Here is a 60,948-nt window from a genome sequence, read left to right as displayed (position 1 = left end):
TGAGATTAATTAACCACTGAAAATACTTAATAAAGTGTAGTTGTGTCTTCAGAACTTGAAATTTCTAATCATACAATTTGGATGTACAGTTTTCTTTACAATATATCCTAGCTTAGCTAATGATTATGAGCCTATGGTAAGAATCTATGGGGAGAGTGATCTTTCTATGGGATGATCTTTTGGCCTTAAAAATGTCCAAAATAATTCTTTGCGATAATACTGACAAATGTATGGACTGTGGCCAGTGTCTGAGCACTGCAGTCAGTGTATTCCCCTAGTCTAGCATGGTGGAACTACATCTCATGTCCTGGCTTGCGATGCCTTGCTGAACTCACACAAAGGGGCTGATCTCATACCATGATGTGGAGAAGCTACCCGACCAAAACTTCAGGTGTTCCACTTTACATCTTTTTTGAGAGGAAGTACTATATTATCTTTATCAGACATAGGCATCCCAAAGGAAGCAACTTGTTAGACTACGTGACATTCCCAAGTAAGAGAATTCAGACTTTGGTGACAAAAGGTTGGCAGTTTCCTCCACACTTACGTGGAGCTTCCTCACACAGTCTTGAAAAATTTCAGACATAGCTGAAATGAATGGTGGATACAGATTTTTATAAACGCTGGAAATGGAAAATTAAAAAAAAATATTGATCTGTCTAATTCTGGACATTAAAATTATAAAAAAGTTTACTTTGAAGTGCCATACTTGACATTGGTTTTAGGTTTTTTCTTATTAAAGTTATTTTAAATTTTTTGTTGAAAACAAGAACTTCTCATGCCTATAAATAGTTATGAAAATATTTAAAATCAAATTTTACAGTCCAAATAGCTGCCACAGCAGAGTACTTTCACCATTTGTATTTCCATTTTGCCTTCTGTACCTTATACTCACAGAGTAGAACAACAGCACAATGTGGTCATTCTTTGATGGGCAAATCTTCCAAGAAGCACAAACAAATTGATGTTTTTTGCATCATCTTTGTTTAAAAACCCACTAGTTTTAGCATGGATTAAGTAGGAAATCAAAGACAAAACAGGATACATTCTTGCACAAAGAAACACACAGGATATTAGGTTAACTCCATACTAAAATAAAGATGGTGGATATTAAGTTAACTCCATACTAAAATAAAGATGGTAAGAAAGAAATACAAATAGTAGGACCTTTCTGTAATTGCAAAAAAATATTTTCTTTTTTATATATGTGTATATTTAAAACTCTTGCTCTTTTAATATCCATGAGAGAACTAAAGGTGCCTGGGAAAATAAATCATTTGAGAATTTCTGTACTGGCTGCTGCAGAGCCCAGAGGAGGTTTGGACAATGCTTTGGAAAAGTGAAGTGTTGTGGAAAATATTACAGTGTTGTGGAAGAAGTAATAGTTTATTAAATATAAGGGCTGCAAAAATGAAATGATGTGTGGTCTGGCAAATGTTTTCTTTTTAAAGTTATGCATCCTGCTCATCCAAAAATATGCTAGAAGAACCCAGAGCCAGTTGAGGACCAGCAGCTGTACATGCCTGCTGAGCACAACAGTCAGAGGGAGTTAATGCAGATCTGCCCTTAGCACTTCTCTGATGCAGATTACAGCCTTTTTTTTTTTTTTTTTTTTTTTCTACAAGTAGAATAACAGTGATAAAGAAGCCATTTTAGGGAAATACTGTATATCTTTTAGGATTTATTTTAGAAGCCATTAGCAATATTTTACTGCTCTGTGAAAAAAACTGAAATTAAGCTCCTAAATTACATGTAGTCACAACAGCAATGCTTTGTGTTATTACCTTGTTTCAGGATAATAATCTGTTTCCCAAAGCATGCATATAAGCTGCTGTTGTCCTCGGGCATGAGGCTAGGACTAAAGACCTCTAAAGTAAAACCAGAAACTGAGGCCACTGTGAGCACTAGTCCCCTAAATTGCAAGTCGGAATTACAAGCCCACAGGAAGAGTATGTAAAACAAATCCAGAGATATGGTGCCACAGAGTTAGCACACCGTTAGTTTGTAGAGTTAGGAGCTGACGGCATCATGGCAGAAGAGCAGGAAACATTCTCGATTCATGTAGCTCTTAATGAACCGACTAGTGTCATCTGAGTCTTTTGCAAAAGCTATTCTCATTTAAATTGTATTTGCTATGAATATGCATTGGTTTGTTAAGTTTGAAATGTTTTGTGTAATTTTCAGTTTAAAACTGGAAGAATTTTTGCCAAAAATTCCATAAAGGAAAAAGATATGGTCCTAGTTTTGTTTTGAACAAAGATGTCAAAAATAGTCTTACATGACTTCAGAAGTCTCTGTTGCAAGTTTATGTAGATCTTCACAATGATTATACTATGGCCTAGTCAGTTGGTGTGCTGGTGCAACTGAATTTTGAATACTTCATTAAACAAATAGGAAAATGTGATGAAATGAAAGGAACGATGCATTTCCAGTGCCTGAATTCCACATCTAGAGCTCCTTCGGGTATCTCACCAGCACAGAAAGCAGTCTGTTCCTTATTTCTTGACCTCTCCAGCACAACTGGCTGAGGTAGGAGTTTGAGATAAGAATCTGATAAAAACTGAATGAGAGCAGAAGGGGATTCTGAAGTGGAAGATCTGCTCTTCGGTGCCTAAAGGGGAACCCTAAATAATTGACATAAATGGCTGGTGTGTCTGAAGACAGCAGGTGCTGCGTGGACTAGATATATAAAATTGCCTAAATAAAACGGATGTCAAGAAATAAAATTAGACCATAATCCTGAAAGTCTATTCTTCTAGCGTTAGTATTAAAAAGCCAGCTATATCTTTTCTGTCATCCAGAGTTAATAAAAAATTATTACATTCATGAGCAAAATAATAAAAAATATCCAAAACTTTCAGACAAGCATCAGCTGCTTTATCTCTGCTTTGCAAAAGCCAACTGTAAAAGCAATTGTAAATGCAGCACCTCTGACTTCAGCTAAGTCACTTAGTCAGATTAAGTAACACTAGTTGAATTGCAAATCTTAAACCTTTTTCCAGAAGTGAAGATCTTGTAAAGGAAACACAAGAGGTTTTCGGGATGGCTGTTGTCATCTGCTGTTGACACCAGCTTAGGCCTGGCATTGCAAAACAGTCTAAACTAGTACAGCAATCCTTTATGTATTGTGTTGGAAAAGGGTTTTCCTCAGCAGGAAGACAAAGAAAGAATTCAGCAAGTCACTTCTAGACTTGTTTGGCCTCTGTATCACTGAATAATTGATGGAGAGAGCTGAACAGAGTCATCTCCAACTAAAGCTTCAAGAGCAAAGAAAAAATAGCAACACTCTCTTTAAACTAAGAAATAGCTTCTTTTTGATTAAGCAATGCTTAAACAACATCACTGGGTTTCCCGAGGGTGCATTTGTCCTCGTTATGAACTGCGATGCTTCGGGGGTCTTTGCAGGCAGATCTGGCTGCAGGCGCTTTGCTTGCTCAAGAGGAACAGGCAAAATGCAGCCAGCGCTACGATGCTACGTCCTCAGCTACAGCTGAAAATGAATAGGGATGGCCACGGTCATGCCATAACCCACCCCCGGGTACAAAATTGCGAGCACCACTCAAACCTAATGCAATCGCTGATGTCTACGCAGAAATGGCATCACTCCAAACATTTTGGTGACAGTCCCATTGGCAAAGGCCTCATGCTTCTGACAGTCTGGATGCGCCCTGACACGTGCAATTGCCTCACCGGTCTGCCCTGTCTTCTTCAGCACCGTGAGCGCTCATTTGTGTAAGGGTTTGGAACTGTTTTACCACAGGTCTAAGGCTTGAGTGCATGAGATGGTAGGTAGAAAACTTCTTTTTGCCTTTTAGTTTAGAGACATTTAAAACTAAACAAAACTTTCAAGAAGTTGCAATCAACAATTTTGTAATCATTTATCATTATAGCAATGGACTTCAAGACACAGTGAGAGGCATTTTTTCAACACCAGATTATCACAATTTAGGCAAGGAAAAAGAGTGACTATGCCATGTTTCCCTAAATTTCCAGTCACAGTGGTTTGGGTTACGGCCAGTCAATTCATTTAAGCATACTGCGAGAATCTGAAGAGAGTTGCAGGACCATCTTTAGGAAAAATGTTTTGTTTCTTTCGGAAAAACTTAGGTTTCAGTGCATTAGAAAGACATATTACTGTGGCAAATTGTTAGTGTCCTTCATTTGTTTGTTTTTCAGATAGTTATAATGCTCCATGCAGGGTATTCTATCTAGCTATTCTCCCCTTCATGATTCACTATTTCCTGCACTACTTTCTTGTTGCAAACCTACATGTTTTACAGATAGTAATTAGTTAGATTTCATATAATTATTTGTATTCATTTCAAGTCTTTCTTTCCGTTTTCTGTACGGTGAAACTGTCAACATCTTTCATTTTATACCATTTTTAGATCTAATAAAAACATGGAGAAATAAGGCTATTGTTATAGAATTAATGAAAAGAGATCGTCCTGTAGATAGCAGTGAAGTGGAAGAAATTAACATAAAACTCTCATGAAAAGAATTATTTTACTGTATAAAGCATCTATTTTGCAGCACCTACAATTGTAATAGCACTTCAGACTACAAACCCAAAGAGTTTACTATTTCATTTCATTTCAGATGCACTGCAATTTAGAGCTTGCTTCTAAGAGGAAAAGGCTTTTGAGGGTTGCAGTTAGGTGCCATGTTACTCACTGATGCCAGGGGGTCAGGTTGCACGCTGGAGTTCAGTAGTCTGTCAGCTTGCTGCAGATAAACTCTGTTGGAAAAATCGAATTTTAGGTTTCCAATCTTTGCATTGCTCTGCTATAGCAGTAGTAATCTAGCACACCTGGATAACATTTTGAGAGATGAAGAATAACAGAGAAACAGAAATGAAGGCTGAGTTCTTCTAAGGTGGGGACAGATCTGATATCAAACAGAAAATTTTCCAGCTCTTTAGGGGTGCTGTGTGATGGTGACAAGGCAAGCACTGGCCTATCAAGCACCTCTGCTCTCTTGGTGGAAACACAGCCTGAAAATTTCCTTAATAATTTCCAGTGTCTACATCCTCAGTCCTTGTTGCCACAATCTCCAAAAAGAGCAACTAGCTGATACAGGGAGTTGTTAGGAGTGCATGGCTAAGATATGAAAATAAGAAGAGATTACAGGGCAATCTAGGACTGTTTGCTCAGTCAGAATTTCTGCTGATGACAAACAGGAGTTTTTGCCTATGTGATGCCATCAGGATTCGGCCTGGTAATTTACAGAAGGAATTAAGTGGATGAGATCAGAATCCACTCCCAGTTTCACGGCTGTAAATTCAGAGTACCTTTATTCACTGACATCATTTGAGCTACTCTGGATTTACACCAACTTCATTGGGAGCTCATAGTAGTCTACTGAGAATTTAAACTTCATTCCTGAATGTGCAAGACTGAGAATTGGCTGAGTTATGTGGAGCTCGGCACACACAATTGTGTCCAAAGATAACAGTGAAGAGGAGCTTTTGCCGCTGCTCTTATTGTGCTTCTTGCACTATTAAATTCTGCTCCTGTTCCAAATGTATCTGTAAGAATGAAAGACTTGCAACTACAAATGGACTATAAATTATTTACTGTTCCTGATCTCGTTCTTAGGATAATATCCAAGGGATAGTTATTAATCCTGCATATTCAACGGATGGGTTAGATGACCCCCTAGGCTCTTCAAATGTCAATTTGTTTATTCCTAGATTCTATTATAGCAAAGATTTACAGGATAGTCCTTAATATACTAACAAAACACTTTATGCTGGTGTGTTAAATACTTCTTTAATAATCAGTGTACACACTACCTCTGCTTCCCATGCTTGAAGATAAATCCTCCATAAGTTTTTGAAAATCAAGTTCTCCAAAGAGGAGAAGCAAGGAACAACCCCTATTTGGAATCACCTGTATTCTTCAGCTCAATGCCAGTTGAGGATTTGAGGAATTCAAAATCAAGTTCATTATGGCTGGATGTTGACATGCATGTGCCATATGAGACGTAAGCCAAGAAAAGATCATCTAGTGAGGTAGCCTTGGGAAATAAGATATCTCTATCTCTGTAACATGTCTGATTTCTATACATCTATTTTTTCCTCCTATTAGCTCTAATATGTAGAGGCAGCTGTAAACTGTCAAACTGGGAATCTGAACAGAGGATACTTTTTTTAGACAATGCTATTTATGCCTTAGAAATTATTATCCTGCATTGAAACCCTGTTTTATATGATTTTTTTGTTAGCCGATGACCATTAGAATATTACTGCAATCACATGCCGAACTTACATGTGTATTTAAGTATGTATTTTTTGGTAGGCAAGGCACCTAGTTAGATAATATAGTAAAAAGAAATTAGGCACAGCACCCATTTAAATTTCTTTCTGAATTTCACTAAGTATGTATGTACCTTTGGGAACACTGTAAATCCTTTCCCTGACCTGTTCTTAACCATTAAGAGAAAGTACGTTTTCCCTAAGGAACTCAAAGTCTGTATTAATGGACTTTTCTTAAGAGGCAGAAAACAGTTGAGATTTCTTCCTAAAAAGCCACTAAAATTAAGGACGTGCTGTTGGGGGCAGGGGAGAAATTCCAAGAAGCTGCTTCTTCTTTTCTTGTTCCAGTGTGGTTCAGCAGTTGACTTGGTTTCTCTAACCATCTCTGCTTCAATTTCCAGCTTGCATGATACGGTGAAAGTTTGCTTTTATTTTTAATAAATATTTTCTTTGAGAAAAATGACTCTTGGCTCAAGTTCCAGTCCTTTGCATTTTGAAGCAGCAATTAAGCAATTAAATTAAAGCCTGTAAATAGCAAATGTTTCCATTATAAAACCACTAGCAGCTCCACCTCTTTAAAAGTAGTGTGATAAAAATGCCTCAGAAATTCTTTGAAATCAGATCTCCGACAAGTATCTATTCATCTTTAAGATAGTGGGAAGAACAGAGGTTATGTAAAATCCATGTATTCCTTCCAAACCAGAAAGCGCTCCAGTTTCCCAGCCAGCTAAATTACTTTTCCAAAGTTTTATTTAGTGTTACTGTACTTAAGGCAGTACTGATATTCAGGTGCTTCAGTGCCATCGACTTTGGTTTTGATCACCCGAAGAAGATATATGTTAATTTTTCTTGTTTCATCCCATCTATTTTGTGGTCTTCACCATCTCTTTCATTATACTCCAGATGCAAACAGATTCTAGCTGCACAGCTTCTCTTCTTTTGGTTCTGCTTTTTTTAAAACAGTAGCATTTTTGGCTTTGGCATCAACATGAGGATAATTACCGTGTGGTCTCTGTTTGCTTATAGGTTGAAGACCCCCACCCTAGATCAAAAACAATTTCAGTTGACTGAAACAGCATTTCCCAGCAAATGGAAATGATGCGTATCTGGCAACTTTTCTGTGTAAAATGAGTCATCAAAACACACTCGGTGTAAGCATCTTCACCCTTCCTTCCCAAAGCTCTTAATCCAATAATGGCTAAGCATGGAGTAAAGCTTCATCTTCAGTATGTATACAAAATACATAGGGGTACAACGATAAACACTTGATTGCAAGGCAGTCATATAATGAAAAAGCATATAATTTGAATCAGATTGGGCTGAAATTAAAATTGCAAAAAACTATTTGCCAGAGATTCAAACTGTGGAGAGTAAATTCACTCTTCTAATTTTTTGCTCATCTTCTCTCCTTGTCTCTCCCTCTCCCTTTTCTCAGTGTAGGAGTTCTGCATTGTTACTTGTTTATTTGGCTTCTGATTAAAAAAAAAAAAAAAAAAAATTTGAAGAAATCCACTGCCACCCATAGTTCAAATGAAAAGCAAAATTTAAAAAATGCTGTCAATGTTTCTCTAAAAATCTCAATGATGAAATATAATCTGCTCTAGGAACAAAAGTCAGAGATGGTTCTGTAACTGCAAAGTGATATTTGAGGCAGTATATGGAATCATTATATGGGAAAGGGAAGGAGAGGGGACGGAAGGCAAGAGTGCAAAAAGCTTTGAAGCTCAGAAAGAGAAATCAGGAGTGTACATGGGCCACTTAAAAAGCTGAAATTTATAAAAAAAAAGAGTTCTTGGCATTGTTACCTTGGTCTCTGGGCAAATACGTGACTATACTGTGTTAGACTCACACAGAAGTTCATTAGTGAAGGCAGCAGAGCAGTGCCATCTCTGTAGATGACTCTCCTAACTGGTGTGGACTGGGTGGGTGTCAGCTAGTGGTAAAAAAAAGTGATCATTAGAGCCATACTCAACAAACAAGCTATGGTCATGGATGATGTTTCTAGCTTCCAGCTTCAGATGAGTTCATCATCAAGTTTGTGATGAACCAGCTCTGTAACTCTTCAGATTCCTGAAAGCTCTGATAGTATCTGATAGGCAGTGGTCATGGTCTGCTCCTGGTGAGGGAGGAGAACCAATGGCCCGGGACGGTCCTTAGCTCTGTCAGCCACACTTATACCTTTGGTCTATTTGACACGGCTATTGACTTTAGTCTTTTTTGAAGAGGTCTGTGATGCTTTCCTTCTGCTTTGCATCAGAAGTCTTATTGCCTGATTCAATGAGTACATGAACCTGCAGCGCTGTCTGAAAGGAGGGCTCAGTTGTGGAGTCTCTGGCATATGATGATTTTTTTATATATATATATATATTTTCCCTTTTACACTTGGACAACATAATAATACAACTTACTAAAACTCAGTTATGATTGGGGAAAGCAGAAAAAAGGCATTGCTGTATAATTTGGTCTCTCTTTTAGGGCACATTGGCAATTGTGGGAAAACTATTTTGGAAGAGATAAATAGACCTCAGTATGCCACACATACATACAAACATGCATACATACATACATACATACATATGTGCTTCAGTATCATTCAGTGTCCACAACAACAGTATGCACCCAACAACTTCTGGTGGTGGACAAAGAGTGTAAGAAAGCTGAGGCTACTGCTTCCCCATCTCTGCCTTACATCCCCTTCTGCAGGCCGAGGTGCTCTTTCTTGGCGCTGGCTCTGAGGGAAAGAGAAGTTGTGTCGCTGCATTAGCGTGGTGCCAACCTCAGGCCGATGCACTTGCACTCTGCCTCTCAGCTAGATCTTCAGATGGTGTCGTTGGCCCAGTGCCACTGAAGCCAGCAGAGCAGTGCCAGTGAGCAGAGCAAGAGATTTGGCCTTGCATTTTTAATGTGAATAATTGGTTGAGATAGGAGCTGGTGATCATCTGAATTGAGAAGCTCAGCATCTTAAAAGTTGCCGGAATGCAGAAAGTGTTATCTGTACAATTTTTCTAGAGAGAAGTTGGTTTTATTTTTTAATCCCCTCTTGTCTTCACTTTTTGCCAATCTGCAAACTTCTCTCCCTTTATCTGGCAAATCTGAGATTACAGGCACTTTGATTTTTTTATTTAAATCTCTGTGCATTGTTTTGAAATTATGTCTATATTTCCAAAATGTATATCTTCTCGCAAGCCATAATTTTGCCTCAGAGTACACTGGCATTTAATGTTTTCTCTTGTTATGGCTCACACTCAGTGTCAGAGCTATAAAAGCTGCTACTGTTAATTCACATTTGAGGAAGGAACAAAGGGAGCTTTCTGCAGCCCCTGCACCTGGAATGTGAAATGAGAATGGTGACTTCTGCAGCCTGCTTCTGCCAGGTGGCAGTCCCTCACTACATCACAAACCCAAGAAAAAAAAAATCTGGAACATGTTAATAGTTTTGTTACATTATATTTTAAAGCACTGACCTTGTCTTATGTTAACTGCATGTTTCATTTTTAGATTTAAAAGCCATATTGTTTTGAATTGCTTAGCCACCCATCAACACAAAGCAACAGAACTGTCAGCTCCTGTAGGATTTTCCAGCAATGTAAAGTTACGCCGATTGTAAAGTTTCTGTAGAATTTGTGTTACCATGATGCAAAATGTAGACTGTACTTTTAACAGACAGAAAAGGAAAAGCTCCCTTAATGAGTTTACATGAAACAAAAAGACATTAAAAATGCATTTGTGTTTCTGCCAAAGCTAAATACAACAGTTGCTTGTTTCCTCTAACAATACTTAACATTCATCTTTTTTCAAGGACTTTATAATATTACGTAGCTATCACTTAGGCAGTACTCAGGGCAGATTAGGTAAAAGGAATATGTAGAAACCAGTTGCCCTTGTCTACCCCCAGGTAGTGCGATAGTAAAATCCAAGGTTACAATATTTTCAAATGTGTTTAAATTTATTCAGGTTTCATTTTCTTTTACAGAAGTGTTGTACACTTGGGCTGATGGTTTTGCACTACAATATTTGAAATAGCATCTAGCTCATGTTTCTGTTGAACTGGTACTGAAAAGAGCTTGCATGCCAATAAAAAGGCCAGAAAAACTTGCTATGTGGTTTTAGAAAGTACAGTTGAGATCTGGCAGATACAAAGATCCAAGAACAGTACTGGAAGCTCTAGCAAAAGACTTCTACTTCAGTTCTGAGGAGATTGATAGCTATATGAAAATTAGAAAATAAAGTATTTGGATAAATACAACTTCAGAAATGGTTCCCCAACAGCTTTTTGGAACCAAAGTCAGAGAAATGTCTCCTGAATTCCCAGGATTAACATTTCATGTTATGTTTAAAAGGTTGTGCCAGTGACTTTTATGTCTTCGTGATCTAACTGTTGTTTTTTAATATTCTAAATCCCGTTTCAGGCAATAAGACTTTCCCAGTAATTCAAGTGGAAGTAAAATTTGCCTAAAACTGAATACATCTCATCAGTATCTTGAGCTTTATTTCCTCCAAATGATCAGATAAATATCATCTTTCTCTGTTTATTTTCTGTACTTGATTATTTGGAGTTGCTTAGATCTTCTACCAAGGCTTGATTCTTATTGCCTTTGAAAAATGGATTAAGGCTTTCCTCATTGTCTTCTACTTGACAAAAACACAGATGTGTTATTTTAACAGCCTTTTTTGCCCTTCTGGACACATAAAGCCCACCTGCTCTTCTGAGACTCTCCTGTTTTTCAGAGGCTCTAATTTACACCTGGTCTGAAATAGTCCCTGGGGGATAATCAGGTGGCTGGGAGTAGATCAAGTACCATGTGCTTTGGCTGTACCTATTCATGAGCACCTTCATCTCCAAAAGGCTAGTGAACATGGGCTAGCTAGCCTGGCATAAATACAGTGTACTCATTAGGACGGGAAAAATTTGTCTCTCTTCTTATCCTTTTATATACCAGGGACCAATGTAAAGAGTGTAAAATTCCATATGCAGCTGGTTAATATATTTTAAAACAGTCTGAGCAACATACAGTTTGTACCATGGAGATTTACAAAATTCCCTTTACAGGCAAGTTAATTTCTCCCTCCTCCTTTCCATCTACTTCTGTCTCTTTGAAAGTGTCAGTCTTCACATTTAGCTGCTAAGTTTTGTATCATCAGTGTGGTTTGGTCAAGTCTGATCAGATGAGATGTGATGTTCAGATCCAATCTGGATTCATGTATTTTTATTTCTCCTATTTTCTTTGTCCCACTGCATAAACTTATAGAACATACAAAAATCTCTCCAGTGAACTAATTACCTGAAATTTTTTTCAACCTTCTCCCATATACTTCCCTTTTGACAGTACACTGCCTGTTTCACACTTAAAACAACTTCCTGCTTATCTCCTAATTTTAACAACTTCTTCTTTCCTGCCTTTTGTTCACTTCTCTATGACATGCCTCATATTCCACAGTCACAATGTTCTCCTTTCTCTTAAAAATAAGTAAAGCTCTATGAATTAGCTTAGACAACCTGTCCAGCTGGAGTCTGGCAGCCCTTTAATTCAGTGTAGTAATTCATGTGGGAAAAGACATAGCCCCTACAGTGAAAAAGGTCCTCTGCCACATGGTCCAACCCAGCACCACTCTTTGGTTACTGCTAAGTTGGTTACAAAATTTTCTCAGTTCGGATTTCCCCACAATTTGTCAAATATATTTTCATGTAATTCCAGAAATGTGTTTTCACGTAATTCCAGTTGGCTGTCTTCTCATTATCACCATTTGATTTTCTATGCCCTGGATACTTTTGTTCATCCCTTACTTCTACCCCTCTTTCTCTTTTACATGCGTTTGTCTCTTCAACATCCGTATTTCATGCACTGTCCCTGAAAAGATTTTGCCTCAAGCAAAAAGCTTGAGCCATGATCACATGAAGTCTAAGTATGCTCATTGTCTTGCTGTTACTATTTTTACTCCACCATCCATTTAGTGCAAATCCTATTGGTTATGCAATGCCTATATGTATGTTGTACACTCTTTCTGGAAAGTGTCTACAGAGTACCCAGCACACCTTCAGGCATTGTATAATTTACAGATCAGTATAAATGAGAACAAGCTGAAAAGTAATACCATGTTGCCTTCTATTCCTTCCCAGTGATTATATCATCTTCTTTTTCTTGCCACCAGTAGCCATTTATTTTTGCTAATCTTTCCTCTCTACTATGCACAGCAGAGGCTCTTCCACTGTGAGGCTACTTTTCTAACTACTGGTCACAAAACATCTCAGGGACGAGCATTTTATCCTCTATGTTTTGCTCTTGCAATTTACATTACTGCTATCCAAGCCCTGCACAAATTCAGTGTACACATGTACATATGCGAATATGTATGTAAAGACAGATGCATGTATGTGCACACACACACACACACAAAAGGATGGAAGGTGCAAAATAAAAAGGTTGGAAGCCAGAACTGTCAGGCACCTGACACAAAGAGACATGGCCATCTACTCTGTTTCAGGCCACAGCACACGAGGCATCTATCCAGCACCACAAAGCACCTACTGGGTAAATGGAGGGAGCCACATCACAAAAAGAGCAGGTGAGACAACCTTCACCAGCTACTTCTCACCACACTCTTATCCAGCTCTTGTCCAAAAAGTCAGGCAACAAAAGCAGATTACAAAACAATAAACATAATTTACCCCTGTTAATCCAGTCCTTCCCCTGCTAAAAGTCCATGCAGCTTTAGCACGGAAACCTATTTCTTCGACTGCCAGACATATTAAATCACACATTTTCATGCAAGTGACCACATTTACAACCATCACATAATTTAATCATGAAAAGATAATGATTTATTCAGGTCCTGAAAAAAAATTTTGGAACCTGTTTATAGAGAAAATGGATTTAATTTCTGGATCTTTGTTTTGAAGCCAACAGAAGCCAGTGTCTTTAATTTTAGGTCTAGTCACAATGGTGAAACCAGCATCAGACTGGACTATAATTTTATTACATTTAGTTGAAAATTATTGATATTTGTATTAACAGTTTTCTTAGAAAATGATGCATTTTAATTTAAAAATGTTTTATTCTTTGGACTAGAAATGTATAATGTAGAACTATAAAAAGCTCAATCCACCAACATGACAGTTGGCAGGCTAAAATAGGCTGGCACAGAATTAGAGACAGAAAGTAATAATTGCTTGACCTGTAGGTTAAAGAATAAAGAATAAGAGATCAGCTCCAGTTATATGCTGTAAAGCTTCAAAAGCTTCCAATTGAATCTTAAGATTCATAGGTTATTTAAAAAAAAAAAAAATCAAATTTAGTTTATAAGACTTATTAGCTTGGAAACAGAGTGGTTGTAAATAAAGACTTGCAGTAGACCAGGGGTGAACTGGGACTGAATACATTTCCCTTAATATATATCAGTCAAAGGAGGTATTAAGCAGAGTTGTTGTCACCTTTGTGATTATTAAGATATAGGAAAAAATTTCAAGGGAAGCAGAGGAAGCTGCAAGTTTCAAAACTTTAGAGCAGGAATGAATGTGCATCTGGCTATGCATTGGTTTTCTCGGCTCATCTGCTGAAAGAAAGGTCACCTCTAAGTCCAGCTGAAGGACAGAGGGCAGGTTAATAGGCTGAAGGCTTCCTACATCCACCTCCTCAACCTCTTCAAACTTTGATCAAAAATTCAGTTGATTTGCGTACTACTCCTTTACCTGAAAAATATTTTACTCTTGCAGGTAAGCACGTTCAGACCAAAGTAGACTGTTTCATTTTTACTACTGCGCCTAAATTTCCCTCATTTACAAATACTGGTGATAGACGTGAAAATTTAGGTGAAATTTATCCCGTGAAGAACATGGACAACTTGTGATGTTTATCTTCTCCGCCTCGACAACCTGAGAAAGATCATGACTGAACTATACATTCGTGCAGTAAACTCCCCTGAAAAAGTAGAGAGCTCAAACAATTGAGGAGGAAGAGGGAACAAAGGAAAACCAATACCGAGCATTTTTAAATAAAGAACTTTTTCCCTCTCTTCCACCCTCCCTCCCAACCCCTGCGGATGCCAGGGTGCAAGGCTCTTCCTGCGTATGACTTCCTGGGCACCTTCCATAGACCGACACTGTGGGCTCAGGGGTTTCTGGGTGGCCGGGACACGCTGCTGCTGCCACAGACACGCGGCAGCCCGTGGCCCTGGTGGGCAGGCAGGCGGGTGGGTGGTCAGCAGGCACCCTCTGCACCTTTGCCACCCGCCAGCCCCATCCCCTCCAGCAAACAGGCTGTGTCCCAGCCCCACTCATGAGCATCCCGAGGTGTCCCATCTCTCAGCACCATGAAGAAGCGCGCCAAAGGCCATGTCCCATGCCAGTCTGATCTACAGTTGTGCCACTAGCTTATGCGGTGGTGGGGTCATTTCCACACTAGGCCCTTTCAAGAGGAAAGGCACTAACTTAAAGGTATGATGTTCTTAACTGTGAAATCCGGACACATTTAACAGTCCCTGCATGTCATCCCACAGAAGAAACGGACCGAAGATTGATAGTAAATTAAGTGGAAGAATGGCCTACTAAATTATACTCCTGGCATCTCTCTAGCAACAAATTTCAAAACACTATTCAGATACTATAGTGGAGTGCTCAGTATGAACTCTGTTAGCTAGGGTATGCAATCATGTGGCTACTCTTAAATTAGGAAAGACCAGTCTGGATACAGACTGCAAACCTTGCCAAAGTTCCAGATATGTCACAACTTCTGGACTTCTGCACAATATACCCTGCACGGTTCCACCCCCTTAGGAGTGTCTGCAGGCTGTGCTCATGAAGGTGGTGTGCAAGCCACTGATACAGTTTTCCTACAAGCAAACTATTTTTCTGTAAAAATAGAGTAGCTCTGTAGCATTCACTCTAGCAATAGGAAACTCTCCAGACAATGGCTACAGTGATGCTCAGTTAGAAAACACAATCCAATTTTCCTAGGAAGCCTTCACATTAGGAAAAAACAGGTTACTGAGCTCATGCATCTAGAGCTCATTTACAGCTCAGCTGCAAGGTGTATAAAGGAAGAAGGCAAGAGGGGTGTGTTTTATAGTGGGAGAAGAAAATGGAAATACTGAATCATAGAATGGTTTGGGTTGGAAAGGACTTTAAAGATCACCTAGTTCCAACCCCCCTGCCACGGGCAGGGACACCTTCCACCAGACCAGGTTGCTCAAAGCCCCGTCCAACCTGGCCTGGAACACTCCCAGAGAGTGGGAATCCACAGCTTATCCGGGCAACCTGTGCCAGTGCCTCACCACCCTCACAGTGAAGAATTTCCTCCTTAGATCTAATCTAAATCTGCCCTCTGTCAGTTTGAAACCGTTACCCCTCATCCTATTCCTACACCCCCTGATAAAGAGTCCCTCCAAATCATTCCTGCAGGCCCCCTTTAAGTACTGGAAGGCCTCTATAAGGTCTCCCCGGAGCCTTCTCTTCTCCAGGCTGAACAACCCCAACTCTCTCAGCCTGTTCTCACAAGGGAGGTGCTCCAGCCCCCCGATCATCTTCACGGCCTCCCCTAGACCTGCTCGAGCAGGCCCATGTCCTTGTTATGTTGGGGGTCCCACAGCTGGACACAGCACTGCAGGTGGGGTCTCACGAGAGTGGAGTAGAGTGGGAGAATCACCGCCCTCGACCTGTTGGTCATGCTTCTGTTTATGCAGGCCAGGACACGGTTGGCTTTCTGGGCTGTGAGCACACATTTCCAGGCATGTTGAACTTCTTGTCAACCAACACCCCCAAGTTCTTCTCCACAGGGCTGCTCTCAATCCATTCTCCACACACCCTGTATTTGTGCTTGGGATTGCCCCGACCCACGTGCAGGACCTTGCACTTGGCCTTGTTGAACATCATGAGGTTTGCACAGCCCCACCTCTCCAGCCTGTCCAGGTCCCTCTGGATGGCATCCCTGCCCTCCAGCGTGTCAACCGCACCGCACAGCTGGGTGGTGTTGGCAAACTTGCTGAGGGTGCACTCAGTCCCACTGTCCCTGTTGCCCACAAAGATGTTAAACAGCGTTGGTCTCAATACTGACCCCTGAGAAATGCCACTCTTCACTGCTCTCCACTTGGACATTGAGCTATTGACCTCAACTCTTTGAATGTGACCATCCAGCCAATTCCTTATCCACTCAGTGGTCCATCCATCAAATCACGTCTCTCCAATTTAGAGACTAGGCGCTAAAGTAGGTGGCTAAGCTTTCATCTGGGTAGGAAGAGAGCTTCACAGTGTTTTTTTTTGAATGATGGAGAAAGGGAAAAGCGCTGGTTGCTTTTTTTTTTTTCCAGATTTTATTCCAATAAACTGAAGAAAGAAGCCGTATCAAAACAAGAAAACATTCAGGCTAACATTAAACTGCACAAGAAGAAAGCAAATGCTATTTTCTATTTCTGAGTAAAGAGCTCACCCAGTGCCATTATACATTTTTCTGGATCAAAGATAAATGCTTTGTCTGGAGTCATGCAATATATTATTAAGAATTTGGCTCTGTTAGTAGTGTACTCTTAGGATGGAAAGACTGAGATAGTTTACAAAGACATTGTAGCCAGCTGAAGTAAAGTTGAATTTGCTTTCACTTGAATGAAATGTTCAAGTGAGACTTGTGAAGGTCTGCGCTGGAACTTTAAAAAAAAAAAAGAAAGATAAAACTAATGCACCTCCTCTATTTCTTCTTAATAGATAACATAATCTGTAGGTTTGCATTTTTAGTGTAATCTCAGTTTCCATCTGCATGTTTCTACACCTCTTTTACATCTGATGTACGGGAATTTGCCGCACTTCTTTGCTTTTACGTGCACAGACAAAACCTGTTTGCTCTTGTTTTGTGCGCTGATGAGGGTTTTGGTTGCTGCATTCCCCTGTATCAAATAGCACACCAGGAAGAGGAAATCTGAGGGAACAGATTTATATGTGAAGTGTATATATATTGACAAATAATTTGAGATTGAAATGCTAACCTCAGATAACCAAGTTTAAATAAATGGTATTTATTGATGTGGTCCTATTATGGACCTCAATCTTAGAAAAATTTTAGGGTCATGCTTATGCTTGGTGGCCAGAGACATGCCCAGATTCTATGGCCCTAGAAAACTGAGATTCTTCTCTCTCTTCTCCTTAGCCCTTGTCCCACCTGCTTGCTTTTCTGCCTCCTGCCTCAGCCTACTACACACACCTGCCCTTAATTTTTCTCTTTTTTTCCCCATTTTGACCTGGTTTGTGAACCCAGCTACCTAGCATTCTGTTAAATCTCCACCTGTTAACTGCCTATTTCTGTTCCTAGTGCATCCTCAGAGCTTTTTTCTTCTTGCCTCACATCTTTCTTTTTCTTTGTTCTTAACTATCTATTTTTCTCACTCTCTGCATTTAACCAAGTTACCACCTTCCTCCACCAAGTTAGTTGCTGGAAACACAGAGGTATGATAAGCACAAGAGACAACACTTACTCTTAGTTTCAACATTAAGCATCACAGCTGTGGTGGTAGCTGTTGACAGCTAAAAAAAAATGAGTTGCTGGGAAAGTACTTATGCTACACTGCTCTGTAACATGTATATTCTACAGTGAACGTCTGCGAGTTTTCATGTAGCTAAGCTGGGTCAGCATTTTTGATGGAATGATCAGAGATATTCCAGGCCCATCTCCATGACCCATTTTTAAGTCACTTCTTCACAGCATGGAAGTGCAAGAGAGATAAGAAAATAACTAATATGGAAAAAATAAAGAGATTGTTTCATATTTCATCCTTGGGAAAGGAGAAGTTATGTTAGGTGAAACTTTTCAAGAAAATCCAATTGAAATAAAGTTCAGCTAATGTTTTTGGCAAAAATTTAAAGAAGTGAAAATAAAATCTTAACATGTAAAATGAAGCATTACTTCTATGCACGTTCCGCAATAAAAGGGATGCTGGTGCTGTACAGTGCAGTGCTATATAGGTAGTCGAGATAGCTCTGACTAGGTTTCGGCGGCAGAAGCAGAACAGCCACAGAAGCATGTCTCTCTGCCTGGACTTACATTCCTTGCTTCCTGGTGCCAGGAGTCCTGAAGAACAAAAAGCTTTTGCTCAACTATAAATTGTTTCTGTGTGAACATTATGCAGCATAGAAACAGCACAGTGCGGGTGAGATTTATTTGACCAAATGCAGGTATTTATGACTGAGCTGCTGTACGGATTTCCTTTATGGTTAGCAAGAAATATTATCATTTCTAGAGTGTGACTCACCTCATCCTACTGTAGATATCAACATCACAGTCTAGAACTGCCTCTGTTTTTTTATTGATTTTAAAAGAAACTTATGGTGACTAGCTCAGATGTAGACACCTAAAGTGAAGAGATAGATTCCACCTTCCATACACAATATAGTGGTTCAAACTGGAAGATGACTTTTACACTGCAAACACACAGGAATCATGAAACCCTGATGAGGCACCATTGTGCAATAGAAGCCAGCTACAATCTTTGAGCATTCAAATGTCATGGATACACTTCATAAGAGCCCCCAAAATGCTGAAGAATTAAAAGAGTTACATCCTGAAACCAAAGAGCACATCTGCAATGCCAATGTCCCCTCTTCTTTGTGTGAAATCAACAACACTTAACCGAGAGAAAAAACAAACTATCCTTTACATCATCATCATAGATGGCCCGACTTCAGAGGGACCCACTTGCAAAACCAGTTCACACAGAGCAGCAGCGGAATTTTAGCATTTGGTTCTGCACAGCTCTCAATTTCAAGCTGCGACCTCTGGGGAAACACAGTGGGATGAGCTTGCCGTGGTACCTCTTGGTATATATACCACTTTGGCTTGCTGCGTTTTGTATATGAAAGTATTATGTAAAAACAAATTGCATTCTTTCTGTTTTTTTTTTTTTTTTTTTTTTTTTTTTTCTCCTTAGTGCAAGAGTATTCATACTGGCTCTAGTAAAAAGGTTCTCAAGTGTGTTTTAGGCAGAAGCAGGAAATCTGCTCTCCTCATGGATCAAACAGAGTCGACACTAACAATACAGCTCAGAGAAAGGAAAAAAAAAAAAGAAAAGAGTAAAAGAAATGTTTAACACTCAGCACTAGAGGAGAGTGAAAACAGAACACACTTTGAAGAATTTCCTTGCTGCAACATAGCCCCACATAGGAGAGGCTCCACAGTCAGACTCAACATGTTTTGAAGTTTCTGTGTTTGTTTAATCTGCAGGTCAGGTTTTGGCACTGTGCTATAACTGACACAACATAAAAGAATAAAGGCCCAAACAAGGCAAGGGGGGAAAAAACTTAGGAAAGTGTGAGACTTAGTAAATCAAACTGTCTAAGAAGTAGAACAACTGCGGTGCTTTGAAGACTGGTGCAAAGTTGTGTCTTAGACCAGAAAAGCAGTATCTAGAAATAGTTCTCTTTCTAATAACCAAATGTCATGGCCTAGCTGGGAGCTAAGAAATTATTTCCTTAAAATCAATCCTAATTCCAGGGCCGGTGCAATGTGAGACAACATTACATTCCATAAAAAATAGAGAATACACCTAGAACGCTAAAAATTGCACAAACGGTCAGTGTATACTATTGTTCCAAAAGTTTTTTACCACAATGATTTAATTAATGTGGTTATATCACTACAAATGCCTGTCTCCCAATTGTGACTCTCTGAGGAGGATGAGAGAAACTGCACAAATTGAAAATCTTCTCCATTTCTTGGTAATAGGGACTCCCTTTATTACCGTTTTGGACTGCACAGTCTGCCAACTTGTAAACAAGTTCTATGGAAAACTTGGACTAACTGAAGGGTGCTTCCCTACAAAAGCATAGCTGTACACTATAATTGGAGCCCAAGCCCATTGTGTAAGGTGAACAATCCACCCCTTGTGAGCACGAGGAATGAGCATCCCAGAAGGGCGCTGGCTCCCTGCAGAGGCGTCGCGGTGCTCGCTCTGGGGCAGACTGCCAGGTACTCGCTCTAGTTTAAAAGCAGCGGCCGCGAGAGGAGACAGGAATGGGCACACCAGATCAGGTGGAAACTTGACTATGTCCAGGGACAGCAGCCTAGGGAAGAATATACGGACAACCAAAATATGCTAATGTCTTGCCATAAGGCAGACTGGCCCAAATCTGTGTCATCTGAACCTGCTCTAAGTAGCAGACCAGGGCGGCTCAGGAAGGTGTAAAGCACAGAAGACAAAATTTTATTCATTAAGCAACAGGATGAACCATGATATATGAATAACATCCTATATTCCAAATTGGAAATTGAATATCCAGTATTAGCTTTATCAAAGAGAAGAGCAAACCTCCCATTGTCTTCAGGGTATATGGAAATTTATTCCAAGCTCTAAGTAAATAATAATAAAAAGTAAACCTGCCTCATTTACAGCATTTAATGTATCTTGTTTCACCAGTGCAAAGAATTACAGCTTTAGCTAAAGGCCATTCTTTGTTAATAATTATTTTTACTAGTTCATTACTCACTAAATTTAGTTAGTGCATTTGTAAACTGTATTAAAAAGGCAGCACAGCAGATAAAATATAAAGGGATGGTATCTGTTGATATGTAACTACTGTTTTGCAAGGATACACTTTAAAGTAAGTACTATTAGGGTTTTCACTGTATGCAGAATGTTAAACTAAGAATTAAAAGTGAGGGTCAGTTCTGTTTGGTTTTGGCTTTGGTTTTTAAATGAGTGACTTAGTTTCTATCGTACCCAGTATATTTCAAAGGTTAATAAAATAGGTTTTACGTTTTATTTAAATCAGTTATATGTTATTTTTATTCTAACCATATATATCTGACCTTGTCACATCAGAAATAATTTTTAAAAATCAAAGTATCATTACAGAATCCAGAAGCTGTAATAAAGCTGATAAACACTTAAATCACTACTGACATAAACAGATTTATTATGAATTTACATCAGTGTGGCATTGGGATTTGGCCCAGTGTGTATGTGTGGAGCTTTATTCTATAATGTGAGCATTTAAAGAATTGCTGTGTTGTAAAAACCCAGACTCCAGTTTCCAAACTGAAAAGATTGGCATGAATTATAACCGTATCAGGACACTAAAAACCTTATGAAAGTGGTTCCAGGCAGTAGCTGGTTCTTTTCTCAGACAAGTCACAGAAGGACCCTCACCTTTTTATGGCTCAGTGGCAACTGGGCTGGGGATTTGAGCACAGTGAGGCTGTTTTCACCAACAGGGTGATGGCTTTCTACATCTCTGTTGTGTCAACCTTGACGTGATAACTAGCGGCGAGGAGATTATTATCTTAAGGTGGGTAGGTTTGACGGATTTCCTTTCAGCAAAACAAAACCATATGGCGAACCAGTTTTCGCTGAGGAGGAGGTACGTCAGGTAACAAGAGGAATGCCAGGAAACGGTGAGGAAGAAACATCCCCAGACACCTTGTTTGCACTGGCCCAACAGAGTGGTGCAGAGACCTTGCAGGGGCTTACTTGCTCTTCAGGAGGACAAAGTGAGGCTGAATTATTTAATGCTCTGATAACCCCTGGTGAAGAACGGCTGCATAGCAGCTGAGCATGTCCCTCCCGGTCCAAAAAAATGTTAAACTCCAACTTTTGAGCTCAGTGACTCAGGCAACAGCCAAATTCCCAGCTAGAACCATCTTATGAAACCCTATGCTTTGAAGGACAGAGCAGTCCCTGTTTCCCTGTGATCTCACACATATTGCTACAACCAAAACATACTGCTTGAACTAATTTGCCAACACTACCACCAACAAAGAAAATGTGTGGCAATGACAAGAACTGGAATAATTTCCATGAACTAAGAAAGCAATTTAATGTAGAGTTTGTAACATTTTACATCATAAAATACTCTTTATACTGTACAAATTAAATAAACCACCTTTTTAAAGTTATAGAGACAATCAACATTACACGCCAGTCAGAAGTTTTTATCCACCACTAAAAAGGCTAGTAACTCATTTCAAATCCTAAATCTCCTACTTTTCACCTGATGACTGGATGTAACCAAACTACAGAAACAATCTGGTTTGATTTTGCCCCTTCCCATGGCAGCTGCTTACGTCCATTTGTCTTCAAATTTACACAAAATTTTCGTTTTGACAGGAGTCAGTGGAGAGTATATTCCTGAGTTTATTTTGCCTTCTGCTAAAGGTTATAGTATAGTCACTCCATGATAGGTTGATCATAGAAGATATATGTCATACATCTGCCTGAAAGGCTGAATGAACATGATCTACCAGGAAGCTGATCCTCAGCCATAATTCTACCGAAATAAACAGACTGCAGTTGAAATTTATGCCAGCAGAGGATTTTTATTCTGCACTGCCTTCCCATTTCTGCCTAAAATGATCATACGCAAACTTTCTTTCACTTGTGTTTAAGGTAGGAATGAACAAGACAGAGAGGAATGGTGTTTGTATGGCTGGGGTTTGTAATTCAGGATCTAAAACAGATTATGAAGTCCAGAGAAATACATACAGTGCAGTCCGGGATGTGTCAAAGAAGGGAGACTGTCAAAAGAGACGAGAGAGAGATAGAGAGAAGGAGCCGTTTAGTCACGTCATCTACTGCAGTTGGATTGCTACAAAGCTGGCAGAAGAGGTGATAAAAAAATCTATATACAATAGAATAAGAATTTATGGTTTCTTACCTCACAGCTTAAAGTATAACCCCACAGCTACTGTTTCAGGGGATTGAAGAAAGAGAAATAGCTGTGGTACCTATGAAACTTTGCCTGCCTTTTTGGAGCAGCCAGCTGGAATTGGCTAAAAAGCAGAATGTCACATCAAATCTCATACAGATGAGAGGTTTGCTTGCTTTCCAGTAGAGATAACAATCATGATGAGCCGGCAGAATTTAGTCTGCAGCAGTATGAAAGACTCGGTGTATGAACATTTACTAACTCTGAGTAACAGGATGAGCCAACCTGTAAGTGCACCACACCTTTATAGGGCCAAGAATTTATTCATTCACATATTTTTACTTTATCAAATAGTGCTAAGAGCATCTTTCTTCTCATCTTTTGTGCACCCAATTCCTAGCCTACGTCCTAACAACCACAGTGTCCAGAGAATATGGTGTGCTGGCACCATTACAGTTTGGTTTTTTGTTTTTGTTTTTGTTTTTTTTTTTTTTGTCTACAGCCTTGGAAAGACTGAAAATTGCCCCCCCCTTTTTTTTTTTTTTTTTTTTTTCCTGAAACAGCTCGCTGGAGTGCAAGCAAAATCCTCCACAGATGGGGGACAAGCTTGTGAAACAGCAGTACGAGAGGTAATATTTTATAAAGAAAATGATGAATGATTCCAAGAAAGAAATTAGGAAGCAGAAATCATTTCAGGCGTATGTGGAACAACATTGTGAGGTAATGGAAAATGGACTGTATTACGGCCGGTGGTTTGATAATGAAGGGAAAGCTGTGAAGCTCATTTGTGACAACGTAAAAAAAATAAAAAAGACAGAGCATGTCGATAATGAGCCTTGAATATTCTTTCTTTTCTTTTTTCCCCTATTTTGTCACCTTTGGTCTGCTTGGCATTCACCCAAATGAGAAGACTGACAGTCATTTCTCTTTAATAATCACTCTTGGAAACTCAAGAAGCACTCCCTTTTCAGCTCTGTCAACAGGGAATCATTAACGCTGAAAAAAAAAAATATATATATGCTTAATTGTTTTTACTGAAATAAACACTGTGGGTACCCCCTGCCGTTTAATGAACATGCACTGGGTTAACTACAAGGGCTGCTACCACTGCCATCTTTGATTACTTGCTAGTGGTAGATGAAAGCTTAAAACACACGTATTTTTTTGACAGTAAATATGATTTCACTTTTTTGGCTTCCACAACAACCCACCCTTTTCAAACTAGGGCAGACTAGCAAAGGCTGTCAAAATAAGGCTAGCAAGTAAGTGGAGTAGCAGCTCTCTACAGAGTTTGATTATTCTTCTGTAAAAGAGTCTGTAAACAAAACCTTTAGGCTTTTGTCTACTAAACAGTGCTTAAAAATTCTTCCAGCCTAGAATTTTTAATATGTGGGAGCACGACTGCAGTAGGATTCAAGAGCACTCAACATTTTTGAAAGGAAGGCAATTTATTTTTGTAGCTAAATGTGGTTCAGAAGCCAAAATGTAGCCAAAAGACCACATTTTTAAAGAAAAGAAATGCTCTGTGTGCATGGATCCTCTGAGCTGTCTGAAAGACTTCTTTCCTTTGCCTTGACTATACATATCAAGGTAATAACAGAACAAAAATTATTTTCAAGTATCAAAAGGTTTTAATATCAATTTTGAGTCTGGTAGTGAAAATTAATTGAAAACAAATAATCGGGTCTTATTTTTCACTTCCATACTTTGTGTTGTGATAATAAGCCAGCTAGTCTGAGGCCCGATGTCCCTTCAACTAACAATCAGCTCTCTGAGATGGCTGGAACCTTTGGAATGAGCTATGTGCATTACAGGGTACGAAGACTCAAGTCTCTTCCCTTCCTGAGAAAATATTTGATCTAAGGTTGGGGAACGCTTTTCTCCTCACCAGATCAGTCCACCAGCGGACTGATCTGGTGAAGATCATGGCCAGGAACTGGGTGCAAATTTATGCATGCCTCAAAGCAGAAAGTGATGGGGTATTTCCATTGGAATTTCCCTCCCATATACCTAGGCCATGTCTAGAAAAGGAAGTTAAGTGTTCCCCAAACCTACCTTTGACTCTGCAGCCATACTCAAATCCATACCATTAAGCTCTTCTAGCCTGCAAGGAGGGTGTCCACACCAATGCCGTCATGTGGAGACAGTCTCTGGTTTGTGCAAAGTCCTGAACCAAGCCAGGGAAATGTTTGGGATGACGATGGTGGATCCAGACCCAAAATAAGTCAAACCCCACTCCGACCATATAAGAGAATAGAAGGTTTGAGTTTCAGTGCCTATGAACTTCCCCTGGCACAGTTAGCTATTAGTATGGATGTAGCCATATGCGTCAAGGTGACTTAGACAGCAGCTGAGCCTGGAGTATATAACTGCCAGCTTTGCCTAAGTATCAGTCTTAGATGTCTAAAAGGGAAAACAGTTGCTTAACAGCACTTCTCAAATTTAGCTCCAAACAGATGTGTAGTGACTATTGGTCTTACAAGTTTTTTGGATAGGTTTTTGCTTGAGGTTGTAAAGGCTACTGCCAGTGTGATTTTGGTTTGCCTCCTACTATCTGAGATCTGATGATCACTTTAACATTAATGGCTAACATCCTTTTAATATATTTTTGTCTTTATTTATTAGACAATTAAGTACTAGATATGCAATTACATAAAGCAAGACATAATGAAATCTTTAGAAAGTATTTTCATTTGGATTCTTAGAAAGGACAGGATTTTATAATCTGGTTAGCTCTTCCTCACTTCAGGGATTTGCAGAAAATTAGGGATTACTGCATCCTCCTAGCATTAGTCATCAATGCTTATGCACATCACTAGTGTTACACCCACCTAGTAGGGACAGTTTTAAGTGTCCCTCATAAAAATGTAAATATCAGCCAAACAATTTTTGCAGACTACAAAGGCTGGTGACAATGAGCTCCCTCCCCGCCTCAGCTGTTTTTCCCAACCTTTTCAATGCTGCCAGGCTGCTTCTGGCTTCATGTAAGAGCGATTCTAAAGAGAGACATCGGTATGATCAAAGGAACTTGCATAACGCAGGAAGGACTAGAGCAATACATGCGTGTTGCTTATGGCTATGGCAACACCTAAGTTCTAGCTGTCTTGCCACCTACGACAAATGACTTCAACTAGTGTGGCTGGGCAGCGGATGAGTCTACAGTTCACACCCCCCCACACACACACACACACATATCTGTTCCCCATCACTGGAAAAGAGTGACTTCTGGGACAAAGCACAACTAACAATGCACATCTACATCAAGAAAATTCTTGGAATGTAAAGATTAGTACCATAGGTATCTTCTGGAGTAAATAAGCAAAAAGTAAAGTATACAGCTTTTGAAATATTCTTTAGTTGTAATATGATTTTGCAAACATCCTACAAATTTGCCTCTTCAACGCGCAGGGATAAAATCACTTGGATTTTATTGAAAGGACCATGATTTTCCTTTGAGATTTTCCACGTAGATGTTGATGCAGCACGATTCTGTGTGATCTCACGCTCTTGATTTCTGGTGTGTATGTTACTATTAGAGTTGCTTGGAAATAGCTTTTTGATGTAAAGTAGAATTTTACGTTTTGGTGATTTTTTAAATTTGATTTTGCATTGGAAAATCAAATGGACCAAACTTTTCCTATTTTTTTCCCCAAATTTTCCAGTTTCAACTTATTTGCAGAGCTGTGTAAGAAAACTAAGAATGTATCCTACTTGTATAGTTAAACACTGAAATAGGCCTTAAAGATCTTATACTTTAAAATAACAATTAGAGAAGAATACTACTAGATTTTTGTGAGGTTATCAGGAGCTCACAGTTGGAATAATAATAGCAAAATGGAGGCTGAAGCCAAAACCTTTCCTTGGCAAAAGGAAAGCAAACTGCAGTAGAGTCTGGTAGAGTCAGAAGAGCAGGTCTGCAGTTTGCTGTGCTCCTTGAGGCAGTTCAATATTCTGCAGTCTCCCTTCTGGATGGGACGATCTCCAGGGTGAAAGACATTTTTAAGACTATCTTGTCGATAAGCGAGACAATTATTTCACCATTAATACAACGAGCATTTCTGGAAAAGCTGCCTTATGTTACTTGAATATTCTCTATGTTTTTATTAAATTTAGGACAAAAACATTTTATTGGTGCATGCAGAGAAGAGGTACATGAACACTAAGCGGTTCCTTCCTTCCTTTCCGTCTCCTAGTACAAGTGCACCTCAGGTACATTTCACATACAGCAGTTCTCATGCTTATTGTGGTAGAGAGTGTATTTATTTTGAAGTTCCATTTCTTGGGCATATTTTGAGAGCTACACTCTCAACTGAAGTGTCCTTTGTCTTATTTTATTGCAACAGAACATGCCATGGACCTGAATCCTATTGCTAGCTGAGCCTCCTTTGCATCATGCAGATGTTTTAGCCAGGTGTTATGAAAAGGATTTCTTACCTTCTTACACTGTATCTGCTTTGTGTTATTTAGACATAGCACAATTAAGAGTTACAAAGAGATATGTTTTACATTTCCAGTTTCCAGCTGCAAGGCTTAGTATACAGAGACACTTACTAACAGTAAGATCATGCAACTTTGTCTTAATTGGGTAAACAGGGTGTTTGGAGTATCACACAGCAGGACCAGGCTAATTAAATATTGTTCAGATTTCTCACTGGGGAGTTTATGCAACCACTGAACTATAAGTCATAGTGTTGCAGCTCAGAAACCATGTAATTAACGCAGATATTTCTGGGAATGACTGCCCTTCCTTTTCTGAAGAAATGTAATCAACCTGTGGCATTTTTTTTGGGATGGAGTAAAGACAATCTGACTGATATGAGCTGTTTGAAGAAAACTGCTGCAAATACAGCCATTTTTGAAGAAGCAAATTAACTTTTAACTTACTAGGTCTTCACAGGACAGCCTTTTGAATAAGCACATTTAAAATTGTCATTTTGTGCTAAATTGCTACAGATGAGCAAATTTTATCATTTCAGCTGTATTTCTCTATGCCTGTGTTAGGAGCCCTCAATCCCACACTCAGGCTGGAGAACTCCAGGAAGATTCACAACGGTATTATCATGCAGAGACAGACATGTCTGCTAGATGTTCATGCAGGAGGACAGAGACAATGGCAAAGAGCTATTCCCTCGTACAAGAACAGAAACAGGAGACAAGGGCCACCAAAGGTAAGACTGAGACAATGAGCACTTCTAGTGGTGTGTGGTTCTTCATTGCCTCATGTGTCCCTCTGCAGGTTTTTCCTGTCTCTTATTACTTCAGATAAGATAACATCATACGGGAGAAGGACCAAGAATATCAGACTGAAGGGCCTGACAAGAAACCCTCCTACGTTGAGACATTTAGGTTACAATTGAACTATGGAACTCCATAAAAGATCCCAAAAATAAAAATATAAAAACTTCCCAATTGCTCAGGCATGTCAGCATTCTCCAGCTGCATCCCGTGTGCATACTGGGAGAGACCAGCATGCTCACCATCCCATTATGCTTCCCAGTTCTCCTCTTTCATGTTTAAAATCATTTGTGCATGCTCTAGCAGGTTTCTCAGATGGTATGATGTGGGGCTGCAGATACACAGCAGAAAGTACCTGCGGTGCAGTTTAGGTGTATCTTTACAGACTGACTTGGCCCTTGGGGACAAGCCACAGCCAACAGTAGAAGTGCGATCCCGTAGGCCTAACATGGGGTGCAGAACTTCCTGACCCTTGAGTGGGCAATATCTTGATAGTAAATCTGAATCAAAAGATATGATGAACAAAGACATAATTTCACCAATGTGAGGATGTCTCTCCCACTCCTGTGCTGAATGCTACACATAGGTAGCAGAAACAAATGTAATTAATCAGCTAGAGTAACTTCCATATAACTAGATGTAAGATCTGAAAGAAACATCTGGATTTGTAAGTCTTTCCTTTGCATATAGTTCTCTCCAGGGCTCTGAGATAGTTTTATCTTAGATCAGGCAGGTGGGAAAAGAGCAGGACAAGAGGCCATCCATTTCACATTTAAGCTGTCAAAACTTGATACGGCACTCAAGGCTAAGTGATAGAGGCCAAGCTTGTAGTACCTGAATTCCTTACAGTACTCATTGGAATTATCCTCATGTCACAAATATGATAAATTTCTGTTTGAATATACTGAAAGTTGCTATTCTCTTCATTTCAGCAATAGAGAATAGAGATAGGATGCATATCTAAGTACCTAGAATAGCTTCTCAGTTTTCATTTTCAGACGCCTCCCCAAAACATATTGTCATGCGATGTGAATACACATTATTCTCCCTTCCCCCAAAGAGATATCCAATTGGAAAAAAACCTGAGTGCTTGGCTGGGGAGACAGCCATGGAGTACTCTAACAGATCCACTGGTCTGGATGCTTTGCACTTTAAAGGGCGGCACTTTAGGTCATAGCATATGGTGTGTATCTGCTCTAGAGTTTAGATAGATCCTAGAGATGCTTCAACTCAGTTCTCAAAGGGGCTTAATCATGACGATTCTCGGGTGGCTCTTAGAATATCAATAAAAAAGCCAAAATTTTACGCTGCAGTTTCCCAGTACTTATGAATGGCTAAGGGCCTGGGAGTGAGAGTCACCCAGACAACACATTAGGTGCGGGGATGCCTAAGATATCAAACAGGACATACTGAAGTTTAAACATCTCTGTATAGGTCTGAGTTAGGTGCCTGTGTAGCATTGTCGTTCACAGCCCATGCCTTGGTGCCTGAATGACCCTTTGTGAAGGAATTTCTATTTTGTTCTTCTATTTTAACACATGCCTTGAAAGAAATTAATGTAGATGCCTAAGGAGTTCTGGAAGCTGAGCTTAAATTCTTTACAGGTCTCACAGGCAATGAGTGGCAGAGGAAGTATTTGAATCAGTCACCTGTGGATGCTGGGAAGCATCTTTACTAACCTGTAGACACCTTACCTTCACTCACTGAGGATGATGACCTGATGGGATGGCCAGGGGAATAGAGAACTGCTATTCTGTAGTGCAGGACTGGCTACCTTGTCCTCAGTTCCTTAGTGTTGCCATCTGTTTCTGGAGGCTCCTAAACAGAAAAGGGGAAAAAAGCAATAGATTAATTTGCCTATAGCAACTTCAGAACTGTCAATGATCAATTTTATGGCTGCAACAGAACATCGGGAAAAAAGGAGACATCACTTGCAGTGACTGCTGACCAGACCAAAAGTGATGATAGTACCAAATTCACGTAACAGAAATTAAACAAGGTTTTTAACAAAGGTGGATCTTCATCTGCACTTGAAGCAACCAGAAAATGCTAAGTACATGTTTACTTGTAAATGAAACCACTAAAAAACCCTTCTGTCTTTATGCATATTTAGTAATCACTAGAAGTTCAGATCTTTAGAGATGTTCCTTTACCCTAGCTGAGATACTGCTATTTCCACAAATACAAAACTGCTAAAGAAACGGTATCAGGTACAGACAATGGATGGTTGATCCATAGCCCAGATGACTGATATAGCAGTGTGGATACTATTTATTTTTTTGTAAATTCTTATTCACATGCAGCTATATAACTTCATCAATTAAACTCCAGGATTGTGGACATTGTAAACTTTTTTGTTTCCTGAAAACATCATAATTATATGATGGTTATTATTGTTGTTGAACATGTTTTTGTTCTCCTTAATAATTTCTCAGTTCTTTTTATTCAAAGCAAACCTCAAGGCTAGTCTAAATAGGAGACCACAAGCCAAATTATGATCTCAGTCCAGTGCAAGTCTGCTTTACTTGCCCCTAGTAGACAGACTTCATGTTAATTTTGAGATAACTATGTGGGGGAATCTGAGCCAAAACTACAAATTAAACTCTTTTCTGTGAGATCTACAGTAATCTGTAACTGCCAAGTACAGATTCACCTGGAAAAGTTGTTTTGCCTGGTGATCTCTTGTGCATTTAGATCATCATAAAAAACTGCTCTTTGCAAACCTAAGTCTAGCTAATGCATAGTCTGGTAGTTGAGGGAAGATTTTCCACTGTGTATTTTACTTTTAGAACTCATCTGTCTGCCCTTGAATTAGTTTGCTCTCTGAACCGTAATCTCTCTTTTATCTGGAGAATACCTGAAATGTCCTTCAATTTTACCAGTGTATCCTCAATCCAGCAGAGATTTCTTAATACACAGAACAGATGAGAATTTGTTTCTACTCATTTATTATACCTGGAGCATACCTCAACAATCCCTTGACATTTCCTGTTTTGCTGACTCAAAGTACTAACAGAGAGTAGCAAAAGAAATACAAGTAATTTGAGCTATTCTGAGACTCTAGAGCCTTAAAGTAAGAAGTTCCTCCAGATCGGAAAAAATGTGAACTTTGTTGTCCATTACTGCTGGAAACAGAGTTACAGTATGAAAAATAATCGCCTGTAGGGATGTTACATATGTGTTCAACAACTCAAGATCACAATGTGGTTAGTGTGAAATTCACAGAAAATCCCTATTTTTTCATTTTCCCAGAATTTACAGAAACATTTTTTTTGTAATTTACTGGATTTTTAAATTCTGTTCCAAGGGCGTGTCTACACTTCCCAACATGTTTTCCAATTGAATTTTTAATATATTTCAACATTGTGTTTTAATAGAGATGAAAAAAATACAGTAACAATAGATATAGATGAACTCTGAAAAAAAAAAAATGCACTGAGCTTGGATAAGTAGAATCCATTGCTATGAAAGTTAGAAAGGACGAGGAACAGGATTAAATGGGGTAGGGAACACTGACTGCTGGTAAAAAAAGCAGTATGCAAAGAGACCAGAGGACGAGTTTGCAATAAAAAATAAATATGCAAGCAGCTGCTGTCAACACTGATAGAAATTAAATGCCAGACTAAGTGGGATTTTCAAAGGCACTCGGCACTGGTGTAATTTACTTTCTGCTGCAGTGGACGGGACTTTTGCTGCCGAGGATAGCCACGTTTCTGAAAACACTGCCCTGAAATCACCCCTACCTCTCCTGCTCCTTGATTCTGGAACATACCTGTACCACCTTTACAATAAAAATGTCAGGATGGAAAATGTTCCTTTGCTGCGTGACCTTGCAGCAGCAACCACACTCATATAAGAGTGGGGTTTTTTTTAGAACTTGGCCTCATGGGTCATTCCCTCTCTGCCCCTCTAGCAGATGCATTTAACTTTGTTTCAGCTAAATCTTGTGAGCAGAACCTGTCAGGCTGAGACTCTGGACTGGAAGAGAGTTGTTCATCTCTGACAGCACAAAACGTGTGCAGCTGAGCTGAAACTGTGAGTTAAGTTTCGTTTTCCCTTCTCTCCGCCTCTCTAAGCTAGTTGTGACCTGACCCCGTGCCCTCAGGGTGCCAGGCAGTCTCTGCTTTCTCCTCTCTTCAGCCATGAGGTGGTCCAGCAGAGATGCAACTCTTGGGCAAAGCCATTCGCTTCCCAGTTACTTGAGACATCTGGTGTCCCAGCGGAAGGGAGGAGAGGTGGGCTCTTAAAGGAGGTGTGCTGGCACAGATGTGGGCAGGTTTACAATCTCTTTTTTTTTTTTTTTTTTTTTAGTAGGAATGGGCACTATTAGGATTTTTACTTTCCCACCAATCCTTTCTCTCCCAACCCAAGTGCAACCAGACTGCTTGCCTCATCCTGTCCCTGCGTATAATTACTGGTGTGTGTAGTTAGCACTCAGCCCACCCCTCAGTGTGGGAAAACAACTGGAGGGTGCCAGAGATGAGGACAGAGTGAAACCCTTGATTACGCTATTGCTCCCTGTAGAAAGGTTGACTGAAATGTACATCAGCTGCACGGTGTGGTGAGGGAGTAACTTGGCCACCTTGAACAGTGGTGGCAATAGCCATACTGTTTCCCAGATCACGGGAGCTCTCTGAAGCAGAATGCCACCTGGCCTTACTCTCCACACAACAGCAGCCCTTGGCCCATTCATTTCTAACAGATCTCCTCATGAACTTCAGTTTTAATTTCCCCCCCGAGCAGGATTATGCCACTGCGACGCAAGCAGGCGTTCAGCTCCCCGCTCCAGAGCGCAGCCGAAGCGAGGGCAGGAGCTCTTCTCCTCTGAAACGATGGGAGGGAAGAGTCTCGCGTTTTTCATTCCCTGCCTGAATTTAAGAATGGTGGAAAGCCAAGGAATAGCACAGTGTGTGCACCTATGCACATTGCAGCTGAAGGATATAATTTTCTAATCTTCACAGCAGCCCTTCACACAAGCCTAGGAAGGAGACTGTAGCCCGGCAGCTGGTAACAGTGTTTTCTCAAATACTCTCCGGCATAAAACCACACACTTTACATTTAAGCTCAAACTCACAGAAATGGTACTAATACAGAGCTTTCCATTTTTACTCATTTTTAAGAGAAGAATCACACATTTTTATTCTGGTAACATGAATTCTTTTTTCACACCCGCACCCCTGAAACTGCGGTTAGGAACAGCGTGATTTCACATTCAATACTTATCTCTTATGGTTTCCTTTTACCATCTATATCATGAATTAGTCCTTTTTTTCTCCATTCTCTGAAAGAATAAAGCAATCTTAAGGAGAGCTTAAAATGAAAACCAAAAAACTCCCTTTCTCTTTCTTACTCCCTAAATCTAATAGTGAAAACGTATTCGGTTTTAGTGCAACAGGTCAGTACTGTGATGATGTCACTAGGCATGCTCATGATGTTGCATAAAATTAGAGATACATTACTAATTCTAACCTTAAGAAGAAACAGTTATAAAATTGTCACAAACTTGTCATACTGGGTGAATCCTGGAAAAATAATTTAAAAAAATATCAATTTCCCCTTGAGAGAACACCAAAAAATGTCCTGACTTAAACCTGTGACTGATTCGTATTTGGAAAATAAGCAACTTTTGTCCACAGGGATGTCGTGGCTTTTGTGCTGCAGAAGCTTCCCGGATGTAGGTTGTCGAAAATGTGGCCCATTTTATAAAGAATTAAGGTGAAGGAACAACTGGATCGAGAAATCAATTGCTCTATGATAGAATACATGAGTACACTTGAAGTCCAGTTTTAATGCATTAAAGATCAGAGTTGGGCACAAAAGCAAATCAATTGAGAAGTATCAAATACAGTAAGTTTCCAGTGCCGAGAGTAACAAATTGACTCTGACTTGCGCAAGTAGTCCACACCATCTGCCTTTCTATTCTAATGTTTCAGTGAATTTCTAGAGTAAATAAATTAACTGCATCATCGTGAGGAAACACACATGGAATTTGCTTTACCGCAAGGCAGAATGTAACTCGGTAGGTGACCCAAAAGGATGAGCAACAGAGCAGTGGGGAGCTTCAGCGGATTTCTTGGAAAGCCACCGTATTTGCTGCAACAGTAATTAGACGAGAGCTGGCAAGAGCTGATGGTGGTGCAGTTTTATTTAAAGCTTGGTATTTATTAAAATGCTTCGGATAACGGTTGATACTCTTTGCTCAACATTCTTCATTGTTCCAACAGCCCTGAAAGAAGAGTTGTGAGAACTCTGAAAAAGTTCCCATAGCAACAGCAAGGAGACGGGACTATTTTTCTCCTAGCCCTGGGTGAACAGCAACGACACGCAACTGGGCCCTTCCTGCTCCCAGCAGATCTACTCTGTTTTGCAATTTCACACAGAAGGGCAATATTTTCACTGCCCCCCGCAAAAGAGATGACTGCCTGTTCTGTTAAACTTATTATTTTCGCTCTAAGGATGACAAAGAACCTCTTTTTATCCTCAGGAGCAAGAACAATAAAACAATAGCCTGCACACATGCACTGGACGGTAAATCAGGGCAGAGATGAGGCTTGATGACCACCTCCCCATGGCAACTCTCTCAAACCCGTGCCTAAGCAGGTGGGGTCCACCCGCCCACGAGCCCCAGTTTTGCTCCCAGACACTGGAATATTCCCAAGGGGCTTCGTGTCTCTACAGGCCCTGTGGGGTACCCTATAGCCCTCTCGTTGCTGCTGGGGTCAGCAGTGAGCAACTTCCCCAGAGGGCTCCCGGCGCGGGGACTTACTCTTCTGTACAGAAACACAGATGATGGGCCAGGCAATGAGATGAAGTGAAACAGCCTACCCTGGATCTCCCTAGTTTAAGATGAGCCCACCCAATCTTTTGTAGTCGCCTTCAGGAACGTAATGGCTTGTCACAGAACCTGCAGGAGTTGTCAGAACAGTGCTGAGGTTAGCACCCTTCTCTGGGTGTCGTGAAAGTTTTGTTTACAACAGGCTTTTATGCATGACTGCAGCAATATTTTCTAACACAGACATGCCAGAACAACAAAAAAACAGAGAAGCAGCGATTCGTGCATCCATACTTCAAAGAAGTGTTTGAGAATACTGGCCTCTATTATTTCAGGATCTCCCACTACATGTAAACAAACTACTCACTTCTTAAGAGGAAAATTTACTAAAAATACAAATGTATGTTACAATTTGAGTGATGTCTATGTGCTGCATCCACACTCAGGCAGTAGAGGTATCTTCAGCACTCTAAAGCACTGAAGTAATTTCTACTTTACTTTCACTGTTATCCAAAAAGTTAATTGATTTAATTAATTTTGTTAATTAACTAAGCACAGTTTCTGCTTACTTGATATACCAGTTTTTGCAGCTCTTCCCTCATCCAATAGTTCCAACCAATTCGCTACATCAAAAGGACTTTTTTTTTTTGTTGGGGTTACCAGCACTTCAGAACTGTGCTCACAACCCCAGTATGAATTCTTACACACGCAAATGTAGGAAATCGTTGGTCCCACTATGCGTGTACTACATTCAGTGTGCCAGACTCATGTACATTAGCCTATTTTGACTATAGTCTATAACTATGCCTACACAAAGTCCCTTGCCCACATAGGCTGATTTTTTTTTTTTGTTTTGTTTTGTTTTTTTTTTTTCCCATCGTGCTAACTGGTACAACTGGTAGATCAGGCCCTGAGCCACGTGTATAAGAGATGGCAAAGTAGTCTTGCTACTCACAGAGGCTGCCGTGTTCTGGGGGTTCCCTTTCACAAGCACTCCCCCTGTTGCTCCGGCCGGTGGGGCCGCCTCGCATTCCCCGCAGGAAAGGCTGACATCGAAGGCCGGCGGTGCCGGTGGGAACCGCCTGACGATGCCGAGTGGTTTCCGTAGTGCAGTTTTGCAAGCACCTGGGGGTTTGTCCAGAACTGCTTACCAACAAGGAAAAAAGAACAAAGATTTAGATGAAAAACTGACTCGAAAAAAAAAGAAAGATGATTTTCTGCCTTCAGAAACTGAAGTTTTTTGAAAAATGCCCTTTGTTTTAAAATTCTAAAAAATTAAACATAAGAAATATTTTGTGGAATTTTTAATTAAAAAAAATATCCATCCTTTTCTTCAAAAAGCTCTTAAGAATTATCAGCCATGTAAATTTATTCCAAGAGACTCATTCCTCTACGAAGGTGCCTGTTTGCCAGATTACTCTGTAAAAATCTGAACAGTGTAGGACCAACTAAATGTACTTATAGAGACTCTTCTCAAAGAAAGTTCTAGCACATATGACTACCAGGCAGGTATTGATACTAAAATACTATTTTATAGAGAGTTAGGAAAATGTTTGCTTTCATATACAGCAGCAATTTCATTAGTAAATGGAGTCACAGTGGTACACTTTGTGTAAAAAGCAAGCCAGGCCCCATATTCTTTCACCCTGATTATAAACACCCACATTATAGATTAGAAATGATTAAAAAATTAAGAAGCCAATGCATTAGCCTACAAATTTCAGGGAAGGTCAGAGGAGTTAAAGCAGGCTGCAGAGCCCTCCTCCTCCCTCGCATTTCTGTGTCCTCAAACAAGGGTGCCGAGAAGAGCTCAAGCATTGCCGCCTCCTCCCCCCAAAATAATTGAGCATGCCCTCAGCTCCCATAAAGTCAGCCTGCACAATCCCGAAGGAGGTAGAAATTCCCATAAAAGGATCATTCCAAATCCCCGGCATAAGTTTATTTGGCATGCTATTCAAGCAAAAGGAGCCTTGCAATTGTTTTCCTTGACCTTTTAACCCACTTTTCTTATCCCAACAGAGGTCAAAGGACAAGAACCAGGCTCCCCTCCCCCAGCCTCTCCCTGCCCCGGCCCCTGAGCACCGAGGCTCAAAGGGAAGAGTTTAACCCAGGCAGCCAGAAACAGATGTCTGCAATTCGAGGGATGGGGGAGGGAAGGGAAAGGAAGTGTAGGAAAGGTGACTTGAAGCTAGTATTTATTTAATTGATCATTAAGCCTGGAGAGAAAAATCAAAGAAAGTTCTCCTGCAGGCAAAGAAAGTAACGGGGATTAGGGCACTTTGTGTATCGATACTGATATAATAGTATTTTTTTCTCCGCTAGTTTCAGTGGGTCAAACCTTAGCAATGCTTCGAGAGGTTCCATCTGACTGCTCACTGCTCTCCTGGAGGCAGAGCCTGCGGAGAGGATTTCATCACGTTTGCATTCCCCTACAGCAACCAGAAATAATCCGGCGCTCTGTTTACCTTTGGACCCACCCACCGCCTCAGCTCCGGGCCGGAGCTGCAAACCCGGGAAGACGGGGCGAAAGGCTGTTGTGTGAGGGGGGGGGGGGGGGGCAATCCACGCAGGGGCGTGAGGCGGCTCTCCCTGCCCGCTCCACGGCGGAGGGGCCAGGATGGCAGCGCCTCATGCCAACCCCCTCATGCCAACCCACCCCCTCATAGGGGCCGGGTCAGCACCCACAAGCCGCCGCCCGGGCTGCCCACACCGCAACGCCCGGCGTGTTTCCGTCCCCGGTGGGAGGCCCGCGCGGGGAGTGCCCCTCTCTTCCAGGCTTGTCGGTACCCGCCCGGCGCGGCGGGAGCTGCCGCTGACCCCGCCACAAAGAGCAGGTTCCCCCCGCCGCCCCCCTCTCCCCCGCGCCGGGCGGCACCACGTGACCCCGCTGCAGCGCGGGTGGGGGGGCGCCCCCGCCTCGTCGAGAGGCGATTTTTTTTTTTTTTTTTTTTTTTTTTTTTCAACCAGACCGTCTAAATTTACAGTTTCCTTTTTGCAGCCGGGGCGGGCGGTGTTAAAACGCGTTGTCGGAGAAGCCGGGGACGGGCCACCCCGGGGCGGCCGAGAGGTTGCAAAAAAAACACCTTAAAAAATGAGGCGCCTCGGGGTGAGGGGGTGGCCGCCATCTTCCCTGCCCCCACAAGCACGGGGCTTCCCCCCTCACCCGCCGCGCCTCGCTCCGCAGCAAGGCGGGTTTGTGGGCGGCAGGGCAGGTTTTACGAAAATAAAGGAGAAAACTGAGCAAAGAGTGGTTTGTAATCCCTTTCGCCTGTGTGAGGCCGGGTTTGGCAGACGCCCCGGGGCTCCCTTCGCAGCCTGGGCCTCATCTCCTGCCTGGTGGCCTGTCATGGGTCAAGCCGGTATTCGGGTTTTCCTGTTCAGTGTGCAGGCAATTCGAGCTGGGGAGTAGTTAGCGTGTCAGAGTGCCGCTGTCAGTCTCCTTGCTTTGGTTCAAAACCAAACCGGGGCAGAACAACTGCATGTTTCTGTAACTAGTGGCTCTGCGCCCCAGTAACCTATCACGCTGTGGGTGCTGCAAAAATGGCTTGAAGTCTGTGTTTTGATGCCGAGAAAGCTATACATTCAATTGGTTACATTTGTGTTCACAAAAGGCTACTTAAGAGTATTTCTAAGTTTTGGAGCAGAATACGGAAGTGGGGAAAAGGGAAGGTGCTCTGGGAACCTTGGTGTAAAACGTGGGAGACAGCCCGTGAATGCCCTTCTAGTCCTGATTGCAATGGTGGTTAAGAAGTGCACTGCTTCGTGTGCTGAGGACAGGGAAAATCCCTCACGGGACTGCTTCACCTGAACTATTTGGGGGCTTCAAGCAGTGGGAGGTTAAAAGTGTTTGGACCAGGTGAGGTTGCATCCTCCCTCACCAGATCATGGCAAGGACTGTCGCCCATCATCTGCTTGAGGTGACTCCTCTGACGCGTATCTGTGAAACAGCAATCTTGCCCTCCTTGTGCTGGTTGCCCTGTGCAGTACCAAAATCTGTGAACCTCACTTCAGCTTCTCTGCACCACGATCTTCCACGTGAGCCCAGAAGAAGCTGGCAGAAGAAACGGTGCGCTGAGCTGCCCATCATCACAGACCTTTCTGGGAGTGATAGAGCTGCAGTGCCCTCTACAACCTTAGTCAAAGCAACAAAAAAAGGGATATAATTTCTTTGTGATACTTGTCTTTTGATTCTTGTCTTTCCCAAAATTTTTCTAAGTATTCACTGAAGAAAAAAAAAAAAAAAGAAAAGAAAAAAGCCAAAGTCCATAAATGCTGCCTGAAGTGAACAGATTCAAGGATGTCTCTCTGGAGACCCTGGGACAGATTATACAGCAAAGTCAGTGACGGTGTGGTGAATCTGTGCTGCAAGAGTGCGCTGTGAAACTCGTTCCAAGGGTAAAAGTCAGACTGATGTGAGTGATGTGGTATTTCATCGGGATGTAAAATTAGGATACAAGCACAGGGCCAGTTTCTTTGCTGACCTAATCTAATGCCATTCCAGTAATCTCAGAAAATTGCACAGATTAATACAAGAAATGACTCTGGAACCACGACAGCAGTGTTTCAGCAAAAGCGAGTAAAAAGGGATGGTAAAGTTCAGGCTTGGTGTAAACTGATGTTAAAACAATAATCATGTCCATAATTAACACACGGTCAGTTCAGCCCTTGAGAATTTATCGGTGTGATTTAAAAGCTTTTGGAATTAGCTTTGAGTGTTAGAGTGGCACCGGTGAAAAAACGTTAGCATCTACCCCTTTTCTTACTAATTTAAACTTGCTATGCAGCTTAAACCGCAACTTGCATCACAGCTGAATTTGGCAAGTTAGCTTTTGTTGGGCTGTTTTAACACATTTCAAGAGTCCTAAATATAATTCTAGTGTATCAACTCTTTTTAAGAAGAAAATAAGGAAAAGCAAAGCTTTTTTGTGTGCTTGAGAAAACTGAAATGGCTAGTATGAGTCCAGCATTCATATTATACATTCTGATAAACCATCTTTTGTGCAAATAATTATTAAAACATATTTTTATTTTTATAGACTGTTTGATTTCTTTTGCTGCTGGAGGTATGTTGCCCAGTCTGTTGTCTGAAAGAAACTCATGACAAAATGGGCAAACTGACAGGAAAATAAGACCTAATGATGGAGAAAATCCAAATGGAAAGCCTGCTGCAATTTGACAAGGATCCACCAGAATCACTGGACACATTACAAACACCACTAATGCTTGCAATCTCAACCAAAGTCATAAAACACTTTTTTTTTTTTTTTTTTTAAAAGGCTATTGAAAATTCATTGTATAGCTTAACAAAATGCATTTATTCTATCCTGCATTGTTTGGGGTTTTATTATTCAGTTTGCCTTACTAATGCATATGCAGTCTTGTTTATCTAAGCTAGAATATCAATAAGCTTCAGTTTTTGCCCAGGATTTTTTTTCTGAGCAGTTACTGTGTAATGGAATGAAGTGGGGAGGCCAGAACCACAGAGTCCTAGGCGTTCTCTCCCTGCTTAAGTAAAATAAAGTACTCTCTGTAAGCTATCAGAAGACTAAAAAGAAAAATACTCAACTGCATCAGTCATGGTTATAGATAAAACTGTTTGTATGCATGTGTGTGTAAGGGTGCACTGGCATAAGTGTTAACATGTTTAGTTCTGTAAAGAACTTTCCTGCTGCACCACAGCAGGCAAGAGCTTCACATTTGGTGCTGGAAGTTGCCTGACAGTAGAAAACAGAAGCCTTCCCAGTATCTGATCACTGCTTTTAAAATATGTCAATTTCTATTCTTTTAAAAAGACAAATGCTTTTTATCACAGGGGAAATACAGGTTCTCTTAGATTTGATGGACTTGGTTACATAAAGACCATAGTGCCCTTGGTGGGCGTCTATTCCAGGAGAAGGTAAGAAATGTAGTTATAATTTTCCTTTTTGGGTTTTGTTGCGTTGATGTGAGCATCCATAAATAGTTTAAGATCCCATTTATTCTGTAATACTCTATGTGGTTACAGTGGGAAATGCTGAATCATCAGATCCTTTGGTCACCTTGCCGTCTTCCTTTTCCCAAACAGCTCCTTGTTTTTAAGGCTGTCCTAGCCCATTGCTCCCTTTTCCCCCTTACTCCACATGAAAGAGGTTTTGATTTTATTTCACTGCAGGCTGCATATTGCAACTCCTCCGCTTGCACTGACACTGAAGCAGAGTACTGAAAAGTTGGGGTGCAGCTGGCTCTTGGTGTGAACACCACACAACGCGCAGTGGTGCCTGACTTCTCACTACGTACTGAAATCTCACAGACAAAAGGTAGAGATAATGTTTCTTTCTGTTTACGACTGAAATTAAACCCTGCTTGTTTTCAACAAGCGTTCCTCATTTCTTCTTTTCAAAGCCATAAGGATTGTTGACCTACTTTTCAGGTGGAAAAAAGAGGCACGGAGGCAGCAAGCTGTTTTGTAATACACTGTAAAATTATTTCCCCCCACGAGTACATAAACAGTTATTTACATTCAAATATGACTGGCTTTCCAAATCTGAGTGTATCTCCTTTGATTCCTCAGATGTTCCTTTTTAAAGTGAGTGGTCACAGATTTTGGGGAATGCAGCATTTGCTCCTTTAAGCCATTTCTTTAGTGTGTCTGTTTTTTCCTGCTTATTTGAAAGCAGATTTGTTGTTGTTTTTTTTGACTCCTATTTTGGGGGTTCAGACAAGGGCTCGGATTTATATGTGATCCTTCAGCCTTCAGGCCAAGACGAATTTAACCGTAGCACATTTACGAGACCTGTGGGTGTGATCAAGAAGCAGGTTTTCAGAATCAATTAAAGGATGGTGTGGTATGCTGGAAAAGGAAGCAGAGGATCTGAACGGAGTCTCTGCGTGGCTGATACTGTTGGAAAGGGTCTCTGCTGCAGAGGATCAGCAGCCTGTCATTCGCCGCCTCCCACTTCGGTTTCACCCCATCAGTAGAGAAGTCAGAGTCTGGAACGCAAAAGCTACTTTCTCAGATTTCCCTCTGACATCCAGTACTGAATGTACCTTCTATGTCTGAACTGAAAATTTCATCACCTTTTTTATTCTTCTGATTTCTCTCTCCTCATTTCATTCCTTACATAAAGCAGAAAACACAGGCAAGGAAAAGCAGCCAGAAGGTCCCTCAGTCTAGAGGGGGGGGCTGGGATGTTGTTCAAGACAATTACTCTGGGAGACTGTGTAGCTATGCAATAGCAAAGCCAAAGAAGGAGCCCTGGGGAATTACATCAGCTTTTTTTTTTTTTTTTCTGTTTTTTTTTTTTTTTTTTTTTTTTTTTCCTCTTGAGGGGAAAAATCCTGAATAGGGTTATGAGCTGTCTAACTCTAATCAGCACTGTCCTAGTTCACAGCAAAGCATCCAGAATGAACCAAGAGCAGAGCATGCAGAGCTTCTACAACACACTGTTTTCAAAAACCAAGGCACATAATTTCCTGTGACGCCCTAAAGGATGGAAGGGATAATACGAAGCGCAGGCTTTTTCCTGGTAATCCTCTCTGTGCATACTCTGTTTCACCTTCAATCACCCTTTGTCTCCTTGCTGTCATTCATGACTCAGCACTGCCTTTCATAAAACCCCTGTGCCTCTCTCAGACACGCTGACAGCCTCGCACTTCTCTTGCAGGACTGCAGATCTGCTTCCTTTGTCTGCCCACATAACCTGACTCATCTCTTCTTGGACACTGGCCTTTGACACTCACTTCCTGACAGTACAAAATATCACACTGGGTCCGAAAAAATAAAAAAAAAATTTCCACTCAAGGACATGAGTGTTGTAGGATTACTCAGCTAATTGCAAGGACAGTTGAGCAGCAGGTTTCAGGAGCTGGTACCTCCCGGCTGCATCTGCCAGGGTCCTGCAAGAGGGCTGCTTGTGGAACGGTGCTTCAGCACATCCTAAAAAACTCAGTCCTGCTTCCTGCGGCATTGTGCCACCTGCACAACTGGACATGAAAGCCAAAACCCACTTCACTTCTCCTGCTATGTGATGGCAGCACCCACTGCTAGTACTTTCTTTTGCTACCACATCACTTGGAGCGCCGTCTCCGCAGGGCAGACATTTTGCTTCACTTTGTGATTATCCAGCATCCCGCCCCCCCCCCCCCTCCCCCCAACCTGTGACAATAACGAAAGATTTAAGCAGTTGCCAGCCTAATGGTTCTGACGTGCAGACAAAATGAAATAGCTCAGAGTGGAGCTGGCAACCAGGAAACTTCAGAAACAAATTGATCTGGCAAGGAGTTTTCATTATGCTTCAGGGAACAGGTTGATCTGACAAAAATAGAAGTTGGCAAGTAGATTACCTCTTGGAAAACGGCACACCGAGGTGGTTCAGTGAGATGAGGGGTGGTGTCTGATATGGCTCCAGGAGTTGGGGTTGGCTGTCTCGGTGGAAATGAGGAGATCGAGCCCTTTTTGGAACAGAGATTTTGTCATTTGCGTGTTTCATAAAGCACCATGCAGGCTTGCGGCTTTCTCCCGCGGCTCCTGTCGCGGTCGGGAGTCTCTGCCAGTGCACATCAGCCCTGACTTTCTGCAGCTCGTTCTGCTCTCGCTCGACACCACCATGGTGTCTGCGTGCTTCCGACCTTCCCTCCCTCTGTCTCCCGGGCCTCTGCTCCACCTCAGCTTCCCTCCTGAATGTGGCTGGGGAGGATGAGGAGCCTTGGAGGAGGTTTTGCCCAAATTGCCCGATTGTGGTAGCTGCTGTCACATGTACCATATATTTTTATACCTGCAAAGCATCCAAATGCCAGGACAGAAGCTGTTTATAATCAGATATATAAGCCTCTAGTATTGCTGATGGAAACATCAGGCCTCCAAAATGGTTAAAAGACTTTTGCTGTGCACAGAAATGTTTTGCCATCAGTATCAAACATGCAAACCATTCATTCTCTTAAAAAAAAAAAATCCCTTTACATTTCTAGTAATTAAAATAAATTATCTCTCTCCACCTGTGAATATAATCTTCTAAAAAGTAGCCTGTACTTTCTGTAAATTCTTCCCGTCAGCTCGCTCTTATGTTTTTTTCTTTAATGATTCATCTTTCAGCTACTCACTGTTACCTTATATGGTCTCCCTATACGTCTGGGCTTTTTCTTAATGAATGGTATTCTCTGTGCACTGTTTTGATGCTGGGTAAGAACAATAACTTCTTACTATTTTATAACAATATGGGCATGAAGGGTTTTAAAATACTTCAGCTAGTACGTTTTTTTTTCCCACAGAATAAGTACCATCAGCTAAATGATTTAGCTAAGCTGTATAAAAAGAATAAATGTGGGTGTCAAAAGTTGATCAGAAGTCCTTGGATATACTTTGGGAAACATGCTAAATACTTACGTCATGGCACATGCAGACATTTTCCTACAACTCTAATGATGGAAAAATAAGAAATAAAAAAATCATTACAAAAATATTCCCTTGTTTATCTTTTACTGTGGTCATATTGATGTATCTCAGGTAACGTTAATGCACTGTAGTAAAAATCAGTGCACAATGCATTGCTGTAGGTCCCTTATTCATAATTTGGGAAGCCGTATGGGCCCTTTTACTTTCCTGCCAGGATAAGAATATACTTTTCCAGGAGAATAAGCATTCACAAGGATGACAGAGGAGTAGTATAGTAGATCAAACACAGACTATATATAGGAACTCTTGCAATTTTTGCGTTTTCTTCTTTTCTTACTGTCTTTCTGACAATTTCATGGTTTCCTGCTGGCAATCCATCTGTTGCACTTTAAGTTAAGGTAATGTATAAATCTTGCAGTAGTTATGAAAGCATTACAAGGGAATGGCTTATTTTTGATTTTTTTTTTTACATTATAAAGCAATTTGGAAAATACACAGATAATAATGCCTAACAGATAATGATGACAAGCTGTTATAATAATAAACACAAACATTATTCTACCAGGAAAACTTCACAAACATGTTTCGGTTGTGTGGAACTGTTGGTAATGAGTTGTCCAGGTCAATGACATCTAGTTTTTTTTGTGTTATAATTAGTATGTAATCCAGTCATGGTTCTGAACACTTTAAACGGTTTAATTCACATTATCTTTCACTAGTTAACACTGAATGCTACTCTGTTTTTGCCCAAACCATAGTTTCTAGGGCTCCTCATGAATTTGTGTTTGATGAATCTAAATAGTTTTGTATAATTTGGGAGAAAATATGTCACATTTTTCTTTTGTTTAAACATGCTGTCTTATTAATGTTTTTAGTTTTTAGTTCAAATCAAGCTAAATTGACCAGAACATTGATAATATTTAAAAGGTTTTTCACAGAGAATTTTCTAGGTCTTGGGATGCTTAATGTATTACATGCCACAGTCTAACTGAAGGTTTATTAGCCAGCCTGTGAAAACAGATCAAGTTAGCCTAAAAAATTGTTGATTCAACATTGGCTTTGATGAGTAACTAAAGACCAATTATATACTTGCAGTCTGTCAAGTCTTAAGCTAGGCTAAAGTTACATATCTCATGAAAAATACCTTATGACCTTATGAACATAAATTACTGTGAGTGATGAGGACTGCAATATGATTTAGAGTTTGAAAGACATTGCAAAAGCTTGATGGAAAGACATTTTATAAGGTAGCTTTGCCTTATCTTCTGTCCTCTTTAAAGACACTCTGAAGAATCACTGAATCAAAAAAAGGAACTCCTCATTTTCTTTCTCATTCTTCCATTTGTTCTTCTGTTCTACCGTCCCCTTCCCATTTCTGTTTTCCTTCACCAAAAGTGAAAAAAGATGCTTTTTATGTAAAAAGAAGTATATCCTTCTTTCTTTCTGACCTGAATCAAGACCGCTAAAAGGTTATCTGAGTTTCTGTAGTTTTAGTGGACACAATATAATATGAGTAGATGGAGGGTGAACAGACAAGGGGAAAGAACAGTCAAGACATTCCTGCAGTGAACTCCACCAGCTGAGAATTGGGTGAGCTGGGGACTCTTTTAATTCCTAGAACACCTTTCCTGAGAAAAAATTAAACGTGAGGTTTAAACAGATGTGCATATTTTTAAATAATTGTCCCTGACTATTTTCTGTATTCAAATTGTTCATTACCTGGATATTTCTGAGATAAAAAATAAATGTTTCATTGCTATACTATTTATTTTGCAAGTTTTTACAGCCTGTTCTTTGCAATGTCACTGTCTTTTTCACATTGCTGGGGAAAAACGTTTCTGTTTCCTTTGTCCCAAAATTTTAAAAATATATTTTTCAGAAACATGAATTTGTGATCAGTCATAGGGGGAAAAGAGCCTGAAATGTTATGCTTTCATGTAAATGTGAGGAATTTTTTTTTTTTTTCATTTTGATTCTCCTGAAATTTCTCAAGCAAATCTCATTGTGTGATTAGTGCTACTAACAAAGGATTGAAGCAGTATGAAAAGCAAAAGGCAGGAGGGGAGGGAAGGAAGAGGAGGTGGTTGATTATGAATGTGAAAGCTTTATTTACACACACACATGAACAATCAGCAGCTTTGAAAAAAGATGCAGAAAAAAGCGCACACACACATTTTTTACATTTCTCTATGCATAATGGCCCTCTGAAAGAATCAACCAATTTGGTAATTTTACTCCACAGAGGATTTGTTATGCTTGTAAAGAGGCAGTATTTTGAATGACGCTGTTTTTTCTTCTTTATGCTTAGTGCTCATGAGATTAAGTTGACAGAAGGGGGATTTTTTCCCTGTAGTCATCCAGCACTCAGCGTGATGCAAGGCTGGTTTTGAGGGAAGACACAGGGCAGTTACCTCGTTTTCCAACAAAGCATCAATGGCTCAGACACAAGGTAGGTTAAACATGGTTCCACCAACAGATCTCAGAAGCAGCCCATAAAGGGGAGACAAGTGAACAGAGGTGGAAGTGGAGCAACACATTGTGCTGCTCTTGTGCTGTCGGGAGCAGGTCAGCCCTTACCGACCCACTGCTGCCTCCTGATCATCCTGCACCCACAGATTCGGAGGTTGATCCTCCACGTGGTGGCTGCGGTGGCAGCAGCCTCTGTCCTGTTTAGCACATGGTGGCTTCCTCTCAGGTCTTAGAGGTGCTGTGGGTTAAAGTGGACTTCTCCCGCTTCATGTTGGTCCCTGCTATGCACTTTGTCCTGCAAGTTGGGTGACAGCTGGCAGTTGGCACAAGAGACAGTGGTGTAGTGAATTAGGATCAGTGAATTTTGCTACACTGTCTGAATCACTCAGCTCAGCAGAGAGGTGAGTACTGGGCAATGAGCATCCATACGACAGCATGTTAAAGTCATTAATAAGAGATGATGAAGATGAGGCTTATGTCTGTGTTTTTTTTTTTTTCCTTTTTTTTTTTTCCTAAAGAAATTTCATGGTTTTGCCTGTGTTGATGCTGCTTTGTCACTGGTGGTGGTAGGGTGGCTGATGTAGGCTGGTGCACACTTTTTAATCACTACAGTAGTCAAGGCTGGCAGTACATCTATGCCAGCAGCACAACGGTGATGAAGAAGCCTAGCATAGGCACTGTTTAATGTCAGTTGATCAACATTTTCAGCTTGCGTATTAAATGCAAGCTGAAGGAAGAAGATGATTGAAATTTAGAGTTAAAAAAACCCTATCACTGTTCTCCTTTTGCCCCACTTTACTGGGTAAAAACCTCCTTGGAAAGACTTCCAAAGAATCCCCTCATGAATATGTGTGTGTATGTGTGGGTATGGAGAATGGGTGGGCACACACGTGTATGTGTAGAGGGGAATCCACCCACCAGATTCTCATTTCCTTCCTTTTGGGTTGGGAGTCAGGGGGAGACCAAGGCGATTGTTCATTAAATTCAACAGAACGTCTTTTGGAAAGACCCTTCTTCAACCTGCTTTGCACCCTTTCAAAGTTAGCAGGGTCAGGCCTCAGCAGGCCCAGGAGCTTGACTTTTTGGAAATTTCTGCTAGGGAAAGGGGAAGGCTGGAGGAACGAAGAATGAGGGTGAGTGCGTGCGTGGGAGTGCGTGTGTGCGCGTGTGCGTGTGTGCGCGCTCTGAGCTGTGCTCCTCAACATGAGATTTCTCATTAGAGTCAGGCTTCCTTCTCTTCTGCCTATCTATCTGCTTTCACCATGGTTTGTAGTGAGGGCTTGAAGATCTATACATGCATAGCGAGGTGCGGGTAGGTGTTGTGTAGGGCACAGTGTTATCAGTGACAATGCAGTATTAATTTGGTGGGTGTCTGTGTAAGGCTAGACAGGCACCTCTTGCTGCTGCTTGCCTGTGGCAGGGTCTTGACGTAGGTCTGAGGCAGCCCGTGACCTGTGCTCCCAAGTCGCAGGACCTTGTTTCAGAGTGTCAAAGGGCAGGCCGTAATTCTTTTGTGCCAAACAGTTTGCTAGGCTTCTAGTAATCCCAGGGCACATTGGGATGTTATTTTCTGATGGCTGAGTGCAAGAGTTTTTGCTTGCCCCCAATCCTTGCAAGCAACGAGACCAAAGGCCTCTCACTGGGCTGCTCTGGCTGCATTGCATCCCTGGTTTTCCACTCTTCTGTAAGAAACAGTGTTTATTTAGAGGAGCAAGTGAAGCTAGAAAAATCCATTACAATTTCAGTGAAAATTAGCCTTATTCATGTTGCTGCTTTAGATATTGTCAAATACACAACATATTTATTAATTGCTGCAACAGTATGCACAGTTAGAAAGTATGTGGTTAAAATAAAATGAGTTAATATTTGCCTTTGTTTAAAAATGCCGTGTTGCTATTGGGATGCAGTTAGAGTTGCATGCATTTCCAGAGGGAGTCTAACCTTTTATTTAAAAATGCTTTCTACACGATATTTTAAGTCCTCTCTATTGATTTATCTAGAATATTAAAAAAATAATATAATGCTGTGTTAGTATAGCAAGTAATCTTTATTTTGAAATTTTTTATATTATGGTGAAGACACATGGTACTCTTGTGGTATATAGCAGAAGAAAATACATGTTATGCAAAATATGCTGTGAAGGGTGGACACTAAGAATACTAAACATTTTCTACTGTAATTCCTGTCATGACAAAACATCTCTCTTACTGATGAAATTTGGATAAATAAAACAAGCGTCTTCCATGGAAAAACGCGGATTCAGTGGTATGAAAATAGTCTATGGACTTGCGAGACTTTGTTGAATTTCATGTTGAAAAAAACCCAACACATGCCAAAATAATCTGAATATATTGCCTCAACTTTCAAAATGAAACTTTCAATTTTTTATTTCAAATGGATTTCCTCCCCAGAACTCTGCTTTCATTAAAAAAACCTTCAAAATTGAAATGATGTGTGCAACACTGACAGGATTTTCAGTTCAGTGACAACTGCTTTTTCTGTCTTCGTTCCCTTCTCCTCCCTCAGCGGATTTTTCAGAATTGCCGTCAACTAAAAATATTCATTATATTTGTAGGTCTGTGTCTGACTACTCTACTTCACAGATCTTTATCTTTGCACTGTGTCACTTCCACAGCTATCCCACACTTAAACATTGATTTTCAAAATTTTCATGATTGGCAGTTGTCTGTCTTACCTCCGTCACATGGAGATACCTTTTCTCTATGTCTTACATCAAATGACAGAATTGGAGAAAACTCTGCGGGAGAGACTTATTTCCATCTGTTTAGGTTTTTCTCTACCTCCCTGAGGCTTGGGGTTTTAGATACTGCCCACTGTGAACTGTGCTGTTTCTTGGCAGTTTTCCCCACGTTTCATAATATCAGCAAAGCTGAGATGATGCCTCCAAAATATCAGAGGTCCCTTTCAAGTCAGTGCTCGAAACACAGGAAATTTTTTCGTAGCTCTAGGACCACTTTCCTGCTCCTTTCCATCCCCCAACGTGCGGCTTGCAGAGAGCTGTTAAAGGAGCGGGGGGCAAGAGCAGAGGTTGGAGGTGCTGGAAGCCCAGCTCTCCATTTCTACGTGGCAGGTATAAATACTGCAGCTAAACGGCTCGTCAGAGCAAGTGCATGTCTGCTGCAGGTCCCCCGCACGGCTGTGCCGCGCAGCAAAGCCATTTTGCAATCAAAAGCAGTTTAAGCAGTGCAGGGGTTGGACCCATCAGCAGCTCTGCAGTGTGACGGAGACCTACTTGTCACCGTCTGCCTCATGCATTATTTCACTCTCCATCTTGCCTGTTGGTCGGATGTACTGATTGAACAGTACATTGTACCTAAGCAGAATGGCCTCAGTTGACAGCTAATTGCTTTAGATCAGAGGGGAGATGCTGAAAAAATGCAGGAAAAAGATTCTTTTTACACACATTAAACTCCATAAAAGGTGATTCATTACAGCTTCGTGATCTGAAAGGCCCAGGACCTTCTCACTGTAAAGCAGTGTAGGTTCACTGATTTCAGTGGGAAAATGCTTCTTTTCACCACTCTGGACTTCATCACTAACAGAGGTTTGAAGTTGCAATGTAGATCCCAAACCTCACACTCCAGCGAGAACAGATTTCAATCACAAACGTAGAAGAGGGGTTGATAAATCACCGTGGAAGGCCTGTCGCAGGGCGGGAGGACAGACCAGCTCCAGATGAGGTCATGGTTGTAGTTTGTTCCCTGTTGGGTGCTGCAGTTCTGATGTAGGGCCATGCCCTGAATAAGAAAATTGTCTTTTTACTTTGACACAAGCCAGGGTACAACAGCTTTTTCTTCTCAGACATGTCCCCTATGCAGAGAACCAAGAAATGGCTATGTCAGTCCTGCTGTGTTTGGAGATTTCCTCAGAAAAAGTTTCTTTTTGAAGCTGGCTTGTGCTGCCTGGGCATGCTGAAAGCACCATGTCAGACCAGAGGGACCGGTGCATGGGTCTGTGGGAGCTCCCAGTATGGGCACTCAGCATGTGCTCTGTCCCCACGGCCAGCTCTGGCACCCATCCCAAAGCCCAAAGTGCTGTGGAGACCTGGGTGACCAATCTCTAAGATGCCCGGGAGGACGGCACAGCCTCTGAGACTCACCGCTGCCTTCAATCCTAGCAAAAAATTTGGCAGAGGACGCCAACCCATATCTGAACTCTTTAACTGGCTGTCAATTCGCATCCATCTGCACAACCTTCGGTCACACCTTCAGACTGTGGCACGAACCTGTGCAAACGTGTCTTCATCACAAAACCGTCAAGGCACCGTGCGGGAGCATCGGGGGCTCCCCCAGGCCGGGGGCTGAGGGCAGGGCCTGGCAGCCGGGGCCCGTTGGATCAGGGCAGCCGGGGGCACCGGGGCAGCCCCAGCCCCGGCATCGGGCACCTCCCTGGGGATGGGGGTGGGTCACGGGCCCGCGGGGGGGCCCGGCTCGGCGGGGCCCATGGCCGGGCAGGGCAGGGCTGTGGGGAGCTGGAGACCGGCCCTGCTGGGGGATCGCTGGGGCAGGGGCTGACGGCCCCGGGGGCTGACGTGGGGTGCCGGGCCGTGGGCAGGGTGGGGGGAGCCCCGGGGGCTGACGTGGGGTGCCGGGCCGTGGGCAGGGTGGGGGGAGCCCCGGGGGCTGACGTGGGGTGCCGGGCCGTGGGCAGGGTGGGGGGAGCCCCGGGGGGCTGGTGGTGCCCTCAGGGGCATACGGAAATTCGGCGGGTGGGCAGATGCGGTTGTCTCCTGTAGGTGACTTAGTGATAGGCTTATAGTAGCAGATAGAAAGAGCGAATAGCAAGTCTCAGAAGGCTTTTAATATATAACGTCTTATTTAGTCATTTTAGTTAAATCATTTATTTATGTGAATTGAAATTTGGCCCTTTAACTGTAATGTGTAGGTCTGGTACGTGATCTGCTGTGTGGAGTATCAGACTCTCCAGGCAGAGCTGTTCATATTCCAGGATTTTCTAGGTTTCTCTAAGCTGTTTCTAACATATCTTTGTTAGATGGATTATGCATTTTATTTCTCATTCCTAACAGTGAAATACAAACCTCGTACTTAGGCATTTCCCACAAAGGAAAAACCCTCTGCAACTTAGAAGTGTTGAACGCTGATTTACTGTTCATGTGTGAACAAATAAATTCCCCTGAAATCTGTTGTTTGGAGCGCAGGGCGCACAGCTTGCCTCTGCAGCTGTGTGGTGTGTGGATGAGGTCATCCCTGCCACAGAGCCAGCTCTGTCTGCAGGCCTGCTGCCGAAAAAAGCCCCAGACACCCTGGAAGAGGAAGGGAAAGCGTGCACCGAGGGTCGAAGATGGCAGTTTTCATTTAGATAAAATACTGAATTGCAGTTGAAAGCCATGGGATTTGTAGCGTAGTCCTCCTCAGCAGCAGTACTTCCAAAGCACTTCCTCACCTGCCTGAAGAGAGTGAGCAGCAGTATACACGTCTGTTAAAAGAAAATAGATCAAAGCAAATTGTTTGCATGTGTACTTTAGGAAAATGCATATGGAAAGACACATAGAAATACACTGTCATTATAATTACTCTGTAATAGTCCAGTTCTAGAAACAGAATTATTTCGCTGACATATTTTTGAGTGGTACTTAAAGAAGATCCACAAGACCCTGCTGCAGGACCCAGGCTAAAGTCTGAGTCTTTACAAACTTTGCATCTTTTGACACAAAGCAATTTGTCAACATATGAACATAGAGATGTTAATGTCTTAGTGTAAAGATGTTAACACATTTAACATTCTGTGGAACTTTATGCAGCCTTTTTACATGTTATAGTCATAAAATTATGATAAACATTTTTATCTGCCCAGAAGCTTTGGGAACAAGCTCACTGAACTGTGACTTAGTGAATTTTTGAGCTCTTTTAAGGCAGAATGTGATAAATTATTAGTAAAAAATGAAATATTTTTATGATGTTAGTGCTACTGTCAGTCTGGGAAGCTTCAGTTTCTTCGGCATGCCAACTGAAAAATATATTTTCTCTCTGTCTCTCCCTTTTAATTTTTAAGCCCAAAATAGAAAGTAAAATTATGTGTAAAGCTGAATAAAAATAGTGTCCATGGAGCCCAAAGAATAAAAAGAGAGTAAACAAGTAAAAAAGATTAGTAATGTACTCTATTGCAAATGAAAAAAAAAATGATGAATGAGAAAACCTACTGAAATAGATTTAGACATGCCACAGTAAAGGAAAATCTGAAGAAAAAATTAGATCCCAAAGAATCTGCCAGTGCGTCAAGTCACACCACACAAAGCACTGCGGGTGAGGCTGGCGTTAAGAATGGATTTTTTGTGTTGCTGTCAATAAAGCAACATCTAAATGATGATGCAAACTCTTCCCTTGTTTATCAGGGGAGAGAAAAAATAATTTAAAGAAATGAGAAAATTTATGTAGGAATTCTGACTTCATATCCATTCAGTTTTACAGAACAGAAATCTGTTAAAGAAGGGTATGTTACATTAGAGACAAATTTGATATGTTAGGATTTAACCCAGTCACTGTAAAGACTGGGATCCTGTGACACACAGAATGCTACAGCTGTAGCATACAGAAGAAGAGATATTTCAAGATATAATGGTTCCCAGGACTTTACATTTAAATAACCACCAAAGAACAAAATATCATTTGTGAATGATGTTTTGTCCAGTAATGCAGTTGGAAGAAAATCCACTGTTTCCTGGAAATATATTGGTCTTTGTGAAAACGTTAGTTTCTTTTTTTTTGCAGGATGGATAGATAATCATAACAAAACCAACTGGAATAGCTGATAGCGTGATGGTTGTGGCACTTACATATAACATGAAAACTTACGGTTCTTCTCATTATTCTGGGCTTGCCTTTCTTGCTTCTATACAAAAATTATAAGTCTCCTTTTTGTCACATGATGGAATGAAAGTGCCTTCTAACACTGTTATTCTACCTGAAAGTTTCCTTTTTGAAGTGGCCCAGTTACCACTTTTTAACTACAGAAATTGTTAAATCAGATCCTATTTGTTCTCTCATTAAAATATTAAACCCGTCTTATTATAGGGGAAAATGATGGGTAAATAAATTTTACATTTTCATGGTCAAACATTTTTCTCTGTCTGAATTGTTGCCTCCCATGTTTATTCACAATAATACATGAGGTGGCTTCTTGGAGAGTTAGGAGTCTGCAGAGCTGTGGGGAATAAGCATATTTAATTTAGATCACAGCTCTGTGTACATTAATCCTGGATCTGTGCACTGTCAGACTAGACAGCAAATATAAATTAATCTGGATGAGGTATGAGCATACCATCAAATTTTTGCTAAATTATCCAACACGAGCAACATGGTGTTTATGCCACAGTTAGGCTTTATTCTGACTTGGGGAAGGCAAAAGACATCTGATCCATCATTAATCTGCCAGGACAAATTTATTTATTTAAAAAAAAAACCCAAAACAAACTGAACAAATATGAACTTTGACTTTAGCAAAACCTGTGACATGGTCTGCCATAGCATCCTGCTAGACTAACTGGTGAAAGGTGAGCTGGCTAAATGGACAAGCAGGTGGGTGGAGATTGGTTATACCATCAGGCCCAAAGGGTGGAGACAGTGATAGGAAGTCCAGCTGGCTGTCAGTTCTTAATGGTGCCTTACACGTGTCGATGCTGGCACCACTATTGTTTAATGTCTTTGTTGGTGAACTGCATGATGGCAACTGGTTTGCAGATGATTCCAAACTGGGGGGGGCCAGCTGGAGAAATGTTCTAAAGAGGAACTGAATGAAGTTCGACGAAGGCAGTACTGTTGAGAATCAGCTTTGCAAAAAAAGACCTGGTGGTCCTGGTGGGTGACAAGTTGTACATGAGTCAGCAGTGTGACTTTACAGGGAAGGTGACCAACCCCACCTTGGGCTGAAGGAGCTTAGCCAGCAGGTCAAGGGATTTCTTTCCCCCTTATTCAGCGCTTGTGAAACTGCGCTTGGAGAACTGTGTCCCAGTTTGGACTTGCCAGTACAAGAAAGACTCTGACATACTGGAGTGAGTCCAGTGAAGGGTGACGGATCAGGCGGGGGGCTGGATCAGCTGTTCTGACAGGCTCAGCCTGGAGTGGCAGGGGCTTGGACCAGGCGACCTCCAGCCTGCACGAGTCGACAGTTCTGTCCTGAAGAGTTTGCACCAGTTGAGCACTTTGTGTCACGTGTGTGCAAACCCTTAAACTGGATTTGCTGTGCCATGGAACCATGGCCTCATTTTCTTTAGCTGGGCTGCTATGACTGTTTTCCCAGGGTTATAGAGGAAGTGGAAATCCTATGCAATCATGCAGGTCAGCTCTGCCAGTTGTACAGGCTGGAGGATTTATTGCAACCTGAAGAATGTGCTGCCTTTCATTTCTGAGCTAAATGCGCGTGAAGATGTGCATGCACATTTCCTGGGTGGTAAAAAATAAGTATGTATCTGGGATTAAAGGGAGTTCAGGAAGACTTATCAACACTGTCTTCAAGACAAGCTAAGAAAAATACTTTAAAATGTCAAAGGAAATCTAGATATTTTAATTTCCTCTGTTGTTACCTTTTAGTTGTAGTGCATTATCTTAGAAATTGTTATCAATTTTTGAAAATGTTATATTGGACATGAATACAGGGTATGAAATGCACAACATGTTCATATATAGCCATAGTTTTGCAGGGGGTTGTTCACTGTTACCATTTAAATTTATTTCAAAATTCGGAAAGGGAGTGTTTTCCACAATGACCTATAGGATGTAATTAACTGAACAGGTGAGTATCTCCAATTTTGTTGCTGTATTTTGCTGCAGGATGATGAAGGGAGCATCTGCATTGTCTTTTCTATATGCTGATTTGGGGACAGTTTTCCCTATTTGGTAGATATATCCTCTCAGTGCAAATGGGGGTTGATTCTGATAATATGAAAATTCAACTTTCTTTTTCATTCCATATAGTTAGTTGCATGCCTTGACTTACAATATGTTTCTTCTTGTTTCCTCCCATTTTAACAGTTTTGGACTTGCCCTCAGAAGTGGCAGTATGTCAGAGACTGGTAACAATAAATAAGTAGCTTTACCAACACAAATCAGCCAGATAAGCATTCAGGATTTTTTAGAGCCAATAATATAGCTTAACAAAATTCCACTTTTATATAGCATTCTTTCTTCTTTTAATCATTTTGTCAGTAGAGAAAAAAAAGTGGAACCTTGGCTTTTCTTTGAACATGACTTAAAAACTTAGGGTTTAGTGACAGAAGATTAAAATTGAGATGTGGATCTGGACTGTGAAATCCAGACTTGAGGATGCTTTATTCCGTGATGAGCCTATGTGCTGGTTTAGGAAAATAGGCACATTTTAATTTTCCTAAGACTGAAAACTTCACAGTATCGAAGCATTCCTGAAGGATATTTTTATCCTAACAAGGATAAGAACGTTTATTTTCTTTGCAACACATTCATTGTGAGTATTCAAGATTTTTAATTATTTGTTCAATGGAGTATTGCTCACTGAATGTTCTTTTGGTATACAAGTATTCAGAATTACTCAAGGGAAAAGGAGTATTACATGACATATCATGATGGAATTCCTTGAAATGTTTTGACTACTACTTGAGGTATTTTTAGAAATCATCAGAGAATCATCTGATTTGGAAAAGCTTCCTCCTGAGCCAAGCAGTCCATGTTCCTGTGCTGTGGCAGAGCTGGATATTTCTGTGCGATGGAGGAAACATGGGCCGATGCTTGCCAGTGAGTTCCCTGTGATTATCCCAGCTGTGCGGAGCTGTGGTCACTGCACACACTGCCACAAGAAAAGCCTTTGTATATAACAATATAAAAATATGCTGCATGGTTAACTGAGAGGAGACTGTCCCCTCTGACCCATTAAATCCCTCACAGTCCTGGTCCTTTAAGGATCCACTCCCATAACCCTGACTCCTAGTGTAAAGATTTCACTGGGGAAAGTAGTCCCCTTGCTTTCTAATTCCACTGCAGATTCACTGAAGTATCCGTTTACTTTCCATCATGCTACAAAATGAGTGGGAATTACTGTGAGAAGAGGAAGAGGACACAAATCTATTTTTGGTCTTAAGGAAATGAATTAATTTAATCTGATACGGTTCCTCCTGACAAACACATACGGGCTACCATTTCACATCACCTCATCAAAGCATAAAGATGTTTACAAATGGGCAGAGTCATTAACAGTTTGCCAGCTGGCTAGCTATGCTGCTTAGACTTTAACTGTTGAAACTCCATTTTTGTGTGTGTCTCTATTATGTACATTAGAAAAGGTATATTGCTTTTAACTGGAATAGTGATTTTAGCTTATTTTAGTCTTACAAGCTGCGTGCAAAACTCTCATGCCTGAGAATGTGGCCAGGGTGGAGTTCTGCTGGTACGCAGAAATATTTACTATAGGAAACAAATAGAAAGGTAGCTTAAAATATTTACCATTTATCCATTGACATGGAGGTAGTTCCTAGATGAGGGATCAGTTAAAAAGTCTTAGAAGACGTGACATATTTTCTAAATTCTGAGCTGGTTTTAATCTGCATGGACACCACCACCCTGATAAGCTCTTATGTGCCAAGTAGATAAAAGCTTTGCTGGCCTGGCAGCAACATAGCCGTGCTTCTTCCATGCAGGAATTTGAGATACAGGAGTTTACCAGTAACTTCACACTATGCAGGGATCATTATGCTGCTTCTGAATTACCGAGGGCTTCACACCAATGAGTTGATGAGTTTGTACGAGATCCATTTGGTCTCCACTGTGGTAAAGCTGCTGGAATGACATCAGTAATTATTTCCTAGTAATCTGTTGAAAGTGCACACTGGAAGGGGAAATGTTTATTGCAAGTACAGCTCAAGTAAGGAACTGTTTTTGGAAGATATTCAAACCTGGAGAACTGGCTTCAGAATAAGTGTGCAGAGAGACTGATTAATCTTCTGACACTGGAGAGCATTAAATAGCTCTATGAATTAATAGTTTCTTTAAGCCGAGACTGTTTATTGCTTTGGAAAAAAAAAAAAAAAATTCTCTTTCAGCAGCAGGAAAGTTTTGAGCCCTAACACCTATTTTGTTTTGTTTTTCCTGTGATGTATTGTTTGTTTTTAACTTAGACTGTTTCTGTCTGAAGTGACTCATCTCGAAATTGAGTTGTGAGGTTGCTTTGTACCTTGGAGATTTTGTTGTGAGAAGGAATTTACGTTGTAACAAGGAAATGTGTGGAGACAAGGAAACACAATGAAATCCTAAGTGTTCTTTTAATGGATTTAATGATGAGTTTTCTTTAAGGAACCACACAATAAGATAATCTTGGGATAGACAAACTCTTAACTTACTTTTTTTAACTGAGTTTGTTTTGATTTGATTGATTTTGGATGAATGCCCCTTTGCTGGAGGCTTTCATATTGTTTAGACTTGGCTTTCAAAACTGATTTGGGAAGGTTTTTCCCTCAGAGTATAGCAAATACATTATGTATATATTTGGACTAACTTATTTCTATGTATTTATCTTCTTTTTTAACTGTTGATTTTTCAGTCTTCAGCATGACATTCGAAGACCTGTATGTGTATATGTTTATGTGCGTGTATGTGGGGGTCTATATTTGTCATTCTTACAAAGCAAACATCATTTATAAGTAGGGGTTCATGTGAACCAGTACTGTAATTTGCATGTTGCCCTGTGATAAACCCAGTTAGGTCTTTTTCTGCCACACTATTCATAAAATTTCATAATGTTTTGTATCTAGCATAAACAATTTCCACAGTACTCGTCAGTACTTCAGTTTCGTCTTTGAATACATTCTCATCTCAATTTATTGATACAGGGCTTGAAGTGCTACTTCTTGTCTTGCTGAATGCAGTTCAGTTACTTGCAAGAACAGAGTGGAGAAATGGGCATAGCTAAAGACAGCTGGGAAACAACAGATCCCTCATGCAGTATTACATGGATTAATGATCCATTCAGTGTAAGATCAGGACTTTGGCAACAACTGAAACCAAATTAATCAGAAAAAAGAAAAAGCGCTTCCCTTCAGCCCTGATAAGAGCAATGAAGCCTTTTGATGTCATCCTGTTGGTTGCTATTACAGACACGTACTGAAATCAGGTAAGGATACCCAGGTCATGAAGGCAGAGATGTGAGGAAAAGTGAGAGAATGGAGAAGAGACAAAGTGATCAGAACAAGAGCGGGGAAGAGTTGAAGGACAGTTTTGGCTGTTGGACCAGTGCCCCATTTGTTGCAAATATTAGATAGGGTGTAATGAATGGGACAGGAAACTGAGGAAAGGTAGAGATTACTATTTTTGGCAGGGCAAGTGAATGTCATCATGGAGACCTGATTTTTAACATATTTAGGACACTATTCTGAACATGTCTGAAGATTCTGGTTTCGTTCTTTGATAGGTCTGTTTGGTACGTGTCTTCAGTGAGACTATTGATACTATCCAGCTTGAAATTTTTTGTAAATGATTTCATTAAATTTGATCTTGATGAGACAGTCTAGGCTGGAAAAGCCTTACTGCAGGTTTATCAATGTTTTATTGCAAATATGGAACAATGCTTTAAATGAGGTCTTGCTGGTGTTTGCTCTGGACTACGTTCTTTTAAATAGAAGTTCTTTAATAACGTGCGTGATGGAACAATTCACTTATTTAAAATATGAAAACTTGTTAGGGTAAATTATAAGTTTGGAGGAAAGATCGTAATTCAAACCATCTTTGGAAAGTAGGAGAGGTGGCCCAAATCATTGCAACGGAATTTGATAAGGAGTAGTCCTCAATTCTCTATTTAGGAGAATGAAATTAAATCACATACACGGTGGGAAATAACTGATGATATAACAAGCAAATCATAACAAATTTACACAAATTCAGAGTGCCTCTGGAGAAGAGCAGCTTAGTTGGCACAAAATGGATTGTACCTGTCTGCGAGTCCTTTGTGGGGAAGTGCTCTTGGCATGCAAGTTCTCATGCTCTTTCAAGCAAGAAGCTGCAGTCAGTTTAGAAATGGAGTAGAAAAATTTAGGAACTGGTATGTGTCAGTGTAGGAGGAGGGGTCTGCAGAGACTGTAGCTCCCCATGGTTAGGAACATCCCTTCCATGCAAACATTATGATTGCATCAATCCTTTTCAGCTGTCCCCAAATGCCAAGGCGCTCTTTGCTAGCCCAAGTGACTGGAAGAAGCAGGGATACTTTCATGATGTTGCCTCTACAGCACACCATTCACTGCAATGGTGGGCACAGCTTTATGAGCACCTTCTTCACCTCTGTATAACCAGACCGATGTGTATGTCTCCAGGTTCATGTCTGTCCTCTGGAAAAAGGGGAAGGAAAGGCAGAATGGTTGTCATGCGAACAGTGATTTAAGCTTTTTCTTTGCTATTCTTTTCCTTGGGATCAGAGAAGAACCATCAATGAAAGTATGACTGGGGAGAACTATAGGATGATGTGGAAGGGATTGCCATTTGTTTCCCAAAGGCAACCTGGGCAAGCGTCTTCATGGAAGAGAACTACAAACAAGATGGATTTTCCTACTTGGCTTTATGTAACATGTCACAAACAGAGTACCAAGCTGTGGCTTAATGCCTGAGAAACTCACCTAATGATTTTCTTTCTGCAGTGGTCCTTTCTCAGTAAGCTGGGCAAATGCTATTAGACCTGCTCTGTGAGATGTATCTTGGGCTGCAAATCCATCTGTGAAACTGGATGAATAGCTGAGCAACTAAAAAGTCATCTTGTTCTTGACTAAAAAATCTAAACGACTTAATTTAAAATTAGGTTAGAGAATGTCTGCAAGAATTTCAGTGACAGCAGTTTGGACAGAGAAAATGCTAGGATTTGCTTGCAGGCTCATGGCCAAAATTTGCACTTTTCTGGAATTCTCCGAAAGTATAAAGGAAATGTATGCACATACTTGGAAATATGCATAACATAGATGACTGAACCCCTCTTGGCTCCCTTCTCCTAAATGAGACAATGTAGTCAGGGAAAAAAATGTTTTTCTTCTTGCATGGATATTATTTACAGAGTTGTTGCTCCCCAGTGGAGTTATAAACAAAATGAAGGGAAGTAAAGGGTTCTTTTGTTATTCCTCGTAACTGCAGAAGCAGAAGCATGTCTGTATTTAGGAAGACAGAGTTATCTTGACTGGAGTTCAGCTGTTACATTCACCCATCTAAACTTACAGCTCCTTTTTTCGTTCACTCTGTACTTAAGGTTTTATGAGA

The 60,948-nt window shown here is 40.9% G+C and overlaps 1 long non-coding RNA gene across 2 annotated transcripts; it reads right to left on the bottom strand.

Moving 5' to 3' along the window:
* Positions 1-2,911: 2,911 nt before the first annotated feature.
* LOC116960159 lies at positions 2,912-37,473 on the bottom strand. 2 transcript variants are annotated; one of them, XR_004406233.2, is made up of 5 exons: positions 37,217-37,473; positions 35,834-36,021; positions 29,801-29,924; positions 8,876-8,987; positions 2,912-4,738 (listed from the first exon to the last, which is right to left on the bottom strand). It is a non-coding gene; the product is annotated as an uncharacterized LOC116960159 (long non-coding RNA). The 2 variants fall into 2 exon arrangements; XR_004406232.2 differs by having other exon boundaries at positions 37,344-37,473.
* Between the last annotated feature and the right edge of the window lie 23,475 nt (positions 37,474-60,948).

The sequence above is a fragment of the Tyto alba genome, unplaced genomic scaffold, assembly GCF_018691265.1.
Source record: "Tyto alba isolate M040663 unplaced genomic scaffold, T.alba_DEE_v4.0 Super-Scaffold_14, whole genome shotgun sequence".
NCBI classification, from domain to species: domain Eukaryota; kingdom Metazoa; phylum Chordata; class Aves; order Strigiformes; family Tytonidae; genus Tyto; species Tyto alba.
This window is presented reverse-complemented; position numbering and strand designations above follow the sequence as displayed.